Below are 72,089 nucleotides of genomic sequence, written 5' to 3' on the forward strand. Positions count from 1 at the left end.
AGCAGATGCTGCGCCTCTTCCAAGAGACGCAGTGGCTGCTGCGCCTCTTCCCAGGCCCTTCTTTGCATGATTTACGTATCTTTTTTACATCTTTCCGAGATTCACTTCCAAAGAGTCTCCGAAACCCTATTCCTTCACGTGATTAGTATAAATAGGAGCCTTCGTTCCTCATATTTCTCACGCGAGTGTCCGCCCTTCTCTTCTCCCTTTGCATTCTAGACTTTGTTCTTACTAATTGGCGCCTACGTGCTTAGACTTCCGACCACGTAAGCTCGGATCTTTCCGGGTACCAGCCTCTCCGTTGCATGACCGACCAATTTGACCAACTACACTTAATCAATCTAATTAATCAATCGTTTTCCTCTTACGAGGGCACTCTTTCCTTGCATTCGCGTCGAGCATTCACTAATCGATCTTCTTAGTTCTTCTCGTTCCGTCAACATGTAAGTCTGAGGGTGTATAATTCCTTTTATTTATTGTATTTTATTACTGTATAACAATTGTAAGGTTTATGTCGAAAGCACCTCATTAAAACCGATTTCTAAAAACCGTCTTTAAAACCTGTTTTGCGGATTTCGAGAGAGACAGACAGTCGAGAAAAGACGCAAGAATCGCTGCGCCTCTTCAAAGGAGCGCAGCACTGCCTGCGCCTCTTTTGTGAGGCCGCCGCAGCTTGATTCGCTTCTTTTCTTCTTCCTCCTCAAATCTCTCGCAATTCGTATCAAATTTATTTGTTTTGTTTGTTCGTCTGTTAATTCTCCGTCATAAAATCATAATAATTAGCATGTATATTGTATCATATATTTCATCATTCATTCACATGTTTAATTCATCTAATCCGACTTAAATCTCAAGTAATTCATATTTGCGGGTTTTCGTCACTAATATTCAATTCGAGTTCTAGGGATTCAATTCGTTCATGTTGAGTTTCTGGGGTTCATTGTTGATATATTTTTCATCATGTTCATTGTTAATCCACCATCAATTCATCATGTTTAGTTAACTATTCGCTTGTTTGGTTCGTTCATTAACATCGACCCTTCACATGTTTAATCTGTCTTTTTTCTCCGTCTTAATCATGTTTTGCTATTTTATGACCTCAAATCACATGTTAAATAATCTGTAAATCACTTTCATCCGACTAAATAATATCGATCAGTCCATTAAAATCACCAATTAACGTTAACAATTGCAGTTTTGGCTTCACAGCCAGAGTTCGTCCTTGGAACAGACGCAGCGTTTGCTGCGCCTCTTCCAAAGGGCGCAGTGTCTGCTGCGCCTGTTCCAGGACGACTTCTGTCCCTGAACTCCTTTTCTGCCTTGACCTAGATTAATGAGTTTACGTATTAATTAACTAATATTCGTAGTATCGCTAATTCCTGTTCGTTAATTTGTTATTTTTATTCTTTTGTTCCTTTTTATCAAATTATCCGTTTTAAAGGTATTTTCGACATAAATCAATAAATCCTTTGTAATTAATGTAATTTTCATTATTGTAATTTATTTTATTTATTTCATTGTTTTGTATGCTTCCACATGTAATTGAACATTAAATCTCAACTTCGACCCCAATTGTTTGCCTAATTAATTGTTAACCGACTTAGCTAATTTCACATGTTAGGATTAATCTAATGGATGTTGCATTGCATGCATATAGCCGACGATATATCGAGTACGAATAACTTCCCTAATCATTAGTAGAGGCCGCTATCGAGGCGGGCGGGATTAGGTGTTCGATCAAAAGAGCTTCCTAATACGTACCCTCACCCCTTACTCCAGATCTCCGTGAGCACCCGTGTTCATTGGCATCTACGAGAGTCATTCTAGACATAGAATGCTAAGGGTAACGATTGCTTAGTGTTCATGTCACTACTTTGTGTCTTGACATGACACGAGGTATTCGAACGGTTCCAATTTCCCATAAAAATTGGTGGCGACTCCATACAAAATGCAAACGCTTGTTTTCGAGCCCCTTCACTCCCAAGCGCCCCCGTGGGCGGCCCGCTGTCCACAGTAAGGAATTTAATAACTGCTCCCTCGTCTCATTTGTATAATTCCTTTTTAACTTTAGAGATCCAAAGACGTAAATTTTGACCAATATTTTCTCGTTATATACACAAGAAATAACATCATTATGCAAAGAGAATAAGAATTATCAAATGAAGAGCATAGACACATTCATTGTTATGCCGAACAAAATATGTTAGTAAGTTACCTCTCAAAATTTGACATATTTGGATTGCGATTCTTGTTTAGGTATTGCCATGTTAGACTTTGAGTTGTTCATACCGACAAACTGCATTCCTGGCGCCTGTAATGAAAGGTTTTGACAATAAAAATGGGATTTTGGTGGAATGTTTGATGAGAATAGTCAAATAGGGACAATTAATCTGGGATGTAGTTGAATAAGAAACCGGAGACTTGCCACTTCGACGGTTCCCTGAGCAAAATTCAATGTAGCACCACGCAGTCCAATCAAGTTAGAATTGTTCCCTGAAATGGAAGGTTTTTGACATTAAAAGGATGATCAATAGAACTTAACATTTTTTCACAGTTGTGACTACATTCTTTGTCACAGAAGAGATACTCATTCTCGAATCTCAATTGCTATGCAAAAGATTTAAGCTACACTGAAGCGTGATCGATTCAATGCTGCACGTGCCTCACTCAAGCCATCCGATTTTAGTACAAGAAAGTCAGGTAGTATAATATCAACAGTTGGCTCCGATATTCTCTGGTTAGGGTTAGCCTACAATTATGACAGAAGATATTGATCATTTGTTAATTTGATGTCAAACTTCATAATTAGTCTTCCCAAATCACAGTAAGGTTGGATACTACCATCACAATATCGAGCAGTTATTCTTGGAAAGTCAAAATAAGAATAAAAGAATAATAGGTTACAATAACACATAAAAAAAAAAAAAAAAAAAAAAACTCAACATAATTATATGATATCAAGCCATTACAAAAGTAGTAAAAATAATTTACGTGATTTTCACGAGAAATTAAACTAGTATGAAAACAAAAAAAACAATCATTAAAATTGTCATTTTCAAAGTAATTAAACAATCATTAAAAATCAAAAATAAATACTAAATAAATTTTGAGATTTTATAGTTGGAATAAATTTTACGGATAAAATAATCTTCATTCCTTCAACGTTTGTAATTCACACCATATTCTTTCAAAACAATGCCGACCGATTAATCTACCTTGAATCATAGTTCTCAAGTAAAAATATAAAAATTTCTATTTTGAAAAATTTGTTTTTGGTTGATTTAATTACGTATCTCAACTGTTTTTAATGAAAGAACAATAAAAGGAAACAAATGTCTGGAATGAAGAGAGTATAATAAAAAAACACGTAAAAAAAATCAAAGACAATAACAACAATAATAACAATAATCGTGGCAAAACACTAATAAATGTAGCAATATTAGTGGTATTATACAAATATACGTATTGATTAATATTTTTTTTTACAAGGCCTTTTTGTCCTCAGTACCCAGTGTGATCGCAAGCATGGATTTGCAAAACACTACCAACATCACAACATAGCTAGACCCGTGAATTTCATGGGTAATAAAACTAGTGTAAATAAAAACTCTTTTTTATCTTATTTATTAGGCAAATATCGTTAAGTTAGTGTGAATTTATTATTATTTCGCTTTTTCATAAACTATATTTTTTTTTTCGTTTATTCTTAAATTATTCCACAAATATGATACTTCAAGCCTCAAATTTAATTTAAAATAAGGCTTCCAAATAAAATTTGGAACAAGACCTCCAAATTCTATGAGCCAGCCCTGATGATTTTATCAAGATAATTAGAAACAATGGTGCTCCAATAAGGAGCCATGGCAGCGGTCCCTTCAACAACAATTATAAGTTGCTTATTATTTGTCATTATAGAAATTAATGAAAAATTAGTGTTCTTGATTGTTCAATTTAAGACAAGATTATATGATCATACTTTTCTTGCTTTCTTACTAGCAACTGATTTATTTATACGTTCTAAATCTCAGTCATTTTTTGTAAACATTTTTATGTTTTTTAACAAAATTTGGGCGCGTTGCTTTTTTTTTCAACTTTTTTTTTTTTTCCGTCGGATTAAGGCTCGGTTTGGTATATTTAGAAATGGTAATCGGATTGTTTGAATTGGATCTAATCGTGTTCGCGTCATGATTATGTCCGGTTTGGCTAAGTCGGATCATTTCTTGCTCGGGTTCGGGTCATTTGAATAGAATTGTTGAGAACAAACACAATTTTTGGTGAGGTAACTAAGACAATTAATTTATCAACATAGTCGGGTTTTGCTTGGTTTAGCTCATCCATTTATTATCTGGTCATTACTTTCCAATTACATACCAGTTTGACTTGAATTATAGTCATTATTTAGTGAAATTATAAGGTAATTTAGTACCGTCACTACGTCAAATATGACCATAAATAACGAGCGTGTCACAACGTTTTAATTCATCTAATAACGACACGTGGATTACCGTTTTCCAAATATTGGCGGAAATCTAAACCGCGCTAATAAAAATAACGATTTCCATCGAAAACCGTTGCTATTATAATGTGACAATGGTTGTGTAATAAACCGTTATCAAAAACCTTTAACGGTTTCCAAAAACTCGTTATAGAATCACCTTATCAACGGTTGTTTTTAAGAAAACGGCGTTTCGAAAACCGTTGCTAAATTGACACGAGCAACGGGGTTCTTATGTACCCGTTGTTATTTATCATTTACGGGTTAAAAATAACCGTTGTAAACTTTTTTTCAATGTTTAATATTCAACCAATGCATGTATGTTAAATAATGAACCGTTGTATGCATTATTTTGTTTGACCATTATTATTATTATTATTATCCGTCCATTATTATATTTACACATGCATACATATTTTCCTATAAATATCACATATAATGTGATCAATTAACCATATTCACCAATTCAAAGTTTAATTAATCATAGCCTATATAATTTAATTAAAACTATTATATTTCGATCACCATGTCGTCGTCGTCTTCTACACCCGTTGAATCACAATCAAATACCCGCTATGTTCATCCTATTACCTGTATTATACACAACCTTCTAATCAAATACGATGACAATGGTAAGGCTTTTTCGAAAAGTTTTGGGAAGAAGTTGCACTCTTTTCGTCAAGTGATAAAACGTCACAATAACTGAGTCTCTGACGGAAATTCCGTGAGTAACTTGGAAATACTGATGGAAATTCCGCCAGGCACACAATAATTGTTAGAGCTAGATGCATAATGGATTTGAAATATCTAATACAACTGACGGAAATTCCGTCAGATGTCCTAGTTATGTAACAGCTGGTGTGCGCTGTTGTGTGTGAGAATCATCTGACGGACACTCCGTCAGTAATACCAATGTACTGACGGCGCCATAGACTTTGTCAAAGCGCCAATAGTAGCTGACGAAATTTCCGTTAGGAATTGGTACTGACGTAATTTCCGTCAGAAAACCGTCAGTTTTCCGTGTTTTCTGACGGCTTGTTTTTTCCGTCAGTGTGCCCATCACTATCCCGCGTTTTCGTTGTAGTGTTTTTTTTCCAATTACTCTACCTGTTTGAATTGGATTATGGTCATTATTTAGTGAAATTTATAAGGTAGTTTATTATTAAATATTTTATAAAAGTCGTTCATAATGACAATGATCACAATTCACAAATTCTTGTGTAAGACGATTTTACACAAATTTATCGTAAAATGGACTCCTTCCAAATAATTAAATAAGAAATAAACAATACTATGAACTTTTTACGCGGGCTACGACTGGAGAAGCAGAGATTGTTAAGTCTATCTTACGGCGGTATGAGGCGGCTTCGGGTCAACTGGTAAATCTTGATAAAACCATGGTCTCTTTTAGTAGAGGGATACAGAGGGCACAACGGGAGAGGGTGGCTGATTGTCTCGGGGTTAGAGAGGTGACCGAGCATGATAGATACTTAGGTTTACCTACGGTTGTTGCAAGATCGAAGAAGGCCTTAACGGACATCATTCGGGATAAGCTTAGCAAAAGACTTCAAGGTTGGCGCGGGAAATTATTGTCTAGGGCTGGTAAGGAGGTTCTTATAAAGGCGGTTGCCAATTCACTCCCTACCTATGTGATTAGTGTGTTTCAAATTCCGGCTAATTTTTGCGATGAGCTTAGAAAGGTTGTGTCTCGTTTTTGGTGGGGACATGAGGAAGGAAGGAAGGGTTTGTCGTGGGTTTCGTGGAGGAAACTAACACAACCGAAGTGTGTTGGAGGGATGGGCTTTCGGGATTTCCGGTTCTTTAATCTCGCTCTTCTTGGAAAGCAATGCAAGCTTGGCGTCTCGAGGTAAACCCGACTACTTTGTGGGCTCGGCTGATGAAATCTAAATATTATCCCCATGGGGATTTTATGGGTGCTGTGGTTGGAAATAATCCTAGCTATACTTGGCGAGGTATTGTGGGTGCGAGGTCGGTTCTCGAGCAAGGGATGAGGCGACGTATTGGTAATGGCCGTGGCACACTGATTTGGGGGTATGCGTGGATCCCAAGTACGCAATCAGGCCGTGTCATTTCGCCATGTCCAACTGGCTGTGAGACGATGGAGGTGGCTGAGATGCTGAAACCGAATGGTGGGGGGTGGTGGACCGAGAAACTTATCCAGTTCTTTTTGCCTTTCGAGAGAGAACGAATTACTAATATTCGTCTTAGCTCAAATGAAGCTGATGATTTATGGTATTGGGTGCACGAAAAGGATGGCTTATATTCGGTTCGTACTGCGTATAAAATGTTGGCTGGGGACACGGTTGATATGGCTGACATGTCGAATTGGGAGAGGGAGAAGTGGTTATGGAACAAGCTCTGGAAGGTCCCGGTTTGGCCTCGTGTGAAACTCTTCTTCTGGCAGCTGTGTAATGAAGCATTGGCAACAAGAGCAAATATCGCTTCTCGAGTGGGAGGTGAGTCTTCTTTTTGTTCCTTTTGTCATTCCCATAATGAGTCGAGTCTTCATCTGTTTTGTAATTGTTGGGTAGCTAATTGGGTATGGGAAGGAGTAGGGCTGTCATGTGAAGAAGAGGAGATTAGGGGGAGTGGCGTGAGGGAATGGGTGGAGTATCGATGGAGGGAGATTGGTGAGGCGGAGTATGGGAAGTTTATGGTCGGGTGTTGGGCTCTATGGGAACATAGGAACAGGGTGGTGTTTGATGGGATGAAGGTTGACCCGTCTATGGTGGTAAGAAGGGTGGATGATGTTCTTAATGAGGGGTGTGGCTGGGTGGATTTGGGGGGCAAGAAACACGAGAATGGAGGATGTGGGCGGGCTGATAGTCGGGCTGAAGGATGGGTGGCTCCCCAGAGGGGTGTGGTGAAGATAAATGTGGATGCGGGAGTGCAAGACGGGATTGGTGTGGGTACGGGAGCGATTTGCAGGGACAAACATGGTGCGGCTTTGTGGGGGATGGGTATCAATCGTGAACAATTTTGGGAACCAGCCATTGCTGAAGCAGTTGCAATCCTAGATGTAGTTCAAGAAGCTGCGCGGAGAGGACATCGAGATGTGGTGGTGGAGAGCGATTGCTTGCAGGTTATCGAAGCGCTACAAAGGAAGCGACATGGAAGGAGCATATTTTCGGCCATTTTAGATGACATTTTAGTTCTAAGTAGCTCGTTTAATTCTTTGCGTTGGTCACATACCAGTCGAACCAATAATTGTGTGGCTCATGCACTTGCGCATTTTAAATCTAGCTTTGTAGGTAAAACGGTCTGGGATGGTGACTTGCCACCGATGGTTAACAATGTTGTTCTCTTTGATATTTCGTTATTGAATTAGGCCCTTTTGGGTGTTTTCTTCAAAAAAAAAATGAACTTTGAGTGATGAAGAAGATCAGATATAAAACGGCCGAAAAAAGAATATGTATGAGGGCAAACCATATTGCCACACATCGTGACATCGACTATGCTCTTCCATGGGAATAGGCCAAAAGACGGTGTGGCACATTGGACATGATTTCCCTCAAAGCGAAACAAAATGAAACAATTGCATTAGCAGGAACATCATTTATTTAAAGTTGTACCTTGATTGCATAAACCTTAAATTAGAAGGGGACAATTTTAATATTTTATACAGCACAATATAAAAGGTTCATTTAAAGAGGCTCAGATTTGCCCACGAACCCATTTTCAGTCATACAACCGTGACCCATTCCGTCACCAACAATTTGCTGAGGCTGCGAAATCTGTTGTTGCTCAAGTTGCATGGATGGCTGATGTTGAAGTTGGTATTGCATCATTTGTTGTTGCAAAACATGAAGCTGCTGTTGCATCATTTGCTGTTGTTGTTGCAGCTGCTGAAATTGATGAAGTTGCTGTTGCTGCGACTGCTGTTCCTGGTGTTGTTGGATCGTCACTTGGGTGGGTATTTGTGGCTTGAAAACATCCATATCCTGGTCGATACAAAAAAGAACACGTAAGGAATTAATTAACTACTCTCTCATCTAGTCGTCTCATTTATATAGTCTGTATTTAACTTTTTACGATTGTCCTGATGATTTCATTCCCCATATGTTGTCATAAATTACAGAAATATTATGTCTATCATTAACAGACAAAAGAAGCAGGAGCAGCATACCCCAGGTAAAAGCATTGCTATCAAGCGGCTTGCTTTATCCGAAACAGACAACAGCAAAGTTTGAGACGGTAACTCGATGACTGCACACTATATATACATAAACAGAAGCAAATTAATTTAACCACTATAATAAAAGAAATAAGTTATCCTTACAAATGGAAACAAGATTAAGGATACTGCAGATCAGTTAACTCCACTATCGAGGGTCGAGACCCAGACTTTCATAGAAATTGATTCTTGGACCTAAATCTTGAAAATGTCCAGGTCCGATCCTTTAAGTGCGTTTTAATTGGATAGTGCTTCTCTAGAATGGCAGGAATGGAATGCTATATAAATGGAGCACCCTCGACACCGAACAAGTAAAAATTGTGCTGCCTGAATTTTTACATTTTGTAAGAATAGCTCAGATTAAGAGCCAACTTACTAGTTTCTTTTCTTGTAGCTGTGAAAGAAATCCATGCTGATTCATTGCTCTGAAAACAAGGAAATCAGCTTCGCAAGAATACCGCCTGAAGTAAGATATACAACAAATAATGAAGTTAGAGAAACATCTTCATACAAAGATGCATTTGTCATATAAAGAGATTCTTAAGTCTGCAGATTAATGCGAGGGAAGGAAATAGGGAATTACGTGTTATTCATGTGATCCTGAGATATAAGACGAATTATATGCATGGTTGTTGGCCAGTTTTCTGCAAGCCTGGAATTCAAAATGAGAGAGTTTATTAGACATTTAAGCAGAAGAGCATATCCAGATCCAACGGAAGGCACTGTATCCGGCTCCTGAAGCAGAATTTGAAACAAAAATCAGCTGACAATTGAAAGCATGAGATTTGGCAAACCATAAAGGAAAGATAAATACGAAAGACTTGCCACTTTGACAGTTGCCTGAGCAACATTCCCCATAGATCCGAGCGGTCGATTCAAGGTAGATCCGTTTGCTGCAATAGAAGGTTGTCAATTAAAAAGGTTACTCCCCCATACTAGTTACATTGTCCCCATTCGACTTCAGTGGTCAAACAATAACACCTTTGGCCAATATTTTCTGACAATATACAATAGTTCCAAATTTTGAAAAACGATAATATGGAAATAGTTTTAGTTTTTTTATAAATATGCATAGAAATTTTACAGTGCTTCTGTTTATATTTGAATAAATTAATGGTTTACGCCGACATCAATTGACCATTAAAGTAAAATAGGGAGGATAAATTGAAGATGGAGGTAGTATTTGACATCAGAAGTACAGAATATAACATTGTAACTCCATGAAGTTTATGATAACACCGTTATAATGTACAACTGTGTCATGAAACGAAGATTCGTTCTTGAATCTCAACTGAAACACCAAAGCTTTGGAGCTAAACTGAATAGTAGGTATGTTTTTTTTGTTTTCGAAAGTAATAAAGAATACCGATTGGTGGCTACCAAACTCTGGTGTTATTATGGAAAAGAAGTGAAACCTTGTTGAGACACTGGTATGTGCGACGCTGAATTGTTCAGACCAACAGATTGCACTCCTAGTACCAACTGAGGCATTCCTGGCTCCTGAAGAAGAATTTGAAACATATAGCAGATAATTGAAAGAATAAGGTTTTAGTAAACCACAAAAGAAATACTCCTTCGATCCCATTTTTATTGTCCCTGTTCGATATTGGTGGTCAATCAATGTTGACGTTGACAGATATTTTTCTTACAATATACAATAGTTCAAATTTTAGAAAAATGGTCAAAGTTGACATGAGTCGATGACCACCATCAAATAGGGACAATTAATCCAGGACGTATTTGAACAAGATACCGGAGACTTGCCTCTTTGACGGTTCCCTGAAGAACATTCCATGTAGAGATGGGTGGTCCAATCACGTTAGAACTGTTCACTGAAACGGAAGGTTTTTGACATCAAAGTATGATCTACACAACTTACATTTTTCTCTGCTAGATGTGAGATGCTATATTCCAATTGTGACTATATTCTCAGTTCCAACTGTCACAGAAGAGATACTCATTCTCAAATCTGAATTGCTATGCAAAAGCTTCGAGTTACACTTTAGTCAGAATGTAATTTATAACTGCAGCTATAGTTTCAGAGTTATGAAAAGCCGAAGGAGAGGATCTTTTTGTAAGAATGTAAGTGACACCGTCTTTTTTTTTTTTTTTTTTTTTTTTTTTTTTTTTTGGTGTAGAAGACCTAACAGTCGAATCAATCAGTAATTCCGATTATGCACCAGGATTGCAATAACAACCCGATGACAGAAACGGGAGGGTCAGAGCCGGGAGGTAGAATTCAGACAGGGGTTCTTACTTGGTGACATGCATGATTGACTCAATGCAGCACAAGCCTCACTGAAGCCATCCGATATTAATACAAGAAAGTGAGGTAGCTTAATAGCAACAACTGGCTCCGATATTCTTTGGTTAGGCTTAGCCTACATTATGAAAGAAAAGATTGATCATTTGTTAATTTGATGTCAAACTTCGTAGTTTGTCATCCCAAATCATAATAAGAAACACTGCCGAACTGTTGTTCATAACAAGACAAGGTATTAATCTTACTCCTGGAGTCCTGGTCTCACTTTTAGCCAATAGATCAAAGACTTGGTTACAATGACAACCCTACCAAATAGAAACCGGCCTGCTGTCTATACCCTGCTCAAGCTACGCAAATGAGCCTTGCAGTCACCTATGGAATATAAATAAAACCCAAAAAAAAAAACGCTACTCCGTATTTTCTTAATGTCCACCCACTCTTTTCACTACCTTTCCTACCTTCACTTTCTGACTATCATACATCCGTTTTCTAGCTACATTTCGTTTGAGGATGATAAAAGTTCAATATTGTAAGTTTTTTTTTACTCAGTTAACTTAGCTTAGTAATAGAAATCAATGCAATGAAAAGTTACTACCATCACAATACCGAGCAGTCATTCTTGGAAAGAAATTTCACAAAGTAGACAATTACACATAAGGTTGGATGCTTACTGCATTGTAAATGGCTTTAAGCTTTGGTAGCTGTTTGGGACAGATGACTGACAAGGTGACAGAGCACTGCAAGCAAAGCAAAGTTAAACTCATGCATGTCACAACCAAATCAGAGAGAAAACAGAAGGGGGGGATACTACATAGAGCCTAGACAAATCCAAATTTCATCCAGTACCTGTCCAAACCACGTGGACACTGTCTCAGCGTCATATAAAAGATTTTCCGTTTGTGCTTCATTGATTTCCGACTGCTCCATTATTTCAATAGCTGGTCGGTATACTGGTGTCGGCAAGGGATAAGGGTCACTGGCAGTTACAAGAATGCACTGCCTTTTACCATCCAAATTCTGCTGAGCCTGATACCCATTTTGAGGGATAGCAAACATCTGGCATGCAACCGAACAGAATCAAAGTTGGTACATGACTAGAACGATGACATAAGTGCAGCAAAATGTGTCATCTAATTAATTGTATGCAGATACAAAACTCACTCAAACCTGACACCACATCTTATAGTTCCTAGGACAAATGGTGTTGCGATCATGTTTCCCTTTCTAGAGCAATAGAGAGAATGCACACAGAAATTATCCTACTGCGGCAAAACAAAACGAAATAAGAGCATTAAATATTAGCAAGTAGAAACACAAACCATTAAAGCCTCAGCTAGACCTTCTGCAGTTGCAACATCATTTGATTCACCACCGGAAAACGATAGGGAAGAAAGCCAGCCAGAGAATTGGTTTACGTCTCTAGTCCAGCCACTTCGCTGAATTAGGAAGGCTGATTAAAAGAGAGAAGAAAAACCTGTTCAGACTTCAGTGTCTTTAACAATTACTCGTATACAACTGAATTTATTCGTACATAGCCTTTTTCGTGCATTAGCCTTGAAATAATAGTACCATTATAATAGAAATGTCTGACAACAACCGAAATGTAGAAAAAAGAGCCACCAAAACCACATTCAAGAAGTTATTTTTAGTATTACGAAAGAGAGTTAATCAAGCAAGGCTTTACGGAGTTTGGAGCATCAAACAACTAATATTCAAGTATACGCACCAGAATAAGGTCCATGTGCATTAAACATGACCAAGGCAAGCTCAAACGTTGAACCAGAAGCTGCTGAAGAAGAAAAATTCTGCATATTAAGAAGCAACGGTTTAACAGACAATGTAACTTTGTAAGGATGATTATTAAGGTTCAAAATGCCAACCGGAAGTCCTTAACATAAATTTCACAAGCAACATGCCTCAACAATTTTTTTGAAGATCATTTTCAGATACCAAAATGTAAAATCAACAAGGATAACTCATAACGCTTTGCAGAGGTGCATGGCTGATTGGATGGACGGATGAGGAGGAGAGATATGCTCTACAAGCTGCCGACAAATTACTTTCATGCCCGATTGAGCATATCACGTTTATCTTGCACATAATCAACAGTTTTTCTCACATTGGTTGGACTTCCTATATATCACCAAGTTCTTAAAACATTTTACAGTTCAGGAAGCATAAGTTAAACTCACAATCCTATTTCTCAACATTTAAGTAACTTCTATATTATTCGACTTATCACTTCAAGCGCTAAACGGGTGTCCAGCACCTTTAACAATCCGACACTTCTCTTAAACGCCTTAATTAAGAATTTATTTTCTATATGTGTTCTGTACCCATACACTCATTATAATTAGTACAAAATCCGAGTATCTCGAAAATTAGTAAAAATTGCCCTTTCCTAACAGTATAGTCCTTTCTTCTCTCAACTCACTTCCAACGAAACGACTGCAAGACCATCATACTATATAGTTAGAGTTAGAAGTCTTATGGATTGACAATTTGGTAGCTCACGACAAGCCTGAACACCGGCCTAACGAGCCAATTTGCTTTATTGAACCCCTAATGCCGCAACTGTGGCTTTTGTTCATTAAATTCAATTCACTCCATGTACCCCAAAAGACCCACCTTCCAAATTTCACATACTTCATAAATTTTGCAAACTATACTATGAGAGCGTCCTATGATGCAACCGTATAAAACGTGACCATCTTATGGTAAAAGTTAACCATTTTATTTTAAAATTTTGATCATTTTTAAAGTGACTAGTTTTTAAACTTGGTCACTTTTTAGCATATAGTGGTCACGTTTATCATAAAATTGTCCACTTTTTTCTTTCACACCAATACACCATACCACGGTCCACACATCAACTACTGGATAAATTTTGGGGGCATTTGATATGAACTTTTGGAATGAAATGAAATGTATTAAATTAAGTCACTAAGCATCGTAGAAAATTGAAGCATCTTCTATTTATATTCTTTTGAGGGGAATTTCAATCAAAGTAAACAAATGATTTGGGGCCAGCTGGAAATTCTCGTCCCATAACATCAAATCCCGATTCCGCCACACTAACCAATTACTCAACTAGCACTAATTAAAAACAGCAAACAAAAACGTAAATAATTAACCTGATGATTTTGTCAAGGTAATTAAAAACAATTGTAGTCCAGTAAGGAGCCATGGCAGCAGTCCCTTCAACCACAATTATGAGTTGCTTATCCGCCATTATATAAATTAATGGATGAATTTTAAGAGAAGATTATGAAATTATGATCAAACTTTTATTGATTTACCAATTTCCTACGATGCGTTGTTAAAGACTTGAAAAAGCACACTTAATCTCAGTCATTTTTTAACAATTTTGTGTTTTTTAGTCAAAAAATGTAGGTTTGGGTGGGCATAATCCCGTGCGGACTGGGAAAATGGACCGGTCCGGACCAGAATTTACCGGATCGGAATCGGAATTAAAAATTCTGGTCAGGTCCCCGGTCCAACATTTTTAAAGAATCCGGTTTTTGGTCTGGTCCAGTCTTGGAGCGAAATTTTCTGGTCCGGACAGGAAAGACCGGAATTATTGTATTTTTTTTTTAAAGAAAATATTATATAAAAAAAAAGTGTATGCCTATTTAATCCGGTCCGTTCCGGTCCAACCAGTCCGGTTTTTTTAACCGTAATTTAAAAAAGAGGGTATATAAAAATAATTCCGGTCCAACCGGTCCGGTTCGGTCCAAAATTTTTAATTCCGATCCGGTCTCCAGTCCATGATTTTTTTGGATTCCGGTTCCGGTCTAGGGATGTTCATTGGTCCGGGACCGGACCGGACCAAACTCTTTGGACCGAAGACCAAATAAGGGCTAAAAGGTGGACCGAGGACCGGACCATATTAATATTGGTCCGGTCCGGCCTGGACCAGAAAAACGTGTGGACCGAACCGAATGGACCAAAGTGGACCAAATATGATTGTCATTGACATGGTTTAGCATATAAATCTATAAAACTATATTAAAAGGGTAACCTTAAAAGGCCACGTAGACAAAGGCACATAGGCAAAGAAAAAGCCACGCGTGCATTACGAATGTCACATCTATAAATCTATATAATCTATCTATACTATATAGTTAAAAGGCAACTTAATACATTTAATTTTTTTGCCATGTACGATTATCATAATTAAATTCTATTAATTTATATTGTTAATATTAAGGCTACTTTAATAAATTTATTAAAATTCATTATAAGGTTTAGTAATATTATTTTTGTGTGGAAACCATAAGATCATGATTTAAATTATAAAAAAAAATTAAGAATTTAGTCTCATCATTTAAATCATTCAATTTGTAAAAGGTCTTATATAGTAAATAAAAAATCTAATAATTTGGATTATAAAGCTACTAATATGTACAAATTTATAAATATAATTAAAAGGAAAACCAAAATATCTATCATCATCAATATGTCATATTTTAACTATATAGTTAAAAGGCAGCTTAATACATTTAATTTGTTGCCATGTAGGATTGTCATAATTAAATTCTATTAATTTATATTGTTAATAGTGTTAATATTAAGGCTACTTTAATAAATTTATCTATCTATACAATAATATAAAAAGGTAGTTGAGCAAATTTCTAAATCACACGTGGCATCACCCAACAATTTCAAGAAGTCATGTGAATCTCCCTTCCTAGCTTTACACTGCCGAACAATTTAAGCCTAAAAACGTTTTAAGCTCTTCATCTCCTACCACTTAAATACACTCTTAAATAGTTTCTTAACTTCTCTTGCCTCTGCAATTAAATCACCCTCTTCATCTACCTCTGCTCTAACCTCTTCCGTACCTTTTCGGTAGGTCATTTTCTACGGCCTTAATACACTCAAATTATTATAAATGATGAAATAAGTACTCAAATCCTACTTTTTGTTTTGGTGATATATGATAGTTCCCTTCCTTAATTCCAACATTGCATGCATTTTTTGATGACCCATATATATGTTTCTCTCATGTTTTGTTATTCATTGTAATTTTTTTTTCTCCTCATTTGAGACTCGATTTTTGATGTGTGATGTTTTATAGAGTATTGTTTATGACATTTTGTATTTTCTTACTTATTTAATTTGGAATAATCCTAATTTGCACATTTGAAATGGATTTCAGGACGATGGCATGCGTGAAAGACAAGTGGCGCATATGATAATTTTTTTGTGAGTCTGTAGCAGTTTCGAACTTCATTTACGGAGTATCTTTTTCTTCCTGGCATTAGAGTTCTTATAAATTGTTTCTTTCTTGAATACTCCTATTTCACTTGATGAATTTCCTATTGAATTCATGTGTATTTGTTGATGTTGCAAGGTATTATCTGTTAGACAGAATATATGGTATGCTTGCTTTCTGATGGTACCGGTATAATCCCTATGTTTCAGGTCAGTAAGTGAAAAGAATTATGGAAACTTTGAGTTTACATTATTTACTCTTACAATGTTCCCAATGATTCTATTTTCAACCTCCCTGCCAGAGCGATCCTCTAAAACCCTAAAGACAATGGAAAACCCATTTAATCTTCGTTAATCAAGTCTAGGACATTCTTCTTAGGGTATATCACTAATCATTCTGTTTTTTATTATTAATTATTCTTGCTTAAGATTGCTTTATAAAACAGATCAGTTATATTGCATTATGTGTTTGTATTTTACAGGTGGACTTGATGGATTCGCCGATAAATACCCTGATGTTACAAGGTGTACTATGTCGTCGCTGAGGTTAGTTGGTCGTGTCGAATTGAGATACATGACATATTGGAATCAATAGTCTTGAACATCGATTTCTTCTCTTTCGAACTACAAACCAAAATAATCTTGTTTATAAATGGTTTTCTTTGGATATAGCCTTCAAACTGGAATGGAGAAGTCGGGCACACCTCTAAAGAGATGATAAGAACTACTACGCAAAATAATCCTGTTTAGAAAGCAGGATGATGGGGCCCACAAGAGTTTAATTTAGTTGCCAAATGTTGAACCCTTGAGTTGAAAACATAACCAAGTGTATGCTTTCTTGGTTGAGGCTTAATTTTCTTCATTTTTATTCAAAGGTAAGCGCATTAGTTAAACGAGGAGGTCGGCCTATTGCTATTAATTTTTATCTTTGGAAAATAAGATCTTACTAGAGAGTTGAACCAAATAATTTTAGACAGAGTGCAACCTTATAAACATAAGACGATGGTGATGGAAAAAGCTTAACCATTTATTATAGGACCTATTGGTTACTAATACTCCTTTGCAGCACTTTGTCATGATCATATAACAAATGCTTTGTTAGAAAGGTTTTGAAAAACTAATTTACTCACAACTCAGCTGCAAACTGACTTGTACATTTCACAAGCCAACAACAAACGGAGGAAATATAATTGGTGTGTATTAGCACAGTCGTCCGTTGGTAATGCAATATAAATTGCAACAATTTAATTTTTTTGTGACTATCTCTATTGTAACATGAACTATGAATAAGAGTTCTAAGTGTTAATACTAATAAGGAGCAAGGACATTGATGACTTTGCGGACAGTTTTGGGAAGCATGACACCTTGGTTCCGTTTTTATGTAGAAACTAATAAACCATATATGGTTGTCAGATTTCCAACTATTACTTCTCAATTTTTAAACTTTTCCTTTTCCAAGTGTTCTCTGAAATAAGTTTAACTAATGTACCTACCTCCAAGAGGCGGTGGATTTAGGGGGCCTATTAAGCGCAAACGCCCCCGAAACAACCGAAATCCAATTTTTTTATTTAAAATCTTCTATTTTTTACTTTGGGTATTTTATTTAACCAACGAATGATGAGTGGATCAATTATTGGATGACACGTGTATCAAATTGAGAGTGGAGGATCAAGTTAGCCGTCTAAGGTATTTCTAAAATAGAAAGGTAAATAATTGACTGAGATACCCTAAAAGGTAAACAATTGACCGAAATGGAGGAAGTACTAATTTGTTCCCTCTGAAGATCTTCACCCTAAAACGACAAATTCTAATTCGGTCATGGCTTATAAATCTAACTCAATGATGCATTTGGTGTTTCTTAAATTCAACTTTCAAGTGTACAACATAAGGGTGGAAAATGTTTTAGGAGCAGCTTAGCAAAGGTTTTATCAATTAATTAGTTAGCCGTCTAAGGATATTTCCCGTCTCTAATGAGACTTGCTGTTTGTTTAATTACACTGCCAATCACGAGTTGTAACTCGCTTTATACAATCGCTCGGTTTACATTAAGGTCGTCGATGATATCCTTAACAAAAAAGAGTGTGAATAAAAAAAAGAGTTGTTACAAGTTTGTCTTTTGCGGACACTTTTGCTATATTTTGAATGACCAAAGTTAATTGCAGAGTACTAAATAACCAATCAATATCTATCTATCTATCTATATCATCTATATTAATAAATGAAGCTTTTTTCGAGCGATTGTAGAGAGTCCAATATTTATTAACTACCTAGAATAAATAAATTAGTTTACAAAAATCGGATAATGTGAGATTTGTTATTGATAGATGTTGTTGAGTTGTGCACATATTAGAATTGTTATTTTTAATATTAATATGTAGTAGAGTTGTGCACATATTAGAATTTTATATCGTATAGAAGATAACAACATTGAGGCAACATGATTATTGTGTGTGTATATATATGGTTTACTGTCTCCAAACTCGCACATCATGCATTAATATGCCCTAAGGCTCTTTTGCAAGACAAATCAGTGCCTTTTTTCATCAAAGTAGCTTTTTTGCAAAATGTTTCAGGTAGCTTATTTATTTGGAAGCGTTTGGCAAATAGCATTTTTTAAAATAAGCTACGAAATGAAATGTTACCTAATGTAGCATTTGACATTTTTGTGACTGATTATATTTTACATACCATTTTTACCCCTTAACATAAATGATAATAATATTAAACCATGTCTTGTTACGTCTTTTGACCACATATCGCCTACCTTTTCGATTAGTTTGCCAAACAGTTTTAATAAAAATCGATTACCTTATCGATTCTTAAATTTATTACCTTTTCACTACCTTTTCAGGTTCGTGAGTATCATTTCAGTTCAGTACCTTTTCAGGTTTCAGTACCTTTTCATCGATTTTGCCAAACAGAGCCTAACATTTCACATTTTTTTTTTACTTCTTTTTGTTATATTTTCCAGCTTTCTAATTTCCTATCAATTTTATTTTTGTAGGTACGTTACGCAATGGACAAACATGGTTCCAATTGAACAACATACATGGAAGACATTGTAATAAACGGTTGAGCTCGGTAAATCAATACGACATGTTGATTATTGTTTGTAAATGACATCTTATTAGTAATAAAATTGTTACAAATCATGATTAAGAATAAAATGGGTACATTTATTATGTATATAGGTACGAAATTACTATGTCACGATCAACAATAAAAATGGTACGAAATACAAATAAAAGGGTACAACATTGGTCTCTCAATAACTTAGGCCTGTTCTTTTGACCGAAACTTATCGATCCGAATCGAATCGAACTTATAGCATCTCGAATCAATCGAATCGAACTTATAGGATCTCGAATCGAACTTATTGGATTTGAACCGAATCGAACTTATAGGATCTCGAATCGAACGGAACTTATAGGATCTCGAATCGAACTTATAGGATTCGAATCGAACTTAACTTAACTTATAGGATCGAAGTTAACTTAAATTAAGTGAGGTATAGGATCCGAATCGAATCGAATCGAACTTATAGGATCTCGAATCGAACTTATAAGATCTCGAATCGAATCGAACTTATAGGATCTCGAATCGAATCGAACTTATTGGATCTCGAATCGAACTTATAGGATCTCGAATCGAATCGAATCGAACTTATAAGATCGAAGTGAACTTAAATTAAGTGACTTGATTATAGGATCGAATCGAATCGAATCGAACTTATAAGATCCGAAGTGAACTTAAATTAAGTGACTTGAAGTCCAAAAAAACGGGGGCCTTAGTGAGAGACCGTCTCTCCCAAGTTTTAGTGTTCATGAGTGTTTCTTATGGTATGGAGTGCCTTTCATTGTTATTCAAAACATTAGTTTCCACTTTCCCTGTTAATTGATTTTACCATTGTTTTAGCCAACATATAAAACTTTCAAGTCCAATTTTGTTAGTTTGAGACTATTAAATTTGTTTGTCGTTGTTCTTGATTCAAACTCTTAATCTTTAGGGCTCACGTTTATTCTGTTTTCCTTTATACGTACAACCTACGTCATGTAGTCTGATGAAGGTGAAAATTAAATGTTCCAAAAATTAGTATCTTCTAATATTTCTATAAGATATTATTATCCTATTTCATATATATTTATGATATGAATAAGTTGGGTTGCGGAAATATTGGGTTTTTACCAAAAGGAGCGCCATTAGACCATTATTATCAAGCTCATTAGAACAAACAAATAAAAACTCAGTAGTATTATAATACGGGGTACTAACTTTTATTAATCGCATAGTATTCCATAGATAGCGTTGCATAGCCTATGTATAGAGATACAATTGTTCACGGTTACTTTGTCGGAATTACGATGTATAAAAGCTTTGAAATTCAAAGTTATTTGTAAAGTAGTTTCGTGGAATCGTAATAATAATAATAATAATAATAATAATAATAATAATAATAATAATAATAATAATAATAATGGTTGCTCCTTAAAAAGTTATTCCTCAACTTTGTGAGGGATTTACATTGTGAAGAATAGTAGTACGAGTTTCGTGGACTCCTATTATATAAACTTTAGCATGTAATAGTATTACTTCCACTATATATCTCTTATTATACCGAATAATAATTTTCATCTATTACCGAAACTCTAGCGGGCCGAGATGTCGAATCAAATATTTAATGTATATTATTATATTATTTTACTTTGCACAAATGATGTTAACAATCTTTGACGAGGAATAATTTTAGTCTCTATTATGAAACTCTAGCAGTAGGACTACGAGTACTCTTTGTAATACCCCGTGTTTTATATATAATCAATTAAACGGATATTAATATATATTAATTACTATACATTTTATATATTGCTATTTAAGTCGGGTTAATTATTGAGTCGATAATTACGTTAATTATTTTACTTGACTCGCGTTGTATCGATCTAAGTTAAGTGAGACGGGTTTAACTGAACGAAGTCACGTTAGCTAATTCTTTTACAACCACGCGGACCCATGACATTTAACCACTTACCCAATCACGTTTACCCATGACCCATTTACCATCTAACCTAAACTTTTAACCTATTTACCCTAGCTCTACACAACCCTACTCCCTCAACCCGCCTCCCTCCTTCATCAACACCAATCATCAGCTTTCACGCAAAACGAGAGAGAGAGAGAGAGAGAGAGAGTATGGGTGTTGGCGGCGCAGCAAGGAAGGCTTTAGGGTGTTTGACGACGACCGTGGGTGGCCCTGGTGGTTGTGGTGGTGGCGAAAAAGGTAAGAGTTCAACCCTTTCCTCTGATTTCGCATTTCTGTCGAGTTGATTGGTTGTTGTTTCGTGTCTTAGGGAAGGGATAAGGGTGGTTGGCGTCGGGGTATATGGGTAGGGTGGTTAGTGACGAGTGTAGTGGTGGTGGTTATGGTGGTTTTGGGTGGTGGTAGTGGCAGAGAGAGGTGGCGCGACGAGAGGTAGCAGACGGGTTTTAAACAGGGGATTTTCGGGGCGGTTTAGAATGGCTAGGTTGGGGTGGCACCACCGTGGACTAGGGGAGGTCGAGACAGGCGGTACCACCGTGTGCAGGTTCGTGGGTGACGGCGAGCGGTCGGTGGTGAGTTAGCGGTAGGAGGTGTTGGCTGCGGTGGTGGTAAGGAGAGAACATGAGGTGTTTGGTGAGGCGTGGTGGTGAACCAGGCCAAATGGCGGCGCTGGTTTGACTCGCGGCGGAGTCGACCCAGTGGTGGGGGTGGTCGTTGGTGGCTCGGGTCGGTGTGGGGGATTGGGTCAGTGGTGACACGGCCTCGTGGTGGCGCGTGGGAGCGTGTGGCGCGTGGGAAGGCGGTGTTGATGACGGGTTGCTTTAGTGTTGAAACGGGTTTTTGTCATTGTTTAATCGTTAGAATTCGTTAAGTTATCGTATTCTTAATTAATTAATTAATTCATTCCCGAGTGCATTAAAATAATTAAAGACGGGTTTTGAGTCGGGCTACTCGAATTGTTCAATGTTGATTCGGGTCTTCTTAAATCGTTTAATTGTTTAATCTTTTATTTATCATATTAGTTATTCAATTTAATTCCCGAGTCAGTTAAGTAATTCAAGTCGGGTTTGTTAAAATGAAAAGTTACTATATCGGGAAAGTTTCCATTTTAAGAAATTCTACTTTAGTAACTTCCTATGTTGGGAAGTTGGGTCAAATACTAATCGGGGTATTTAGTTATCAGTTGGGCATAAGTTTGGTGTCGGGATTGTATTTCGGAAAGCTTCTATTTTGGGAGATTTCTATATTTAGTAGTTAGTAATTATAAATATTATGATTGTTTTAGGTGACGGATTCGTGAAGGATCGATAATCAAATTCGTTGCTTTATGTTCGGACTGCTTGAAAGCGCTTAATGGATTTTGGCACTTTGAGGTAGGGAAATACACTTGACCTATTATCGTTGTTGGTGAATTGTGTTGACGTGATTCATGGTTGTTGGTTTACGTGATGATTCATATACGGGAAGGTGTTTGACTGAATTGATTGTATTGAGTATGATATCACCACATCGGGTAACCGGCATGATTTCATGATTTATCAGTTCGGTGATTTATATACATTGTGTTGCATTAATTTCTTTTGAGCATTCATATGCATTGGAGATGGAGGATGTTGTGGTGGTGTGGTGTGGTGATGACGATGTTGTGATAAGGCCCGGGCGGGTTTCGCAGACTTGCCCTGGTGTCCTCACAAGGTGCGCAGATCGGCTACGGTCGATATATATAGTCTCTAGTCTACGGGGGATCGGTATGGTGGGTTGTCCGGGGTATGAGATATGAGATATGAGTTGAGATGGAGATGGTGGTGACGGAGGAGCATGCATATCATATTATGTTGTTTTTATTGTTTCCCTACTCAACCTCGTGGTTGACCCTGTGTATTCGTGAACACTTGTGATGACCCAAATATTGGCGGCGGACTTGACGAGGTTAAGAGATAGAATCGGGAGAGTGGATGGGCGTGAGACACTGGATCGACGACTTAGTAGCTAGATCATCATCTAGAAGACTTTCACTTTTATTTATGTTAGTTCTTTGTAATTTGACGTAAAAGAGGTTTTGTAATAATTAAGTTAAAGTAATTATATAATTCTGCCTTGGAGTTTAATTTGTTATTCACTACCTCGGGAAACCGAGATGGTAACAGTCCGGTTTATTAGGGAATGTCTTGCTAAAGGCTCCTTCATAAACCGGGGTGTTACAAAGTGGTATCAGAGCGAACGATCCTCAAGCCTAAACCAATGAACCCAATGAACATAGGAAGAGTCTAAATAAAATGAACCCCGAGATAGAACTGTTAGGAGCACACTAAGGTAAGGTATGAGTTAGGGGCCCCCTCACACCGAACAGCCCTCTCGGTTTGACCCAGGAAACCCCGAGTGTATATGAGAGAAAGGGTAGAAAAGTTGCTTGAGGTTGAACATGAAATTCCTATATCATTGCCTAAGTGTTCACTGATTGATACATTGATTATTGCATAAAAGAGTTGATGTATACCTTGAGATCCATATATTCTAACCATTCTGCAGGACAACGCTACGGTAAGTATTTTGTATGAATGATGACGTGATCATATGATGTTGTGGAAATAAGAAATAAATTTTCGAGTTCAGGTTAATAATCAATGAAGTGTTGTGGTAGTCGTGAGCGTGAAAATAATTGCAAATTGATGATATACATCTGGGTGGATGTTGAATAATGTGTTGATAGTACTACTATGTCTAGTATATTAATAAAGGAAGCTTTTTTCGAGCGATTATAGAGAATCCAACTTTTATAAACTACCTACCCTATATTTAATTCAACAAGATAATAGCCAATTTTGTAGATAAAATTTAGCTTCCATTGAAACTCTACTATGGTTGGTTTATGGTTGCACAATCCCGGGTGAATTAGATTTGTATTAAGCATACAACTCTATTAAAAAAAACTATCGACATACACCGTCTAATGTATTCCGTATAAGATCTACTATTTACGTATATATACACACTTAGGGGTCGTTTGGTTCAACAATTTGAAATGGAATGGAATGGAGTTTGATAGTATGGTGGTATGGGGTTCTAAATCCATACTTGCAAAATCTTGTTTGGTTCATCATAAGTTATAGAAGGATGGGAATGGAGTTTGAATCCAAGGGGGAAAGGTGGGTATGGGGTTCCAAGGGGTTGGGGTGGAGTTAGAATCCATTGGGTATCTAACTCTATTCCAAATCACCCCAACCAAACAATGGAATGGACTAAATCCATTCCATTCCATTCCAATATATCCAACCAAACACCCCCTTAGGAAGAACAAAGAAAAAACCGTCAATTTATGTAACGCTTTTTTTTCTTTGCTTTTTTGTATATATGCCCTTTGATTATAATTCAGAGACTACTATATTGCTATCGGTTTTATTGCCCGAAATTTCAGATTATTTTCGAGAATTTGATATTTTAGTTTTTTCCTTGCATTTATTGCTATAGTTTCATTATTGCATTATCAGAATTTAATTATATGTGTGACATCTGTTTTTCATTTTTCAGGATTATTCGGGTAATTCGACGGTTATGGCTAGATACTCCTAATTTTGAAACTGAAGTTTTTCGAGCGATTACATAGAGCCCTAAGTTTTGAGAAAGACTTTCGAGCAATAATATTAGAGACTCGCTTTTTAAACTACTGAAACGTAAAGGTATTAATTTTGTGCCGGAATTAGTTATTTTTTTTAATTTTTTTTTTCGCACACTCGCTTAGCAATTCTACGAATATGGAGCAAATTATCGCTTTAATTTTATAAGAAAAACCGATTGTAAAAAAAGAAATTATCGCTCCGGTCATTTAAAAAAAACAATTTAATAAAATAATCCGTAGTAGCTAATATGCACGTCAACACTACACAAAAAGTATTATGTATATCTGTTGGCATATTAGCTTATGAATTTGTATATTTATCGAATTATTCTTATGATCATGACACAAAAAGAATAGTATGATTTTCTTATTGGAAAAATGACGAATAGAAGTGCATAAATTCATTCACTTGAAGAGTTAAAACCAAACCCAAAAAGTTTCTATGAAAATCACTCAAAGCATTATGCTTACAAAACAAAGAACATGTGCTGATATGCGACATACCTTAACAAACATGAGAGCAATTTGGAAATTTTGTGGCGGTGAAGAAACTGATTTTGTGGGAGGAGTTAAGAGGTTGAGTGACGGAATCCGGAGATTTTAGGGTTTTGTCATTTGTGTAATGAGATGTGATGACGACTGAATGTGAGAGGAGGCTAATGGAAAATCGATTTGATGGGCATGTTTGGGAAGTTGGGAACTAATGTGTATTTTCTTTTTCTTATTTTTGTAAAAAAATTATACCGGTCAAAAACCGTTTATCTAATTTGGTTTTTATCCGACCCGGAAACGATCCGATTTTCAACAAACCATATTATATATGCGGAACTTCGTATTGTATATATAGAAATTCGTATAATTTAAACCATATACCATATCGTATCCGTATAACAAACTTTGTGTCTCAAGTGTAATATTAATGTTTGTTAATAGTCTAATCGTTAGAAAGCATTAAAAAAAACACTTTATATGGATATCAAATTGGTTGAGCACGATGAAACGTCAAATAGTACACTTCAAACACTAATCTCCTACCATTACTCATTACGGAGTAATTAATCCGAGAAACACATGACGAAATTTATTGAGAACAATTTTCTACAATTTTCTACAAGCTATTTCAAATTGAGAGGTGAGGTCGGTGATTGGAGGGGGTATTTGACATGTAGTACAATTGTAATGGATAAATTTTCTACGTATGTGATAGAGTTCCAAGTTTGAGTGTATCGTGAATGTGATAACACATTTTTTATCGACTTAAGCCGTCTGAAAGGAGCTGAATTGAGCCGAGCTGAGGTGAACTTAATTGAATGAAACTGAGCTAAATTGAATGGAGTTGAAGTAAGAGTTAACTTGTGAAGAGGTGAGTTGAACTGAACTAAATAAAACAAAAATAAATTGAACTGAAATTAAGTCAGAAAGAATAAGACATAAGTCTCTTAAAAAAGCGTATTATATTTTAATAGTGTGGGACATAGCAAAAATTACTCTTAAAAACACAAAAAAATAAAAATAAATAATTACCACTATTATAAGAGAGGTCTCACTCACATAAGCATAATTGAGACTTGAGAGGGACCATCTTAGGAGAATTTGTTTTAGTGATATGACAACATAGATAATTTCCGTTTATTAATAAGAGTTTAATTTATAAATAAAATGTTATTCATTATTTTTTTTAAAAAAAAAAAAAGAGAAGAAAGAGAAATCAACAAAATTGTATCAACACTACAATTTAGTTGCGCACTCAAAATTTTGGACACTAATCCATTGTAATTTGCTAAAATTGAAATTTTTTGTCATACTAGGTGAGAAAACTATGAAGAATATTGCAGTTTCAATGAATAGCGAACCACAACAAGTGATGAATATAATAAAGAAAAGAAATGTAAAATCCAATCAAAATGGCGCCTCAAAGACCACCCAAAAATAGAAGTTATCTTTGGGTTGGATTAGAGGGAGTTATTCTTTTAGTTTACAGTATATATGATTTTAATATAAAAAAATCGCCAAGCAATATACGATATCATTTTAACATAGAGTTTATTACGGGGTATGTTTTACATTATAAATCCTATTGTAAACCATGATTCTAATAAAAAAAAGTCGAAGTCATAGTTTTTTTCATGATATTGTCAATCATACAGAAAATTAAACGAAACAATATTACTTCTAGGCCCGTGCATCGCACGGGCATTAAATCTAGTATATATATAAAAGAGGCTTTTTTCAGGCCATTCTAGAGACTCCAACTTTAATGAAACACGTTAAATAGATAAATAATAAAGAAATTAAAAAAAATATTAATGATAACATTTAAATAAGATAGAGATTAAAATAGAAAAAAAAAGAAATTAAAAAAAATATTAATGATAACATTTAAACAAGATAGAGATTAAAACAGGAAAAAAATAAAGAAATTAAAAAAAATATTAATGATAACATTTAAATAAGATAGAGATTAAAACAGAAAAAAAAAAGTAGTAATGTTGTGTTTAGTGTTTACCACCGTAGGAAAATCACCCAATTTTCTAAGCACATGCAACAATGGAGGTCACTTTGCTGAAAATTCTCTACAAAAAGGTCTGTACTCCTAATTTCAACATAATTACATAATAAATAAATAGATTAATGTAAAATAGATAAGATTCAAAAAGAATGAACAAATAAATTAATGTAAAATAGATAAGATTAAAAAAATGTATTTCTATCAATATCTATCCATGGAAGTTGTTCCACGGTTACCGATGGACTACCAAACAAAATACTATATTGATTAATAATATATTAGGAAGAATTATGTATGATTTCAAACACAAGAATACTATATTGTATTGATTAATAATATGAAGAAGAGTTAGATATGACTTCAAATACATATATAGCCTTACTATATAAATTCTTTCTTCATCTTTTTCTTTTTCTTTTCTTGCATGCTACATGACCTCTTTGTTTATATCGTGTGTATATTAATTATTTGTATATGAATTGTAAGGAGGGGCATAGGGGCATAATTGAACTCATTTTGTTTCAACTGTCAAGCAAAGTTTGCGCATGGCTAGGGCTTCTACTTATTTCTTCCTCATGCAAAGTTCATACTCCATAGTAGCTTATTCAAGGAGACGTTCTTCAGCCATGCATGAATTTGTTGGAATCAATTTCGCGTCACCGTGCAATTTTATTAAGAAATTTGATTTGATTTCCGTAAGATGTTTTATTATCACATTTTGGTTGAAAGTTGAGTGCATTTTAAATCGTTTCGCTCATTTATGGGCAAAAAGTGTACGTGTATTCTTAGCATTGCAGTGGCACATCGAAGATGGGTATATGGTCATTAGCGCAAATCGATCTTAAGTTAAAAAGGCACTTATGTCACATAAATAATAAAATGATGAATTTTAAAAGCAAGAGTTTTAGTAGAATTATATATGCACTAATACTCTTCAAGTTGTGCTACTCTTCAAATTGTATAGTCTACTGGAATACTGATAGGAATTGAAGCACATGAATCGTATGTTTCTCATTCACAATCAAAACATTATATAATACCAGTGGTTCCTATACTTTAGGAAGACTTAATCAAAATGATATGATTACGATATTATGACGATATTATACCGATATGATATGCTAACAATATTATTACGATATATTACGTCTAATACCCTCCCTCAAACTGGAGCATGTAGATCGAGAATGCCCAGTTTGCGAAGAAGATAGTGGAACTGACGAGCACCCAAAGGTTTGGTAAACAAATCGTCAACTTGTTCAGCTGTAGAGACATGAGATGTTTGTATGAGCCCTTCTGTGATCGCATCCCGAACAAAGTGACAATCAATTTCAATATGCTTGCTTCGTTCATGAAAAACAGGGTTTCGGGCAAGATGGAGAGCCGACTGGCTATCGCAAAACAGGCGCATGGGGGAGGATAAGGGAACATCCAGACTAGCAAGAAGGCCTTTAAGCCATTTTAACTCACAAACAACAGCGGCCATAGAACGGTACTCTGCTTCCGAAGATGATAATGAAACAGTGTGTTGCTTTTTCGTCTTCCAGGACACGGGAGAGTCCCCGAGATATACGAACCAACCCGTCACGGAGCGACGAGTCAAGGGGCAAGAACCATAGTCAGAGTCACACCAGCCAGACACCACGAAATCACTGTCAGAGCGTAACAAAATACCTTGACCCGGACTCCCTTTGAGGTAACGAACAACACGCAAAGCGGCCTCCATGTGAGCTTCACGTGGATGATGAAGAAATTGGGACAAAATATGAACAAAGAAAGGACAGTCCGAGTGACGGCAAGATACACGAGTCGACCAACCAATCTTCTATAACGTTCAGGTTCAGCCAAGGGAGGACTGTGATCAACACTAAGATGATGATTAACTTCCATTGGTGTAGAAGCGGGTTTAGCGCCCAAGAGGCCTGTTTCGGTCAAAATGTCAAGGGTATACTTTCGCTGATTTAGAAAAATTCCTTCGGCACTACGCGCTACTTCAAGACCGAGGAAATATTTTAAAGGACCTAAATCCTTCATTTTGAAACAGCGGTGTAAATATTCCTTGAACACTGAAATGGCAGCTGAATCATTCCCGGCAATAACAAGGTCGTCTACATAAATTAAGACATGTAACCGTACCTCATTCTTTGAATAAGTAAAGAGTGAATAATCCGAGTAAGAGTGACAAAACCCATAATCTCGGAGAGCGCCTGCTAGTTTAGCAAACCAGCAGCGAGGAGCTTGTCGAAGACCATATAAGGATTTCTTCAACCTGCAAACCTTGCCTTCATGACCACGACTAAACCCGGGAGGAAGTTTCATATAAACTTCTTCGCTTAAGTCCCCATGTAAAAAAGCATTGTGAACATCCATCTGATGTAATTCCCACCCCCTCACAGCTGCAACAGCAAGAAAGGTTCGTATAGTGACCATTTTAACAACCGGAGCGAACGTTTCCCCATAATCGAGGCCCTCCACTTGATGATTACCGAATACAACAAGACGAGCTTTTAACCTTTCAATGGAACCATCGGACTTATATTTGATTTTATAAACCCAACGGCAACCAAGAGCTTTCTTATCAGGAGGGAGATCAAGAGAGCTCCCAAGTGCCATTGGTCTCAAGTGCATCGATCTCTTCTTGCATTGCACGACACCACCCATCATCACGGATCGCGATTTTGAAAGATGGGGGTTCGACACCTGCAGTAATGGCTGCGAGAAAAGATTTGTGTCGACGAGAAAATTTGTGACAATTAACATAATTTGCTAAGGTGTAAGGAGTACCTGAGGGCGATGAAGGAGAGCGCGGTGAGCTTGATGGAGATGGACTGTCGATGGAGTCGAGAACATAGTCGCGCATTCTGGAATTAGGCATTTTTATCCGATGACCGCGGCCGAGTCTAGCCTCAATTAAAGAGTCAGCAACGTTTGGTTGTGCATTAGTGGGTTCGGTGGTAATATGTTCATCAGTGGGTTCGGTGGTAATTTGTTCATCAGTCCTAGCGGCAGCCGTGACTTCATCAATGACTTCAGACGAAGTGGGTGGACCCGCGGAAGAAGGAATGTGCGGCTGATCATGAAACTCATCAGCACATGGAAGAAGAGGAGGGTCCACATGATTGGGAGGACTACTGGAGTCAATAAACGGGAAGGAATCCTCATAAAAGGACACATCACGAGACACACTAAATGTTTCGTTTTCGAGATCGTAAACTCTCCATCCCTTTTTATTATGAGGATAGCCAAGAAATATACACTTGCGGCTACGTGGTTCAAATTTGTCACCCCGAGTTTTTTGATTATGGACAAAACAAAGACAACCGAAAACCCGTAAATTTGCATAAGAAGGAGGTGCTCCCAATAGAACCTCATAAGGTGTCTTGTGATCAAGAAGAGCGGAAGGTGTTCGATTAATTAAGTATGCTGCAGTAAGTATGGACTCACCCCAAAACTTTTTAGGTAAATTACCTTGAAAGAGTAAGGCCCGAGCTACGTTGAGAATATGTCGATGCTTACGTTCGACGCGCCCATTTTGTTGAGGCGTGCCGACACAAGCCGTCTGAAATTTTATACCATGCTGCAAAAAATATTCCGCCATAGAATTAAACTCAGTCCCGTTATCGCTGCGCACCACTTTTACCTGTTTAGAAAATTGTGTCTGAACCATGTTTAAAAAATGCATGAACATGCCGGTGACCTCTGTTTTATCTAGCAGTAAATAAACCCAAACAGATCGTGAGCGATCATCCACAATAGTTAAAAAATACTTGGCACCGCAAGATGAGGGGGTGCGATACGGACCCCAAAGATCACAATGAATCAAATGAAAAATTTCAGTAGCAATGTTGTCACTTAAATCGAAACTAGCACGAGTTTGTTTGGCAAGGTGGCACACGTCACACACCGAGCCTTTATTCAAATTAACAGGACAAGCTAAAGGAATGAATTTAACCACTTTATCCCCTGGATGACCAAGTCGACGATGCCACAAGCTAAAGGAATCCTCGTAGTTGGCACTTGTTAATTTGACATTAGAGATGTTAATACTTGGAACATCATGTGAACCAAGAAAATAGGGAGAAGGAGGGTCAATCTTGAATACAGTTGAGGAAATTTGGTCGTCACCTGCCATGGAGAAAGCGAGGGACGACAGTTAGGTTTTTAGAGAAAATTTTTGTGATTGGCTCTGATACCATGATAGGAATTGAAGCACATGAATCGTATGTTTCTCATTCACAATCAAAACATTATATAATACCAGTGGTTCCTATACTTTAGGAAGACTTAATCAAAATGATATGATTACGATATTATGACGATATTATACCGATATGATATGCTAACAATATTATTACGATATATTACGTCTAATATATTACGATATATTACGTCTAATATATTAGACGTAATATATCGTAATAATATTGTTAGCATATCATATCGGTATAATATCGTCATAATATCGTAATCATATCATTTTGATGAAGTCTTCCTAAAGTATAGGAACCACTGGTATTATATAATGTTTTGATTGTGAATGAGAAACATACGATTCATGTGCTTCAATTCCTATCAAATACTACCCAATAGAGTCTTATTTTTATTGCGTTAAAATTTCACAAAAAGAGAATGACACTTTTGGGAATAAACAAGCAACAAAAAGACGACAATAGCAAATTGAAGAAGAAGACCATCATCAAAAACAATAATGATAAGACAAAGCATCATTATTATAAGCAATAAAGAGACGTTGTTGGAGGTTGATCAAATTTAAGGTTAAATAAAACAACAAACTGCATGAAATTTAAGGTTAAATAAAACAACAAACTGCATGCTCACAATAACCATACTCTACTAATTAGTACTACTCACAATAACCATACTCATAATTCTGATCTGAAACAACATGATTTTTTAAGGTAAAGACTAGGACTACTCACAATAACCATACCAACTAAAATTATTAGCTAAAGACTTTGGCCGGAATCATTATCCAACATTCTCGGCCAAAATTCTAAATCTTCTAAGCACCAGTACTTTCTTCACCAGCAGCTTCTTCTAAGGAAGCCTCACCAGCAGCTTCTTCTAAGGAAGCCCGAGGTGTGGTAGCCCGAGGTGTGGTTGCCTTGGCGGCCTTTTTACGGCGGCGACGGCAAACTATAGCTAAGGCAACTATCATGATGCATATCGAAACAGCAACAATCATCACCATTGTTGATGTATGCTTGCTAAAGCTGTTACTTGGGCGGTCGACTGGTAGAGATGACATGTTTGGGCGGTCGACTGGTAGAGATGACATGTTTTGGTGTTTTGGTTTGAAAGAGAGAGATGATTGTTGTGACTTGGTGAGTTAGGGTTTAGTTTGAAAGAGTTGGAATATGGCGATGATTTTGTGCGTGGTAAAGAGAGAGAATGGTTGAAAGACTTAACTCCAAAACTAAACCCTAATGGCTTGTATTTATAGGCACCATTAGGGTTTAGTTTTGGAGTTAAGTGTACAACAAGGACCCAAACTATACAAAAGTTTAGCGATAAGGACCTGAACTACGAAAGTTTAACGACAAGGACCTGTACCCTCTTTACCGTTAACATTCTGTTAACTTATGAAGTTAATTTTGGTCGAATATGGCGATGATTCACTAAGTGCACATGCATGTAATTATGTAAACAAAATATGATGGGATTATTGGGCGTTGAATTTTGGCACAATATAATTTAAAATATATGTTGATAATCGTATCCAATAATGATACAATGTTATTAGCCAAATCCTAAAATAATTCGTATTTTGTCAAAATAATCCAGACTGTTTCGTTGTTGGTTTGTGTTAATTTGTATTCGTCGAGTTAACTTGGCGCAAAATACAAATTCGGTCCGGTCTGGTCCAGACCAAATGGTCCGGTCCGGACCAACGAGTGAACAGCCCTATTCCGGTCCATTTCGGTTTGGTCCGAACCGGTGCCCAGTCCTAAATGTAGGCACGTTGCTTTTTTTTTTTTAGTTTCTTCCATATCGGATCGACTGATTGAGACTCGGTTTTGTATAGCCGTATAAATAATTGATAAGTTAGTTGAAACTCTTGAAAGTTGAAACGATGAAACTTGGAAATGTAACTAGTTAATTATATATACAAAATTATTTGGTACATTAGGTGAAAAGATAACTGATATTTGGAAAATGACATAATAACTGATATTTGGTCAAATAAAGTACTACTTATCAAACAATTAACCAAAAAGCAAGCTATCGAAAGACTAGTAAACTACTCCGTATAAGTTGAACTTCAATCTGAGGCAGAGAAGTATTTGCACTAACGGGATACACGATGGTGCGACTTAACCCATACCCACGAGCTATTCGAAACACACCCGACCCACCAACGATCGGCTCTTCACGAACCCCAATATCGGGATAGCCCAAACCCACTGCAGTTAGCCAGTTAATGTACTTCCGTTATACAACCCATTTGTAAATTCATAGTTCAAAATAGCTATAAGCCCAAGAGTGAACCGGCTTGCAGAAGCGAACATTTCGACAAGCCGGTCCATTTTCATTGCGTTAGGCTAAGGCCCATTATAAATTGGAGCATCAATTACTTTTATTTTCCCGGCACTACTTGTTCCATTATTGGGTGGGTTTCTTATTGTTAACATATCTAGATCTGAATCCGAGCTTATGTTGTTATGATAATAGAGATGGATTCGGGTTTTTGAATCTTCTCCACTTCTACTACTCAAGTAACAAAGTAGGAAGCTACATACTATGATCATGTTTTTCATTTTGCTTTCTTTTTTTTTTTACTAAATTGAATTTTTTAAATGAGTGAGATTTGACATGTTTATATATTGGGTATAATTAGGAATATAAGTTATTATTAGGAAAAATTACAAATAACCACCATGTATTTACGTATTTTTACAAATAACCACCACGTATTTCTATTTTTACAAATAACCCCCAAGCTTTTATGTATACTCCCCAATCACCACCGTATATTTGACCCGAACTCGTTTTTTATATTTTCCGACTCATTAATTAACGATTTATCTGAAATACCCAAGTTACCCTTATGAACTTATACAATCCAAAATTAACAAAACATTTCTATTTCTATCTTTTTCTATTTCCTTGAAGACCCAAATCAATTAAAATTCATATCTTATCTTTATAAATACAGAAACATTTAAAGCATCCATATTCACCCACGTCATCAAATACAGTTTTTTTTCATTTTTCATAAATAGTTAATGTGGGACCCGCAGCAAAGAATCTGGAATTAATTTCTCGAAAACCACCATGTTTTGTACGTAAATGTTTATGTTTATGTTTGTACGTAAATATAAAATAATGCATAATCTCCTAATTTATCTTATGATCTTAATTTCTAGGAATCATATAAAACTATAGATTATATAACCACATACAAACTATGTAGAATCATAGGCAACACAATTACACTTCCTAAAATGTTACCAATATAATCAGAACAAAGTATAAAAAAAATTGTTATCGAAAATCGTTTTGTTTTTGGTTGATAAAATCGGTATAAAACATAAAATTAAAATAAAATAGCATTCCTTGGCAAAAAAAAAATCGTAAAAAAAAATTAAAAAAAATTAAGACCACGAATTTGAAAATTGTAGAAAACAACAAAATTAGACCACAAAATTTATATCGTCTTTAACTTGAATGGTAGATTTGCAAACAATAAAGTAAATGGTAGATCTGCAAACTCTTGCATAAAAAAATAATTATAATGATATTAAAATATTAATAATCGAAATATATGCAAAAAAACATTAAATAAAAAGTGAAAAATTATTAAAATCGAAAAAGGTAAAAAAAAAACTCATTTTTTGGGAAAAAACTATCAGAAAAAACATTTCAAGACGCAAAAAAAAAAGTGAAAAAGAAATTCAAAAACAACAATCATTATATGTAAAAATAAAATTTTTAATAAGACTGAAAGACATCATAATTATTGAAGATTAGTGTAAAAGTAACTAAAAAAATATATAAGAAAACCAAAATATCATATAAAATACTACATGCAAAAAAAAAAAGAAATAAGGATTAAAAACTCAATACTCGGAAATACTAAAGCTCGGTTTTCGTTGAGATAATATACAATACTAAAATCTTGATCACAATTTCATATTGTTCTTCAATATTTATTTATCATGTAATTGCATGACCATCCAAAACAGGTGATAAGATTAAAATTTGATAAAAATAATTTTATGAAAAATTGATCAAAATATTGAGAGGGAGTATAGTTATATCTATTAAATTGAATGATAAGATTGGAACTTTGCAGATCTCTAAATAAAACGGGTGATGATAATCAACGAGATGAGGGAGGACTAAAAATGATGAAGGAGCAAATAAATGAAAATATGAGATGAAATTGATTATTGAGATGGGGGAGCGGTGGAAAGACTAAGAGAGTGATCGAAAGTGTTAAATTTAAGGCAATTAGTGAATGAGGGAGTGTATATATATTGTGCAAAAATTTAGGGTATATAATATGGACCTATATGAGATGAATGAGTCGACTTAAATATTATCATACTCCTATATGGACCGTAAATGTATGAGTTGACCCAAATATATGTGCGCTCTTTTAGTGAGTGAACTATTTACACAAATTTCTCAGTTAACACGGTTAATATCCGTTTTTATCTTAAGACGAGTCAAGTATAGTTAGAATAAAACAAAAGTAGAAACTAGAGTGCATATGGAATAACATAAGATTTGTCTTATATACACAAGTGAGATGGTATTTTACCAGTTTTAATAATTAAAAAGATGTATCCATTTTAGAGGAGACTTAATCAAAGGAGTATGTCTTTTTATTTGGTTCGGATAAATTTTATACTCATTAACTCGATTTGTGATGATTTTGTTTTATTTGATTGGTATTTAGCGGATACGGTGTTGACATTTGGGCTGATTTAGTTACGAGGCTAGATCATTAACTCGGTTTACAAATTGAGACTTCAGTTTCGTTAATTTAATCTTTTATAAAAATAATTATAAAAAATTTAATCATACAACAATGACGTGACATTAAAATTATATACTCCCTCCGTTTCAGAATTTGCATTTGCTTAAAATACCCATCACAAAGAATAAAAGAAACAAACAAACGATGAGGACAAATAGAGAAATAGACTACGCATATTATAATTCAAGTTTATTATCGAAATAAGCAACAAGGAAATCTTTTTTACAAATAAATATGTGAATATATTTGTAATATATTTAAACGGTTGATATTCACTATAACAAAACTCTTAAATACCTATTTATTTAGATGAACAATTGGACAATTAATCATGTTCAATTAGATTTGCACAACTTTGAAACTATAAGACGATATATCATTTTAATTTAGTGTCATTCAAATTTTAATAAAAAAATTTACGGCTAACTATTAAAGGATCGACTACCATATACTCAAAAACATATTATATATTTTATGCGCTCAATTAAGCAACCAACAACGGCATTACCGTCACAGCGTTTGTGTGGGAGAATGTCGTTGCTGCCGCGAACATTGCACACGAGCAGGTTCAAGAGACGACAGCTGTCTCAATGACCATTAACATGACTTCCTAGAGACTCAATGGGAAATTGCGTGTTTGACATTCAAACAAAGGCAACGAGACAAGGGATGGCGTTCCAAGAGCTTGATTTAAGGGATAATTGATTTAAGGGATTGTAAAGAAAAATTGGATTAATTGATTTAAGGGATTTAGGATTTCCATATGAATTAATTAATTGATTTGGGTCTTCATGAGGAAATCAAGAAAGATAGAAATGTTATGTTAATTTGGGATTGTGTAAGTTGATAAGGGTAATATGGGTATTTCAAATAGCTTGTTAATTAACTAGTCGGAAAATATAAAAAATGAGTCTCGGGTCATATATACGGTGGTAATTGGGGAGTATACGTGAAAATATGGGGGTTATTTGTAAAAATAAAAATACATGGTGGTTATTTGTAAAAACACGTAATTTCCTTATTATTATTATTTTATTCTTATGTTCTAAATAAGTTTACGTCTAGTCGTCTATCGACTATTGATTTAGTAGGTAACAAGACGACTAGAGCCAAATTGGGTATATCTTTTCACATAAGAGTTTAATTTATAAGTTCATTCTTAAGATGGTTTCATGCAACTATATTTGTATTTCCAACTAACTTTACCTAATAATCATGTCAATAGATGTGTTATCAATGTATATAGTTTCATATACGTTTGGCAATGTTGTATGATTTTCACGAAATCATGAATTGAATTTTAATGTTGGAGTTGAATATAATCAACGCCTAATATGTTTTTAACTTGTAAGTTGACTTGAGAAACGAGTTATTCAAATCGAGTTGGATCGCTTGATTTGGTTATGATTGTATGTATCTCGAATTTATTTGAATAGGGGTTGTTTTTGGTTGAATCGTTAATGTTTGCCTTTAATCTTAACAAGGATTGAGTCAACTTATTACTTCTTCCAACGGTTTAAATCATGTTGGATTATGTTTTGATCAATCCTCCGGGATAGTTTAGGTCAATATTCATGATGGAGTCGGGTCACTTTATAGACTCCATCAAATTTATAATTGGAGTAACCTTTAAATAGGGAGAACTCCCCAAACTACCATTCACAATGAACAATAGAGCTCTCAACAATCCTATTGTATGACTTTTTGTTTGTTTTTTTTTTTTTTTTTTTTTTTTTTTGGCAAAAAGTAACCATTTTTTAGTGAATAATAATTAGTTTTATTTATGGTAAAGAGTGATCACTTTGAGAAAAATGGTTAATTTTTAATCATAAACTCATAAAAAATGGGTACATTTTTCTCGTCATATGACAATAGTCATACAATAGAATATGTCTCGGGTCACTCCTTTTCGGGTCGGGGTGGTTATGCCATGTCATAGAGGTCACAAATGGGTCAATTGGGTCGGGTATGGGTCGGGTTAGTTGGGAATTGGTCATTACAGATTTCTGGTTAATTTCGGGAGATTATAACTTCGTACTGTTTTGCAAATTTAACTACTCTGAATTTATTAGGGATGATTATAACTAATAAAACTTTATTTTGATGTATATTTCTCCGTTCTATTTGTTCTTTATGTTTGCTTTTTTGACAATATTCACTAGTAAGTAGAATCTCCAATACAACTTCTAATATATACTCCGTAACATACTCCTTCCCATCAAAACCAAAGGTTACATTTGAAGTATAACATTAATACGACTTAGTACTTGTGGTTTGTCATTTTGGCCTTTTGGATCACTTTAAGTCATTTTGGATCAGATCAATTATGGATCGAGTATTTTCAAGTCGGGTCAACATTGGTCAATCAAGATTCAGATCGGGTCAATTTGAATTTCTGGGTTATATTCGGGTCAAGCTAGTTCAGATCATTTTCAAGTATCGGATCCAGTAAGTTTTGCCGGGTCTACCCTCAGTCCTCAGACTCATTTTCAACAGTACACACTCCTCGACTATTGCTCACATTTCAGGTGCGTGCTTTTTTATCTTAGTTATGTTGGATCAATCAATCAATTTGTTGACCTAAAGTTCTGCGAATTCGAATTTTTTGGAGCAATATTGTTTGTTATCTTCAAGGATGACCCTCTCGCTTGTGACCGTCTTTTCAAAAAGACCTCTTATAAGTTATAACCCCTTCCCCACTTGCAGTCCCTGAGAGGTCCTTTTGAAGTGACGAAAAGTGTCCGTCTTCAATGAGAATTCGTGATACACTCCAATACAATATTGATCTGGGTTGCGTTTAATTACACCAAAAAGGATGAAGAAGATCATTTTTACATTTCAATTTCATGTTAAATTTTTAAACAAGATAATCAATGGAGTTTTGGAGCATGATTAAATTACTCATACCCAATTCTCTTCAGAATATTTAATCATAGTTATTGTATTTGTGCGAATGTTTGATATGAGTGGTAATTTCCACATTTCTAATGGACCGAAAAATTTATTCTTTCTTTGGTTACGGGTTATGATGGAATAAATTAAAATGGCTAAAGTGGTTGCGCTTCTTTGTCGTATGAAGTGCATTTCTCTACTTAATTTTTATCTTGGGTCATTCTAAGTCTTTTTGTATTCTAACACAAGGGTAAGGCTACCTACATGGCTACATCCAACCCCTCTTACCCCATAATTAACGGGAGCTTTTGAGGCACTGGGGTAATGTTGTTGTTGTTGTTTGATGAGTGGTCAAGTGTAGGAGCTATATTGTTCTTAGGTTAATTTCGATTGTATTTGTGGACCTTTTTTTTTTTTTTTTTTTTCTGGGTTCAAATGAACACACTAAAAATGTTGCAGGTAATAATCCAATAACCTCATGGTTGGAGTACGAGAACTCTTACCACATGAGCTAATTCTTGTTCTAAATTTGTGCGCTTGTTGTGGCGGGGATTTTTTTAATCGAACGTATTTGTACTTTCACGAGTGGTATCTCTCTAGAGCTACGGTGCCAACGTTGTTCAAGATAGTCGGTCAGATGGGTCCGAATGTCCGCATGACTTTGGCTTTCGATGACGGCCCTAGCCCCAACTCATTACGACTTCCTCCCACGCGTCTTCAACCAAAAAACTCTCAAGGTAGATTTTGTGTTTTAGACTTTTAGTTATGTTTGATTGTGTTGATTTGGTATTGAGCTCATTAAAAGGGCAGTCATTTTTATAATTTATAATGTTTGATCAAGTTAGTTAACCTTACTAAACCAATTAACTCAACTAAACGAGTTAGCTATTGACTCAGGTCTTATAATCCGCATCAGAACCTTAAAAGCAAGAAGTGAGATGAGTAGGGCCTGAGTGTAATCCTCGCGACCGAGTTCAAGAGGTCGTTATTTATGTTCAGGTGGGGTTGTTTCTTGGTTGATATTCGACTGATTGCTTAAGCAGTACCAAAGGTCTTGTATTCTAAAGCTACATATGACATTTTTCTTTAACTTTGGACTTGTGTGCAAGCAAGGAAGTTGATTCCTATAGCTTTATTTATTCCCTCTCAGAATCCTATGAAGTGGGGGGTTCGATTCTTATCCACAACAAAGTACGCTCATTTGAAAAAAAATGATGAGGTGTGAAAGAGGATTTGATGCACCAGACAACTAATTTTGGCTCATTGAACCAATATTTTAGCTTGGCAAAACCACGAACCTAAACCGTATGTTGTAGTGTCAGGGTATCACCCCTAAATGAGAGGGAAACCGAGTACTAAAACAGTATGATATTTGTAGAGAGATAAAGATTGAAGAAGAAGATTTGTATTATTTGATGAATGAATGAATTACAATGTGTGTTTCTTCTATTTATAGTTATTAGGATCTAACAAACTAATAACAGTTGTAACAAACTAATACAACTAATTAACAGCTGTACTATAACTAACTCCTAACAACTTCAGTCCATGTCAGCAATGATCCATTCCCCTGTATCATTCCATCCTCCTTAAAAAAAGACTTGACCTCAAGTCTGCACATTAAAGGTAGGATATTTGGCCTCAAAGCTGTCAGCAAATTCCCAAGAAGCATCAGCCATGTCCATGCCAGCCCAATGCACAAGATATTGTACCTTAGCTAGATTTTGGGATTTAACAATTCGTCTATCCAAAATCGCTTGAGGACTCAAGGTTTGATCAGCATGTCTACCCTTCAACCAGCCAGGAATATGAGGTTTATCAGGTAGTACTCCTCTAAAGGCCTTTAGCTGGCTCACATGAAAAGTAGGGTGAATTTGAGCATCCATTGGTAGTTTAAGCTTGTAAGCCACTTTTCCTACCACCATTTCCACCTGAAAAGGCCCAAAGAATTTTGCAGCTAGCTTATGGTTATCTCGAGAAGAACACCCCACAGATCTTTGCTTGTAAGGTTGTAACTTCAGCCAAACCCAATCCCCCACAAGGAAGGATCTTTCAGATCTGTGATTATCAGCTAGACACTTCATCCTTTCCTGTGCTCTAGTTAAGTGTATCTTGAGAATGTGTAACATTTCTTCCCTCCTCTGCATTGTCCTATCCAACTCATCAACATTTGACTCACCAGGCAAGTAAGGAAGATGTAAAGGAGGTGGTTGGTTGTAGACTACTTCATAGGGAGTTTGTTGTATAGCTGTATGAAAGTTGGTGTTGTACCACCATTCAGCCAGAGATAACCAATTGCTCCATTCCTTTGGTTTTTCACCACACATGCAACGTAAATATCCCTCTAAACATCTATTCACAACTTCAGTCTGTCCATCAGTTTGAGGGTGATAAGCTGTAGAGAGTAAGAGTTCAGTACCCTGCAAAGTGAATAAAGCCTTCCAGAATGCACTCAAGAAAATTGAGTCCCTGTCACTGACAATACTCCTAGGCCACCCATGAAGTTTGAATACATTATCCAGATATGCTTGGGCCACTGTAGTAGCAGTATAAGGATGTGTCAAGGCCATAAAATGACTCATCTTACTCAACCTATCTACCACTACAAATATAACATCTTTGTTGTGTGATTTAGGAAGGCCTGATATAAAATCCATGGAAATGTCTACCCATACTGCTTCTGGAATTGGTAGAGGTTGTAACAACCCAGGACTTGCTATAGACTCCCCTTTATTGGCCTGACAAATGAGGCATTGTCTGATAAAATTGTTGATGTCCTTGTTTTGGCCCTTCCAGTAGAAGAGTAATTTAACTCTTTTTATGGTAGCATCTCTCCCAGAATGGCCCCCTTGATGAGAACTGTGAAGCCACGTTAAAATCAATTGCTGAACCCCTCCATTTCTACTAAGTACAATTTTATTGTGCCTCCTGATTAACCCATCCTTTAATATAAAAGGATAACAGGTCTCCCCTTGCTGCAATTGTAAGAATATAGCCTTGAGATGATCATCCAAAGCATAGCTTTCTTGTATTTTAGTCTTCAGATCAGAGTTAATTACTGATAATGCTGAAAATAAAATATCAGCTCCTTGAACCCTTGAAAGTGCATCAGCAGCCAAGTTCTCTTTGCCACACCTATATTGGATTTCATAGTCAAAGCCCATTAATTTGGACAACCAAAATTGCTGAAAAGGAGTTGAAATCTTCTGTTGCAACAACCATTTAAGACTTTTTTTATCTGTCCTTACAATAAAATGATTGTTGGATAAGTATTGCTCCCACTTCTGAACTGCTGTAACCAATGCCAGTAACTCTTTTTCATATACTGACAAACCTTGCCATTTGGGACCCAAAGTCTTACTTAAGAAAGCCAGAGGATGACCTTCTTGCATCAGACGCCCCAATGCCAGATTGGGAAGCATCAGTTTCCACAACAAACTCCTTAGAAAAATCAGGAACTGACAGTACAGGTGCTGTCACCAAAGCATTTTTCAAAGCCTGAAAGGCTAAGTCAGCCTCCAAAGACCATTGGAAACCATCTTTTTTCAGCAAAGTAGTAAGAGGCTTGGCAATTTCAGCATACCCCTTCACAAATTTTCTATAATAGCCAGCCAACCCAAGGAAACTCCTTAACTCCTTTACTGTTTTAGGAGTTGGCCATTCTTGAACTGCTTTTATTTTCCTAGAGTCAGTTTCCACCCCAACTCCAGATATAAAATGGCCTAGATACTCAACCTTGGCACTAGCAAAAGCACACTTGCTTAATTTGGCAAACATGTGTTGCTGTTTCATTAACTCAAATACAAGCCTCAGGTGGGATATATGGTTTACTAGACTGTCACTGTAAACCAATATATCATCAAAGAAAACCAAGACACATTTCCTTAACAATGGCCTAAATACTTGGTTCATCCAAGCTTGAAAGGAGGCAGGGGCATTAGTCAAACCAAAAGGCATGACAAGAAACTCATAATGGCCAGAGTGAGTCTTAAAAGCTGTTTTGAATACATCTTCCTTGGCCATTCTGAGTTGGTGATAACCAGCCCTTAAGTCCAGCTTAGTGAAGATAGTTGCTCCAGCTAGTTCATCAATCAACTCATCCACCACAGGTATTGGAAATTTGTCTTTGATGGTTTTCTTATTAAGCTCTCTATAGTCCACACAAAGCCTCCAAGACCCATCTTTCTTACCAACTAACACTACAGGGGATGCAAATGGGCTACAGCTTTGTTGAATGACTCCCTTATCAAGCATTTCTTGAATTAACTTCTCAATAATATCCCTTTGTTTCAAGGCATACCTATAAGGTCTAATGCTTACAGGATTTACACCAACTTCTAATGGGATTTTATGGTCAATTATTCCTCTTGAGGGGGGTAAAGACTTGGGCTCCTTAAATATTACTGAATATTCTTGTAATAATTTTTCAATTCCCTCAGGATATTCAGTATTGTGCAACTGAAAACAGCTTACTGGAGAACTCTTCCTTAATTGGTGTTGTTCAGTGACTTGCAAGTAAAACAAATGGATAGCATTGGCCATTAGCTTAGGGGTAGCTATGGCATCACCCCTAACCTTAGGAGAAATACCCCTTAAAACATGTTTGATACCCTTAGCCTCAAAAGACATCCACAATTTATTAAAATTCCATTTTACAGTACCAAGAGTACTCAACCACTGCACTCCCAAGACCATATCACAGCTGCCTAAGGGTATTAGTAAAGCCTCACATTGGAATTCAGTGTTTTGTAACTTCCATTGAAAATTGGGACACACATGCTGACATGCTAGATGATTTCCATCAGCAACTGCCACAGATTGAGGGCTAATTGGATTGATTTGGAGATTTAATTTCCTAGCCAAGTCGAGGTCTAGAAAGTTGTGAGTACTTCCAGAGTCTATCAAAATATGCAGTGGTTTCCTACCCATATAGCCAGTGACTCTCATAGTTTGGAAGGACTGACTACCATGTAAAGCATTGATAGAAATGTGGGGATCTATACTATGCACTTCAAATTCAGTGTCCCCTACCTCAGTATATCCCTCCTGGACACTCTCAGAATCACTGTCCTCTTCAGAATCACCAGGTACAAGAATAGTAAAAAGCTGTGGTTTCTTAAAACTACATTTGTGTCCTCTGACATAAGGTTTATCACAAAAGTAACAGATACCTTTAGCAATCTTATCAGCCCTTTCAGCCATTGTTAAGTGCCTTTGGGAAGTATTAGACTTAGAATCAGCAGGAATAGTGGGAGTGGGGAGAAGTGGTGATTTGTTTACAGTTCCTGACCCCACAGATTTAGACCCCAGACCACCAGAAAAACGAGAGTAAGTTCTGGTTGCCTCCACACTCTCCTCTTGCAACCTAGCAAAGGCTACAGCTTCAGCTATAGTAGCAGGTTTAAATGCTTTTACAAAAGGCTTAATGACAGGTTTTAGGCCACCAATGAAGCTATCTAAGAATAAAGCATCATTCAATAAAGGGTTCCTCTGAATCATTAGAGATTTTAAGTATTCAAAGGAATCAAGATAGTCATTTAAAGAGCCAAGTTGATGCAATTTGTTAAATTTTTCAACCACATTATCACCCACATCATCTACAAAACGAGCACATAAATCAAGAACAAAAGAAGACCAAGAAACTGTTACCCTTGCAGCCATATATGCATTAAACCAATCACCAGCTTTCCCAGAAAGATGAATACCCGCAATATCCACCTTTTGATCATCTGGAATTTTGCATAAATGGAAATATTTCTCACATTTCTGGACCCAACCCCGTGAATTCTCCCCAGAAAAGGAGGGAAAATCAAGTTTGGGAATAAACCCTAATTGTCTTGGAGTAGTGGGAGTGGAAGACGTAGTATGAACACCATTGCCTGAATTAATGTCAGATTGAAGACGTTCTTGAAACAGCGTCATCAATTGCGACATCTGAGCTTCCATTGCCTTTCCTTATTCTATAATGCGCTGATTCTGCTCATTCAATCGTTGTTCCAAGGATTTTAATTGAGTTTCCATGGTAGTTTTGCGTGTTTTAGCCAGGATTGAGAAGTGTTTTAATGGCGGAAGTGAGGATCGAAAGAAAGCTGATACCAATGTTGTAGTGTCAGGGTATCACCCCTAAATGAGAGGGAAACCGAGTACTAAAACAGTATGATATTTGTAGAGAGATAAAGATTGAAGAAGAAGATTTGTATTATTTGATGAATGAATGAATTACAATGTGTGTTTCTTCTATTTATAGTTATTAGGATCTAACAAACTAATAACAGTTGTAACAAACTAATACAACTAATTAACAGCTGTACTATAACTAACTCCTAACAACTTCAGTCCATGTCAGCAATGATCCATTCCCCTGTATCACCGTACTATTTCTTTTTTTGGAGCTTGAAGCTGATGGTGGATTGGTGTGTATGGCGTATGGTTTCGGAAGTGGTTAAGGCTGATGGTGGTACAATATCTTTAGTAGGGGACCATCAATTCTAAGGCTTACATCTTACAGTTTTTCTTTAATAACTTTGGACTTGTGAGGAAGCAAGGAAGCTGATTCATATAGCTTTATTCCCTCTCAGAATCCGATTTAAGGGGAGACGAAATGAAAGCGAAAAAAATCACAAAACACAACAAAATATAAGGATAGTAACGTTTTTCAGCCCTTATGGCAACCACACTGCACAGCACCGCGACAATCGTTGTCGTGCCGATGATCATACCCTTACTAAGCAAATTCAAAGTCTACATAACCCCGATGGTCGTATTATTGATGTCAGGCCTATTTTCCAACTGGTTGAGGAAATTATAAAGCGCGCCACACAAACTACCGAGGGTTCTTCTGAGGAAATTATATCGGAGAGGGAGTCCTTGGGGGGAAAGCGTATAAGACAAGGGTGATTATGAATTGAGTTGTATTTACTAATGAATGAATTACAAGTATATATAGGACCTAAGGCTAGGGTAAGTAGGAAGAAAGAGATCTATACAAATATACTAGACAATATGCTAAGGATACTAATTGCTATAATACAAAGATTATGTGCTAAAAGATTTTATACAATATGCTAGGAATTATTTGTTGCTATATTGTTAACACGCCCCCTCAAGTTGGACGTTCTTGTGATAAGGCCAAGCTTGTCTCGTAGGGAGTGAAAGAGTTGCTTGTGAAGCGGCTTGGTGAGAATGTCTGCGATTTGATCCTTGCTGGAAATGTGCGAGAGACGAATGCGACCTTCAAGGAGCTGCTGCTTGACGAAGTGAAAGGAGATGGCCATGTGTTTCATCCGAGAATGAAAGACAGGATTCTTGGCGTAGAGTGTGGCGGAGATATTGTCACAGAAGATAGCAGGTGGTTTGTTGACGGTGATGCGAAGTTCAGAGAGAAGGTTGCGTAGCCATAGAGTTTCAGCTGTGACGGAGGCAACAGCTCGAAATTCAGCTTCAGTGGTCGATAAAGCAATGCCAGTTTGTTTCTTGGAGGTCTAGGAAATGGGGTTGCGGCCAAGATATACAATGTAGCCTGTGGTAGAGAAGTAGTGATCTTTGTCACCACCGAAATCAGCATCACAGTAGGCGTGCAAGCATAAAGGATTGTCCTTATAGAGTTGAATGCCATGGGTCTGAGTGCCTTGAAGATAGCGAAGAAGTCGTTTCAGGGCCATCCAATGAGTATCTGTCGGGTGATGAAGAAATTGTGCCAAGCGATTGACGGTGAAGGCAATGTCAGGTCGAGTGAGAGATAGATATTGTAAGCTGCCAACAATGGCACGATAGTTTGAGTGGTCCTGAATAGCACGGTTATCCTCACGTATTAGGGGTGGTGAGGTAGCCATGGGAGTGGTATTGGGTTTGGCATCAGCCATGTGATGGGTAGTAAGAAGGTCATGGATATACTTGGACTGACTGAGGTGGATGCCGAGGGGGTTTGGAGTGACCTCAATGCCAAGAAAGTAAGAGAGCGGTCCTAGGTCCTTTAGAGAAAAGCGAGTGGAGAGGTTAGTAATGAATGACTGAAGAGCGGTCGAATTTGGTCCGGTAATAATAATGTCATCAACATAAATAAGCATGTATAGGGTGGTGATATGGTTTTGTAAAATAAATAAAGAAGGGTCGGAAATAGATTGAATAAAACCAATGGTGATGAGATGCGACTTGAGCTCGTTATACCAAGCTCGAGGAGCTTGTTTGAGTCCATAGATAGCTTTGTGTAGTTTACAAACATAGTCAGGTTTAGTTTGATCAACAAAGCCAGGCGGTTGTTGCATAAAAACATTATCGGTAAGCGTGCCTTGGAGAAAGGCGTTATTAATGTCAAGTTGTCTTAGAGACCAACCTTTTGCAACTGCTAGGGAAAGAATCAATCTAACAGTAGTGGGTTTAACGACTGGACTGAAGGTCTCGGTATAGTCAATGCCTGGTCGTTGGTTGAAACCTTTAGCCACTAGACGGGCTTTGTGTTGTTTAAGCGTGCCATCGGGATTGAATTTATTGCGGTAAACCCATTTACACCCAATGACGTTGTGAGCGGAAGATCGTGGAACCAATGTCCATGTTTGGTTTCGGGCAAGTGCATCGAATTCGGTTTGCATTGCGTGACGCCAATGAGGAATAATAAGAGCTTGTTTAACGGTGTTGGGAAGGCTCGTGGTAGACATTGTTGCGAGATTAGCATTTGCATACCTAGGATTTGGTTTGCGAATATTGTTGTCAAGTCGGGTGGTGACCGTCTTAGCTGGAGGAGGGATCGATTTGGACTGCGAGGTGGAAGGAGCAGGGGTTGGGGAGGTTGTTACGGCTTCAGGGGAGGCCGTGGATGGGATAGTGGCAGAGGGTGAGGAGGTGGAGGGAGGGGTGTCAGCGTTAGGAGAGGGAGTAGGGGATGCCGTGGTGGGAGGGTTAGTGGTGGAAGGTGGGGAGGCAGTGGCAGGTCGTCTTTGGTAGACGAACTGGAGAGGAGGTCGTGTGGGGACTGTTGAAGCAGAGGGGGTTGAGGCGGTGGTGGAGGGAGGGTTGTTTGAGGGTGGAGGAGAGGGCACGGCATCAGGGAGCACAGGGATAGAGATGGATACCCATTCATCAGTGGTAGGTGTTGTCGATGGGTTGGGTGATGGGTTTTTGAACGGGTAGATGTCGTCATAAAACTTGACATGTCTCGAGGTATAAACTCGATGGGTTTTTGGGTCGAGACAGTGAAAGGCACTTTGCGTGGTAGAGTATCCAATGAATACACATGGGGTGGAGCGATAGTCTAACTTGTGTTTGGTATATGGGCGGAGCCAGGGATAGCATAGGCAACCAAAATTATGGAGGTTGGTGTAATCGGGTTTTTTATTATGAAGGACAAAGTAAGGTGAATTTCCATTTAAAGAACGGGTAGGTAGTCGATTAATTAAATATGTCGCGGTACTAAAAGCAAAGGGCCAATATGTCGTTGGTAAGTTGGCGTGATTAAGGAGGGCTAAGCCCGTTTCAACTATGTGACGGTGTCGTCGCTCCGCATATCCATTGTGTTCGGGAGTATGAGGAGGAGAGGTTGAATGTGAAATACCATTATTGAGTAGCGTGGTATTTAATTTAATAAACTCGCCACCATTATCGGAGAAAAAATGCTTAATTGGTTTGTTGAAATACTTTTCGACGAGTGCTTTAAATTGTAAAAATAAATTGGTGGTGTCGGATTTCTTCTTTAATGGATACATCCAAACATATTTGCTAAAGTGATCGACAAAAACAACGTAATATTTGTAATGGTCGAAGGAGGTGACGGGACTTGTCCATAAGTCGGAAAAAATAAGGTCGAGGGGTGCGTTGGACTCGAGTGTGGAAGTAGAAAATGGTAGTTTCTTGCTTTTGGCAACGTTGCAAGATTCACAGTGCGAAAAATCAGATATAGAAAATGCTAATTCTTTATTGATAATTTTGATTACATCATATGTTGGGTGACCTAACTTATGATGCCAAGATAATGGAGCGGTGCCTTTGATAGAGGTGTGGACTTGTCGGTTTGAGGGGCACCACTCGTAGACTCCGTCTTTAATTTGGCCCCGGAGAAGGATGGTTCCCGTTGCTATCGCCTTAATAACAAAACAATCACGAGAAAAAATAACATAAGCATCGTTGTCTTGGCATAATTTAGAAATAGAAATAATATTTCGAGAAATTTGTGGTACATGAAGTACGTCATTAAATTTAAGAGATTGTAATTGAAAGTTACCTATATTGGCGATAGGAATAGCGGAACCGTCTCCAATGATGAGATCATCGAAGCCATTGTAGGGAGAGTGGAAGGTGAGAGTGTCTAAGTCATGAGTGATATGGTGACTCGCGCCGCTATCAAGAAGATAGTTCGGGTTTGGGTTGGCAGGAGTGGTGGTCACGGTGTGGGCCTGGTGCGTGGTGGGTGGCTGCTGGGTTGAGGGTTGCTGCTGCTGGCGGTAGGAGGTGGGAGCAGGGAAGGTGATGTTGGGAAAGAGGCGACGAAACAGGGGACAATTGGCGATGACATGCCCTGTTTCGCGGCACCACTGACAACGTCCCTTGAATGGACGCGGGTTGGGAGTGGTGATAGGCTGATTTTGGTTGACATATTGGTTGTTTGAGGAGGGTTGATTGGGGTAGCCACGATAGGAGCTACGGTTGGGGTGGTGGCCACGATAGGCAGGATTAGCCGAAGGGGCAAAGTGATTGGATGAGGGTTGGTGTTTGAGGAGTAATTCATGCTGTAAAAGCTTTTCATGGAGAGCCTCAAAACTAATGGGTGTGTCTCGGGCTCTCACTGTATCAATGACGGGTTTATAAAGTTCATAGTCGAGGCCTTTAAGAACCTTCGCAATGATGTCTTCGGGGTCAATGATCTTGCCCATAAGAGCAAGTTGGTCGACACAAGACTTGATAGTGTGGATATAATCGCTAATGGTTTGGTCCGTGGTTTTCACTATCGAGTCAAGGCGTTCTTTAAGTTGTTGAATGTGGATACGCGATGGGTTTGCGTAGGTGTGGGCGAGGATATCCCAAGCCTCTTTAGCGGTTTTCGCCTTGACGATTAAGGTTTGTAGGGCGGAAGAGAGAGTACCCATTAGGGCACCAAGGATAAGACCGTCTTGCTTGAGCCAAGACAGGTGCGCGGGGTTGGGAACCTCCTGTTTTGCGTCATTGATGGTGGTGGGAGGAGGAGTGGGGTTAGAGCCATCGAGAAAACCGAATAGGCTAAGACCAAAGAGGATGTTGGTGAGTTGAAATCGCCATGATGTATAGTTTAGCGGAGTGAGTTTGATGACATTGTTGAGGTTGGGTGCGGTGAGTGGGTTGTCGGCATTGTGGGGGTTGGGAATGATGGTGTTGTTGTTGTCGTTGGCCATTGAAGAGGACGGAAGAAGAGGGTGGTGATGGCTGCGTTTGAAGGAGCGGCGTTTAGGGCGTAAAAGGTTGGATCGTTCGTGACTCGTTGATACCATATAAGACAAGGGTGATTATGAATTGAGTTGTATTTACTAATGAATGAATTACAAGTATATATAGGACCTAAGGCTAGGGTAAGTAGGAAGAAAGAGATCTATACAAATATACTAGACAATATGCTAAGGATACTAATTGCTATAATACAAAGATTATGTGCTAAAAGATTTTATACAATATGCTAGGAATTATTTGTTGCTATATTGTTAACAAAGCGCACCTTGCATGGTCTAGAAAAGGTCGTTGAACGAATAACCTGTGAGATATCATGCAAGATTTTTTGTGGTGTTAACTCGAATGAGACGACACTCACAGTGCTTAAGAACTTGGAAAGTTTCTCTTGGGAAGCAAAAGCGGTGCTTACATTAGCCGCCTTTGCTCAGACCTATGGAGACTTCTGGTTCCTTATTCAACTCTATTCTACTAATTCCCTGTCGAAATCCGAGGAACTTGTTAAACAAGTGCCCATGATTGTGGATCATGATGGAGGCTTCAAAAAGCTGTTTGAGGAAACTAATGATCTTATCAAGGCAATGCTGGAAACTGTACGATGTATAGTCGAGTTTATGGAGCTGCCTGTAATTTACATCACAGCAGAAGATCCTGAGGTGAAGTCTGCAATGAGTCATTTTCCGATTGCTGTTTACTGGGTCGTCAGGAGTTGTATTGCTGCTGCTATCCAAATTACAGCATTGTCTAGCAGCGGCTTTGATCAAAACTTGGTACCAATTACGGAAACAAGAGAATTCTTAAACTGGACTCGGAAACTCACTTCTATCACTGAACATCTCAGAAACACTCTAACTAATCTGTACAGGATCTTAGCCGAGAAAAAGGAGGTTGATGCGTACAATAGTATCGTGCAAATCATCAACCACGAGATTCATATCGACAACATGAAAGCCATCAAGTGTCTTATTTACCCTGATGACGATGTTCCTCCGTTGTATGATGGTTCAACAAAGAAGAGGCTACACCTTGATGTGTTGAGGAGGAAAACTGTATTGTTACTGATATCAGGACTCGATATCAGCAATAACGAATTGTACCTTATAGAGCAAAGTTACACAGAATCAAGAGTACATGGATACGAGATTGTATGGATACCTGTCCTAGACCGATCCCAGCAATGGACAGATACAATGCAAATTCAGTTCGAGACACTGCAAAAGACGATGCCCTGGTACTCTGTCCATCACCCTTCAATAATTTCAAATGCGGCGACAAACTTCTTCAGAAATTACTGGCATTACAAGGGTACGCCTATCCTCGTTGTTCTAAGCCCTCAAGGAAAAGTTCTCAACGAAAATGCGATACTCATGATGTGGATTTGGCAAAACGAGGCTTACGACTTTACTCGTATCAGGGAGGAACGACTTTGGGAGGAAGAAAGATGGAGGCTAGAGCTTTTGGTGGACAACATTGATCCCAAAGTTCAAGAATGGATTCGTAATGGGAAGTACATATTCTTGTATGGAGGTGACGATATAGACTGGATACGAAGGTTCACAAAACAAGCACGTTCTGTAGCACAAGCTTTCAAAATCCAACTCGAGCTCTTATACGTAGGGAGAAGCCAGAATACGGAGCTCGTTCAAAAAGTGAACGCCATGATAAGGGTTAAGCAACTCAGTCACTGCTGGGAAGATCCAGACTGGGTGTGGTTCTTCTGGACAAGAATCGAAAGCATGATACATTCCAAGGTAAAACTCGAGAAAATCAACCACCATGGGGATATTATTCTGCAAGAGATACAAAGGCTTCATAGCCATGACAAGACCAATGCAGGTTGGGCTTTACTAGCCAAAGGGTCTACAATTTTGGTCCATGGTCCCGGAAAAATAGCGTTGACTGCTCTTGAAGAGAAGGACCAGTGGACGGAACTAGGAATTGAACCAGGGTATGTCGACTATTTTGCTGCGCTTTACATGAAGATGTTCCCATGCCATAGGCTTGATTTTCCGGCTAATATCAATATTCCAAATACCATGTTTTGCTCCCATTGTCGTCGAAATATGCAGAAGTATAACTCTTTTGTGTGCTGTCATGAGGACGCCGGAAATCCCGTCTAGTGTGGTTCAATTTGAAGCTTCAGTCATACTTTCCGTTTGGTCTTAGTTAAGACCGTCTTAACTTAATTAAGACGTCTTAAACAAGAATTTGCCGAGAATGTTTACAGTATTTCAATTATGTCATTGAATAAGGCTTGTATTTTGGCTTAAGTTTAAGCCTAATTTGTTCAAGTTTTTCTATCCTCATGTAATGTTGAGCTTTTATATGCTAATCTTTTTATAATATTGAAATTATGATATCGTCATCCCTCGCAAAATAGTTTAGAGTTAGTCTTGTGTAGGTTGGTTTTACACTAATATAGTTGTAAATGGATCAAATATAACTCTATTAATGGGTAAAAGTGCTTACTAAAAGATTCTGTTATACGATAAATTTGTGTAAAACCGTCCTATACAAGTATTTTGAATTGTTTACGTCAGTTTTTGGATACCATCCACTAGTAAACTATGAGTTGGATTTCAATCTGAGGCTCTGAGCTAGTGTTGTTAATAGGAAACATAATGGTAGGAGCTAACTAATACCCACGGGCCAAATAATTGAGACGAAGGAAGTATTATGAGATCATGAACTATAATTTACAAGTTAAGACTTGAGAAATGTTGTATTTAAGTAGAAATTGGATCAATTGATTTTGGCTACATATCATATGATTCGGGTCGAGTCGAGTCGAGTTAAAAATGTCTATTCTTGCTATGAATAATTTTGTTTCACGTCCTTTTTTAATTAACATTTATATTTCAAGTTACATCAGATTTGATTGATGAGTTGATTTTCAATTAGTGCATATTTACGATAGCCGGGTATTTAAATGTGTTACACGTTTTAAAACGAATCATGTTATTTTTCGATTTAGTCTATTTTGGGACTTTTCGGTTACGGCTATTAGGTTATTTTGAGCCAGGTTAATTAAAGTTAGATAACTTTTTAGTTAATTTTCCATTTCACAAAATCTCATTGAAGACGACACGTATCCGTCACTTTGGAGTGACGGATACCATTTCCTCTCACAAATGACCCAAATAGAGGAGAGGGGGAAGCACATGGGGGTGCCCCCACCTTGTCCCCCCTATCCGTTTTGTGAGTGACATTACCCGTCACTTGCTCCGACCAAGACTAACTGTTTCCATTTTACCATGATATTTGTTTGTCTTTGAATAAAATACCACCACAAAGAATAAAAATGGTAAATAAATGATTGAAAATTTGAAACCGAACCTTTTACTCAAAACATTCAGCTTAGATGAACCAAGAGAAGTGCAGTCTTATTGTTCGGTTTATTCTTCAATTATTTTTCGACACTACTAATACCAACCAAATAATAACTCATAGAGTCTATAAAATGTTACTCGTAACATAAGATCAGTTCATTAACAATTAACCATACAAATGTTGGATTTATATATATAATATATTGATAAATATCTTTACCTTTATTATATAAAAAGTTTCAAATCATCACTAATTTGAAACCCGGCTTTTTTATAAAGCCGTCGTATTATGAGATTATCTTATACGGAGTACTAGTGTACACGACCAACGATTAGTAAACTACAAGGTGTGCTTCGATCCAAGGCTCATTAGTGTTGTCGAATGGATTCTTTATGGTTCGAGTCCTTTGATACCCACGGGCCAACCGGAACTTATGTGATCCACCAACAACGGGCAATTCCCGGACCTCAGAAGATAGATCCTCCAAACCCACAGCAGTCAATGTGCTTCCATTGTACGGCCCATCAGTAAAAACGTAATTTATTATCGGTAACAGTCCGACGGATGACCGGCTTGCCGATGCTACGAAAGCGACAATCTTGCCCCCCTTTTTTGCATTGGGCTCCAACCCATCATGAAAAACGGTGTCTATCACTATTAACTTCCCAAATGTATTGTTCCCTTTGTTAAGGGACGGATTCACTACAGTTGTGGTTTCTGTATCAGAATTGAAGTTAAATTCAAATTTATAGAATAAATGAAATTTTGCTTTGATACCGTCTTCGTGTGTTTCAAGTTGGGCCGAATTCAGCATTGCCCAGCTTAGGGAAAGTAGCAAGTAAAAAACTATACTCATTTTTTTCATTTTGGTTATTGTTGATTGAATTGAATTTTGGTAATGAGCACAATTAGTACTTCCTATTTATAATAGGTCTATTACATAAGTAGGTATGTTAGAAATGTGATTATACTTGAATTAGAGTAAGGCAAGATTAAGTAGAAATTTTCAAAAATGTTTAATTTCTATGTTTATTCCTAGATTGTTTAGGCATCCATGTTTGTGTTCATATCTAATTTCACCATTTTAGTCAAAATTATTCAATCAGGTAATCTTGTAAGGTCATATATTATTAGCTCATCTATATCTGATATTATTAGGAGATGATGAATTACAACCACGAGTGAAAACGATACCAAACAATAAGGTAGTCATGTTTTTATTTAAGAGGACCGAAATTTTCATAGACATGGTAGACCAGCTTCTATTGTAAAGCCCATTAGTGAAAACATGGTTCAGGTTCAATACCAGCCATAGTGAAAACGCAGTTGGTCGCTCACAGCCAAAAAATGGTTGCTAAAGTCGATTGGTTGCAAAGTTAGTCGCAAATTAGCGACCAACTACAGTAGTTGCATATTAGTGACCAACTACATTGGTTGCAAATTAGCGACCAACTACATTAGTTGCGGATTAGCAACCCGAGTTTTGGATGCCAAATAGCTACCATTCTAGCAAAATGGTTGCTAAAAGTATTTGTATTTAAAGAAAAAAAAAACATTTTCAACTTTGACTAAATTAAAAGTTGATCTACCAAATTAATTAATTTTTGTAGTATACCAAAACTTTGTAAAATACAATATTTTTTGTACGAATGACGTCATTGTCATTCCATCAATTTATCATAGTGATGCTATACACAACTAACACAAGTAGCTACCAGAACCTTGTAAAATACGTTGACCGGCTTGCCGATGTTGCCAAGGCAACAAACCGGCCTACCATATTTGCACTATGTTCCGGCCCATCACACAATGATGCGTCTGTCACTGCTAGCCTCTCAACTATACCGTTTTCTTGGTTAGGAGGCGCGCTTACGACCACTGTGGTATATGTATAATGTATTAGAGAGCTAAATTCCAATTTATAGTAAAATTGAAATTGGGCTTTGATACCACCTCCCCGAGTTTCGAGTTGGGCCGGATTCTATATCGCCCAGTTTAGGGAAAGTAGCAAGCAACAAACTATGCTCATTCTTTCCATTTTGATTATATTTTTTTAACAGCGATAAACTGTAACTAAAAGAAAACCTAGTTACAATACAAGCGTATGAGTACCTGAGTTTCTTAGACTATTAGAAAGCCAGGTACTCGAACTAAAAGTACAAGAGTATTTAACCAAAACAGAAAGACGACATTTTTTAGGGGATTGATAATGCCGCAACCCTTTTTGTTAATACCACACCAATACAAGACAAATCTAAGAGAATGTTACTATTCGCCGTCTCACAAAAACGAGTGGTATTAGTAATTTTGTTATGCCATTATGCCTTCTCATTTTTTAAGGGGAGGATGATAATGCTCACTTTCCATTTTGATTTATACTCAAAAATTTTGATTTGTGATTTAAATTTGGGGAATAAATATGGTTAGAACTTATAGTAGGTTTACTAGACTTTTTTTTAATGGAAGATGAGGGAACCTGTGGCCGCTACACTGCGTAGTAGCTTACTAGACTGTTGTTTTTCTTTTGATTGTGGGAGAGAAGTATTTAATATGTCATATGTGTTACGTGTAGTGATTAAGGTCATGTTCTTTTGGACTTAAGTTTAGCTCATTTCAGTTTAGCTCATCTCTTCACAAATTAACTCTCACTTCAGTTCAGTTCAATCAAGCTTTATTAAGTTCAGCTCTTTTCAGCCGAAAAGAACAGAACCTAAATAGTGATTATAGGACTAAGACAATGTGATTGTATATGAACTAGACTATTTTTTTTTTTTGGTGAATCATATGAACTAGACTATTAGAGTACGACAAATTAAATTGGGCGTGTTTTATAAAAGTGTCGTGTATTTCTTTACCTTTGCCCTAATAGTTTTAGGCAACCATAATTGCCTTTCAAACTAATTTTACCGAATTGATTTCACAAGTATGGGTAAATCAATGTAGCGTTTCAAATAGGTTAGGTTACGTATTATCACGAGATGAATTATACTTTAGCAAGGTCTGATTCAAGTAGAGTTTGGTCCTGTAGATTTTTGCTATATATCATATCATTCGAGTCGAGTTGAGTTTGGTAAGCACAAATCGAGTTTGATCTATTCATTTATGAATCATTTTGTTTCATGTCATTGTTTATTTAAAAGTTGCATTCCAAGTTAATCATTTCAATTACCGGCCAAATTCTTAATTCATTTTATTTAAAATTAACAAGTTAATTATTCAGCGACATTTTATAAAAATGCCGACTAAATGTAGCGGTCGTTAATTTACTGTCTGAATGCAATTGGTCGGTAACTTATATCACCCGTCGTTTGTGACAAATCGTCGAAGTCACATGCATATTTTTGCCGGTAAAAAATTTTCTGACTGATTTTTTCAAATACCCACTAACGTTTTGGTAAGCCACGTGTTTCTTGTAGTGTTGTTGTATATGAATATGAGATTAATGTAGATTTCTTAGCTTTTGAATTGTTTTGTTTAGTCCTTATATAGCTTTAGATTAGAGGAGTTCGACATGGCAAATACGTTATGAGTAACTCTATTTTGTAGAACGGTTTTACAATTGATGGGGCATATTCTGCACCGCTGACCAAGTCAACATACTGAGCAAGGTCAAAGACATCCACAGCAAGTCAACGACTTAGACAGCCTAGCCGATGCAGCCCATCGGCCTGTCAGCCTGGGTCTCGGCATGACAATCTGCCAGCCGGGACACATATCCGCGTACTCACATCCAAGACCCCTCGGCGGTGAGCCAACATTGTCCGCCGGCCTGCCATAGGTCCCTCGGCCGAGGGGTAGATCAGTCTTTCCACCTGCTAGCCACTTGGCCACTTGGCCACTACGTGACAAAAGGTGAAGGTCTATAAATACTCCTCAACCCTCATTGAGGAAAGGATCCAACAACTAATACCTAAATACACTATTCATCTGGTAATATCTCCCTTATCTCTCTACACGACATATCTAGCCAAGTAACACCACTTAATCCTTTAAGTTTGCTGACTTGAGCGTCGGAGTGAGTACGCTTGGCACACAGCCAAGCCCTCAGTTCGTTCACTGTTGCAGGAGCAGCCGAGAGGGACGACAGGAGCAAGAAGGATTCAACTCAAGACATTATTCTACAAGCCACGGGTGGTAACAAATAACTGCTCTGGAATTACACCCGGAACAATTGGCGCCGTCTGTGGGGAAAGACACTAGAAGCTAGTCACATTCATTCCCAAACAAAAAAAAAATAAAAAAAAATAATAAATAACGAAAACCCACCCAAAAAGCTGAGGAAATGTCAAAGCAGCAAGACGCAGTCGTGACCGACGAGACCGCGTTCTACCAAGATGATACTTTCAACAACTCTGGAGTCGTGCAGCCCTCCACCGGCGGAGCAACCCAACCAGAGTTCGGGATGCCAATAATACCCGACGCACCGCCGCCAGCCAACCAGGTCACCATCATGGGGCATGTGGTTGACGTAGAAAAACTAAAAATGCTCTTGGACCTAATCAGCAATACGCCTGCTCACACTGTCACGCCGACAAGAGCGGCGGAAACCGTCCAGGAGACCAGGGCCCAAAACGTAACTCCAAGAAATTTGAACGAAGCACTAGGAGAAGCTGACCCAGCCAGGACGCCGGGGGAGCCCAAAGTGGGCGCGGTAGACCTAAGTCCTTCCCGTACTCGCGGGAGGACAGCGTCCCCGCCACACGAACGAGGCATACCCCAAAGGAGCCGGAGGAGTCCGACTCAGCAGAGTTTTAGAAGAAGTCATAGCCGAAGAAGGAGCCCCTCCCGTTACGGGGGGAGGAGCCAGGATAGGGATGCGAGGAGCCGATCGTCGCGTGTCGCCCGACACGTGGTCAGGCAGCCCCTCAACGCCTACGTCCTAGAAGTCCAGGTGTCAACCAAACTCAAGTTGCCACCTCTATCATACAAGGGAGACAGTGATCCCGCCGACCACGCTGAGGCTTTCGAGTCTTACATGTCGGTATGGGAGCAGCCCGATGAGGTCTGGTGCCGAATTTTCCCAACAACTTTGCATGGGATGGCTCAGAACTGGTACAAAGGGCTTCCCGACGGCTCGGTGTACTATTACGCCGACCTAAAGGACGCCTTCCTAGCCCAGTACTCTTGCAATAAGAGAAGGGCCGTAGAGACGTCTGACCTCCTGACTATCAGACAGGGGGGGGCGAGTCTCTCCGAAGCTATGTGAAGAGGTTTGATGGAAAGGTCCAACAGATTCGAGAAATTAATCCCGAGCTGGCGGCCTTCGCGCTGATGAAGGGCCTCCCAAGGGGAGCCTTAAAAAACGAGCTCATCAAGAGCGGAGGCCTAGGCTGGGACGCCGCCAGGAAGCTGGCCGACCAAGCCATCAAGGTGGAAGACTATCACAAGACCTGGGTAGATCCCAGCGAAGCCGAGCACTCAGAAAAGAAAAGCCGCCGGGAGAGTAACCCGGATGAAGGACGCCGCGACAACAACGGGTCACGGTCCGATGAGAGGCGCCGTGAGAATAATAGGTCACGGCCAGAGAAGTCCGACAGGAAACAGAGCTCGGCAAATGCCGGGGGGAGCTCGGGTACAAACTACAAAAAACGGTACGATGATCACACCCCCCTAGCCGTGTCGGCCGCCGAGGTTTTCACTTTGAGCAAGAACGAGGGCCAGAAATGGGAAAGACCCCCTAGGCCGAGGAGTGACGGTGACACGAGCCAGTACTGCAAGTACCACGGCCACACCGGACACTTAACCAACGATTGCCGACACCTGAAGGATGCCATTGAAGAGCTAATCCGGATGGGAAGCCTCGGCGAATATGTTGCCAGAGGCCAAAAACCAGATGCTGGCGGATCGAATAACAAGGCCGCCTCTGAGCGGGTAGGAGTAGTCAATGTCGTCATCGGGGACAACGAGAGCAGTGGGTTCGCTCATGGGAGCAAACGGCCCCAGGATGAACCTCATCCGGCCATCAACTTTGTGCCCAACACAGCAACCCCCGCTCCCAGCATCCCAGACATGACCATTGGACAAAGGGACTACGATGGGATCGCCGCTCTTCATAGCGACCCACTTACAGTCCGCCTAGACATAGCCAACCACCTGGTGGAGGGGTGCCTGATTGACACAGGCGCCTACACAAATGTTATGAACAGAGAATGCTTTCTCGGCCTCGGTCTGAGGATTGAAGATTTGAGCCCCTGCACCAACCCGTTGTACAGCTTTTCCGGGGCCAGCCTGGTACCCTTGGGGTCAGTCAGTTTGCCGGTGAGGTTCGGCGAGGGAGGTGCAGCCAAGAATGTTATGTCTAAATTCGTGGTCGCCGACGGCACGCCTGCCTACGATGTACTCATAGGCCGGATCACTTTGAGCGAAATCGACGCTGTAATATCCATCCGGGCCCTGACATTGATATATGTCTCGGACCGGGGGGAGGCACGTAAGCTCATCTCGAAAAAAGAGGAGGATCCCAGTTTGTGGGAAGTTCACGCTAACGGCCCCTCCGCGACAAATAGCTCGAGGGCCGACATCGTTATCATCAGCCCAGACGGGGACGTATCCGAGCACGCCCTGAAGTTTACCTCATTGGCATCCAACAAGGAATCCAGGTACGAAGCGGTGATAACCGGAATTGAGCTAGCTAAAGCCGCCGGGGCAGAACGTATCATGGTAAAGACAGATTCGCTCCTCGTGACCAACCAGGTTAGAGGAGAGTGCGAAGCCCAGGACTACGAGACAATAAGGTATCTAATAAGGGTGAGAGTCGCTTCGAGGAACTAGAATCGTTAGGATACAAGTACACCCCAGATCCGGAACGACAGGACCATCGGCATGGTCGAAGGAGCAGAGACCGAGGAAGTAGAGATTGATCCGGGCCGCACCGTAACCGTCGGTGTCAACCTGGAACTGAATTGAGCCGACCTCCCGGACTGCTGAGGAAGAACAAAGATGTTTTCGCATACTCAGGGGCCGAGATGCCAGGCGTGAATCGGGAGGTGATTGTTCACAAGCTGAACGTACTCCCCACCGCCCGCCCGGTCAAGCAGAGAATGAGGAATTCCTCGGTCGAGAAAGACGAGGCCATCAAAGCCGAAGTAGATAAATTACTAGCGGCAGGTTTCATCATGCCTTGTACTTATCCTGAGTGGTTAGCCAATGTTGTAATGGTGAAGAAATCATCGGGGGCATGGAGAATGTGTGTAGACTTTACCAACCTTAATAAAGCATGCCCCAAAGATTGTTATCCCCTGCCTCGGATAGACAGCTTAATCGACGCCACGGCCGGCTACACCATGCTGAGCCTGTTGGACGCCTTCTCAGGGTATCACCAAGTGTTTATGGCCGAGGAGGACATGCCTAAATGCGCATTTATCACCGCCAACGGCACATACATGTACAAAATGATGCCGTTTGGTTTAAAGAACGCCGGAGCAACGTACACGAGGCTGGTGGACAAAGTGTTCCAGCACCAAAAAGGACGAAACATTGAGGCATACGTCGACGATGCTATTGTAAAAAGCAAGTCCGACAGCGAGCATCTGGCCGATCTACACGAGACATTTTGTTCACTAAGGAAATACAAGATGAAGCTCAATCCAATGAAATGCAACTTCGGTGTCCGGGCAGGAAAATTTCTAGGAGTACTTGTCAGCGCCAGAGGCATAGATGCCAATCCAGACAAAGTCCAAGCAATCCTAGACCTGCCGGAACCAAGGAATCGGAAAGAGGTTATGATCCGACGGGAGAATGGCGGCTCTCGCCCGTTTCATCTCTCGGTCGGCCGACAAGAGCACCCCATTCTTCAAAGTGTTGAAAGGAAATAAAGACTTGGTGGGGGGAGGAACAGAGCACGGCTTTCAAACAATCGAAAGCTCATCTTCGGACTCTCCCAACTCGTCCGGCCGATCTTTGGGGAGACGCTATACCTATACATAGCAGTAACCTCGGCCACGGTCAGTGCCGTGATCATCAGGGAAGAAGACAAACAGCAACACCCAATCTACTTTGTCAGCCATACACTGTTGCCCGCCGAAAGAAATTACCCACTAATCGAAAAAGCAGCCTTCGCCGTCGTCGTCGCCACAAGGAAATTAAAGCCTTACTTCGACGCACACCCCGTGACGGTCCTAACCGATCAGCCATTGGAGAAATCCTTGGAAAAATTCGAACAATCCGGCAGGCTCATCAAATGGGCAGTGGAACTCTCTGGTTTCGGCATTCAGTACAAACCAAGGCCTTCGATAAAGGGGCAAGCGCTCGCATATTTCCTGGCCGAATGCACGTATCAGGAAGAGCCAAACCCGGGCATATGGGAGGTCTACACCGACGGTTCCTCCACGACGAATAGCTCAGGAGCCGGCATCCTTATCATCAGCCCAAGCGGGGACGAATTTGAGTACGCCTTGAAATTCACCTTCTCGGCTTCGAACAATGAGTCCGAATACGAGGCGGTGATAACCGGAGTCGAGCTGGCTAGGGCTGCCGGAGCAGAACACATTGTGTTAAAAACTGACTCGCTATTGGTTACCAACCAAATCAGAGGGGAGTACGAGGCCCGGGACGACGGAATGGTAAGGTACCTAGAAAGGGTAAAAGCCGATGTAGCCAAACTGAAATCCTTCCAAATACAGTGCGTCCCCAGATCCGAGAACAACCGGGCCGACGCTCTCTCCAAACTGGCCAGCTCAACCATCAAGAATGTCAGCCGAACCGTACTGGTAGACATCAGGAACGCGAAGAGCATCACTGAGACCGTAAGCATGGTGGGTAACATAGAAACCGAGACAACGTGGATGACTCCGATAATGAGATACAAGCTTACAGGTGAATTGCCGGAGGGCCGCAATCCCTCGGCCAAAATAAAAAGGATCGCCGGCAGGTACCTAGTGTTCGAAGGGGAACTGTACAGAAGATCCGTAATAAGACCACTCTTGAAGTGCGTCGGTCCGGCCGACGCAGAACTGACATTGACAGAAATTCACGAAGGCATCTGTGGACATCACATGGGGGCAAGAACACTAGCCCACAAAGCTCTCCGAGCTGGCTACTTCTGGCCCACCATGCTTCAGGATTCCAGAACAAAGACCAAGAAGTGCACGAACTGTCAGATGCACGCCCCGGTGATACACGCTCCCTCCAGGGACTTACAACCGGTACTCAGTCCCCTTCCCTTCGCGCAATGGGGGATGGACATGCTAGGGCCATTCCCAACGGCCTCCGGAGGAAGAAAGTTCTTAATCGTCGCCGTTGACTACTTCACCAAATGGGTAGAGGCCGTAGCAGTACCAGCGAAGACCACAGCAGCCGTCAGAAAGGTAATCTGGGAAAACGTTATAACCCGCTTTGGATTGCCCCAAGTTATGGTATTCGACCACGGCCGAGAGTTTTGGAGCGACCTGATAATGAACTGGTTAGAGGAGCTTGGCATCAAGTTTGCATATTCCTCCGTCTGCCACCCGCAGAGTAACGGGCAGGCGGAGGCAGCCAACAAAACCATTCTCAACGGTTTGAAGAAGACGGTTGAAGACCTTAAGGGAAGGTGGGCCGATGAACTACCCGGCGTCCTATGGTCCCTTCGGACCACGGAGAGAGAAGCAACGGGATACACCCCCTTCCACCTAGTCTACGGCTCCGAAGCGGTCTTGCCGATCGAAGCGACGGTGCCGACATTCAGAACAGCCACTTTTGATCCAGTTGAAAACGAGGAGGGCCTGAGAGCTTCCCTAGACCTGGTCGAAGAGAGCCGAAACACGGCACGCCTCAACTTGGCCGTATATCAGAACCGGATGAAGAGAGCCTACAACCGAAGAGTCCACAAAAGGGACTTAAAAATAGGAGACCTAGTCCTAAGGAAGTCAGCTGCCACCAACAAAGGAAATATTCATGGCAAACTGATGGCCAACTGGGAGGGTCCCTACAAAGTGGTCGAAGAGATGAGGCCGGGTACATACCGGCTGACAGACATGGGAGGTGTGCCTTTGATGAGTCATTGGAACACCGATAACTTGAGAAAATACTTTGTATAGCGGCGGAGGTGTCCAAACAAATTGTGGACACCCCAGCGCACGATCATAAACAAATGAATCGCCCAAGTTCTCCATCAAAGTGTCTGTCCCCTCCACAATTTGCCACTAGACGGAGACTCGACGGGAAGAACGCTATCGAAGCCGCAACCCCGATTACCTCGGCCAAAACCGAGAGCGACGGGGAACACGTCGGCCGATACGCTAAATGAAACGTATACTCAGCGCAATTGAGACGCCAATCTAGCGGTCAATGTGCCTACGCTATTTAACGCTATCGGCCGCAACCCCGATTACCTCGGCCAAAACCGAGAGCGACGGGAACACGTCGGCCGATACGCTAAATGAAACGTATACTCAGCGCAATTGAGACGCCAATCTAGCGGTCAATGTGCCTACACAGTTACGAACGCTATCGAAGCCGCAACCCCGATTACCTCGGCCAAAACCGAGAGCGACAGGGAACACGTCGGCCGATACGCCAAATGAAACGTATACTCAGCGCAATTGAGACGCCAATCTAGCGGTCAATGTGCCTACACAGTTACGAACGCTATCGAAGCCGCAACCCCGATTACCTCGGCCAAAACCGAGAGCGACGGGGAACACGTCGGCCGATACGCTAAAATGAAACGTATACTCAGCGCAATTGAGACGCCAATCTAGCGGTCAATGTGCCTACACAGTTACGAACGCTATCGAAACCGCAACCCCGATTACCTCGGCCAAAACCGAGAGCGACGGGGAACACGTCGGCCGATACGCTAAAAAGAAACGTATACTCAGCGCAATTGAGACGCCGATCTAGCGGTCAATATGCCTACACAGTTACGAACGCTATCGAAGCCGCAACCCCGATTACCTCGGCCAAAACCGAGAGCGACGGGGAATACGTCGGCCGATACGCTAAAAAGAAACGTATACTCAGCGCAATTGAGACGCCAATATAGCGGTCAATATGCCTACACAGTTACGAATGTAAGAACAAAGACACTTAGTTGACGACACAAGAAGACAAGTAAAGGATTGTGATCAGAGTCCCGGCCAAGCCGAGAACCAAATAGATAAAAACTTTATTAACAATGATTGCAAGGAGAGTACAAACGACGGCCGTCCCCATAAGGATAGCCTAAACTCTACCTACCAGAGCTTTACGAAAAGCAAGGAAACAGAAAAACAAAAGAGTACAGACTTGGAATTCGAAGCGCCAAAAGGATGGCAGGGAGAGAAGGCTCAATAATTGGCCCCCGAACAGCTAAAGCTATCCGAGACGCCGGGTGAGTCCGGTGACGACCGCCCGTCTCCCTATGCCTGGTGCCTCCCGCCGTCAGTAGCGACAGCATCCTCGGCGGCCGGCTTTGGGGAAGGCTGAGCATCTTCAAGCAACCTCAGCCTCTCATCCTCCTTCACTTTCGCATCATAGGCCGCCTTGGCCTCAGCTACCTGAGCCGCCTTCGCTGCCTCAGCCTTCTCTGCAGCCGCTGCCTCCTCAGCATCGGCAATTTCGTCCAAAAGAGTATCAAATTTATCCCACGGGAAAGAGCCCTCGGGGACAAGCCTTCTTATCGCCTCCCTGGCCGCCTTCTCGGCCTGGTCCCGGAACTGGACGCACATTTTAGGGAGGAGATCATCTTGAAGCATTTCAACATCCTTCTCTTTCTGAGCAAGGATAGCCTGCGCGTCCCTGAGCACCTCCGCTTGCTTCTGGAACCGATCCTCCCACTCGTCCCTCTTGGCAACCACAGCGTCGTAGGCACCTTTATACCTGTCCCGCTCCTCCATCATCTTAGCCGTGGCGCCATCAGCATCCTCAACTTTGGCCCTCTCGGCCCTCAGCAGCTTCTCAGCTTCCTCCGCACGCCTCTGAGCAGCAAGAAGATCCAGCTTAGCCTTCCCGGCTTCTCCCCTCGCAGCAGACAGATCAAGCTTGAGCTTTGCAATCAGCGGCCCAGATTGGGCCGTGGCCTCTTCTTGCTCCATGATGAGGGAGGCGGCTAGACGGCTCCATCTCCCCAACCTCTTGTATATTTTCTCACCCTCCGCCACGAGCTCGGCGGGAGTAAGCTTCTGGGGAGAGGAGTCCACGATGACATTTTGGTCACCCGCTTTCTCAATCGCCTTCTCAGGCTGCTTCCCTGCTTGCCGTTCGGTGAGGACAGCGGCTTCCGACGATGGAACTGCAAAAAAATTACAGAGAGCATCCATGTCACCTTGCATTGACACGTCAGAAAGCCTGTCATCAGGAATGCCCAACGAGCCGGCTAAATCCGAACCACAAGTTAGATCCGTACCAGTTCGAACCCTCTTAGTTGGAGGGCTGGTGGAAGCAGGCTTCTCCACGGCAACTGTGGAAGCAGACGGCGGGTCTTTCCTCTTCTTCGGAGAAGGGACCTTAGCAACGGTCACCTCCCCCTCAGAAATGTTGATCACCTCCACACGATCCTTCTCGACCGCTGGGGTCGAAGGGGGAGGTGCCAGTGATGCAGTCGCCGACTTGGACGCCGCCTTCTTTGATCTTCTCGGCACGTTGCCGAGAACCCGTGCTTGAGCCGTCTCATGATCCAACGCCCTCGCCTGTTTTTCCATGACTTCGTTAGGAGACAGTCGGCGATCACGCGCTTCAGCCGTAGGATGACGGATGAGAACCCTTCCGTCCTTATCAAGCCCCAACCTCTCCAAGTCCTTCTCTAACAGATCCCGACCAAACCGATCTGCAAGGAATCAAACAAGAGTTACATAAAAGAAGTAAGAAAGCTCCAAACAGGAACATAACAAGCAAAGGTGGGCCTCACACCGACCCTACTCACCACGGCTGAGGGCCGGTATGAGGCCGACGCGGCATAGCATCTTGTCCTGAAGAATAATCTGAGTCGGGGGCAGCCATCCCTCCTCAGCATCAAAAAGCTGCATTGCCCGCTTCTCATCCGCAGTAAGGGGGACAAAAGAAGCGTCCATCTTAACCTTGCTACCCCGGGAGACGTATTGCTTATACTCTTCCCGGGTCTCACACCGTAAGTGAACGGGGCTCTGAAAAGACCGAGGCAATGGGTAGTCCTCCGGCACTTGGACGTACACCCACCGCTCCTGCCAGTCTTTGCAGGAAGTAAGCTTATTTACGGAGACATATCCTGGCTCCGTCTGCACGCTGTACCACCCCGCCTTTCGGGCGAATGACGGCCGAAGACTATGAAGTCGGCGGAATAAATTGACGGTAGGGACCTCCCCCTTAAAGAGACAGAGCCACACAAAGCCGATTATCGTCCTCACGGCCAACGGATGCAGTTGGGCCACGGCAAGATTCATAGCTTTGATGATGGCCACGACGTGCTCGTTCAAGGGAAACCGGAGCCCGAACTCCAAATGCCTAATGTACACACCGATATGACCCGGGGGAGGACAGCAGACCGCCTGACCCTCCCCAGGAAAAACAATTTTATACCCCTCACCAAGGAAGAAGTGATGATGCGATTAAAGTCGATGGCTCGTTGCTAGAGTCCGTCTAGCAAACTTTAGTAGTTATTTCATTTTGTTAATAAAGGGGTGTTAATTCCCTATTGATTAGGTTGTTTATTTCCATTTATTTTGTGGTTTTAATTATGCATTTAGGAGCCCTTTCATTGCCAAAAACGGTTGTTTCATAGGCTATTTATAGTTTTGAGTACTTTGTATTTGTCATTCAGAAATCATAAGAAAATCACAAACTTGCTTGCTAGCAAATTTATCTCGTTTTTATTCAATTGCGTATTTGAATATTAACTTGTTCGATCTCAATAGGTCTTGAGTTCGTTCACCATTGATAAGTTATAGGTCTAACTTATCAAATATCGCTTCCGCATTTTTAATTCGTATCATAAGTGGTATCAGAGCTTCGGCTCTTGATTTTCCATAATCGAGACGGTCCTAGGCGTGTCAAAGCCAACTTTTTAGTTGAATTTCCGATTGCGATTGGAGTTCAAAGGTTTAACTTGAACAGGCAGTTCGAGGGTTAATCGGTTTTGCATCTCAGGAGCACGATTCTAGTAAGTTTTATTTAAGGAGTTACCCAAAAAAAAAAAAAAAAAAAAAAAAAAAAAAAAAAACTGTTCACGGGGTACTATTCATCCGAAAAAAAAATGTTAGGTGTATTCTCATTTGAAGGCAACTATGAACAAAATGTTGAGTTTGATCCAAGATTACCTCCTATCTTTGACGAGTATGGTGATGGGGAAGCAGTGATTTCTAGTTTCAAAGCACCATGTGATTCGTTTAGTTGTGGGTATGAGTTCGATCTAAATCCTCTTGTCTACAAGAGCACAATTGGGTCTATTAAATTTCAAGATCAATCCGATTCTTATTTGGTTGATTTTGAAATAGAAAAGGATGTTGTTTTCTCTTGTTTGCATTATTTGTTCAAGGATGAGATTTATAGTAAACTATCAAGACTTGTGCATGGAGGGAGGAAGAGTGGAAGGCACAAAATGGTGTTTGGTATTCTTTTTGTTTGTGTGCATGAAGTGTTCATATTTGATCCCGGAGGAATTCGATTACATGAATTGAGGACAATTCCTTTCCAAGGGGGAGGGGATGATGCGATTAAAGTCGATGGCTCGTTGCTAGAGTCCGTCTAGCAAACTTTAGTAGTTATTTCATTTTGTTAATAAAGGGGTGTTAATTCCCTATTGATTAGGTTGTTTATTTCCATTTATTTTGTGGTTTTAATTATGCATTTAGGAGCCCTTTCATTGCCAAAAACGGTTGTTTCATAGGCTATTTATAGTTTTGAGTACTTTGTATTTGTCATTCAGAAATCATAAGAAAATCACAAACTTGCTTGCTAGCAAATTTATCTCGTTTTTATTCAATTGCGTATTTGAATATTAACTTGTTCGATCTCAATAGGTCTTGAGTTCGTTCACCATTGATAAGTTATAGGTCTAACTTATCAAATATCGCTTCCGCATTTTTAATTCGTATCAAGTGATCTCCGAAAAGAGTTTCTCCGGAGCTGCTTGCAAATTTATTTGTCCAGACGCGGTCGAGGCCAGTCGTGCAGGCCTCACCATGATCCGGAATAGTCATCCTCCCACCATCGACGGGAGCCCCCTTACCATGATCCGGAGAAGTAGTCCTCCCACCATCACCGGGAGCCCCATCATCATCATCAGCATCATCCTCATCCCCCAACTCCTCCCGGAGGGGCAGATCCGCTACGGGAGAAGGAGACCTAGGGCCACCAAACCTTAGCGGGATGGCCTCTAGTATCCCCTCCTCGTCAAGACGCGACGGGGAACCCCCCGGCGCAGAAGTGCTAGTCCCGGCATCAGCAGCAGACATGTTCACAACAAATCACTAACAAGATAAAAGAAGAGTTCGTTTGTTTACCTTAAAAGAAAAAGCACTCGCCGGATCAAAGATTCTGAAGATTGGAAGAAAAAGAAGCCCTTGAAAGTTTAGAAAGATGAAGATTTTGGGAAAAATTTGAGAAAATGAAATTAGTGACCAAAATCACGGAAAAACTGCCCTATTTATAGGGAAAAGCCCATAAAGAAGGGCCAATCAGAGCGCAGCCCATGAAGCAACAGCCAATCAGCGAGCAGACACGTGTCGAGCATGCAAACACGGAATGTCAATCGTCGCAACAGTTAAACGTCAATCAACGCAACAGTGACCAAGCGTCTTCAACACGCCTATTCACATCTCTCCGACTATTCAAATTCCTCAACAAATTCCCAGGTATCTTGTCTCTGCCGGCCACCAGATCAACCAAGCTAGGAAGCACCGGCCGGGGGCAATCAAAATCAACCGGCACTCTCAGCCTTGGTCTCGACCAGCGTCATGTTCTTTTCCACATCGGATGCCCTTTACGCATCCATGTGGAGGGGGGATACGGCATATGGTACGGCCTAACAAGAGCCACGCCGAAGCCGATACAGAAGATTTGTCAAAATTACTTGCGCAGAATATACGCTCAAAAGTACATCGGAGCCCATACCACGGCATAGACTACGCTGGGGGCAAATTGATGGGGCATATTCTCGATCACGACCAAGTCAACATATCGAGCAAGGTCAAAGACATCCACAAAGAAGTCAACGACTTAGACAAGCCCTAGCCGATGCAGCCCATCGGCTGTCACTGGTCTCGGATGACAATCACACCGGGACACATATCCGCGTACTCACATCCAAGACCCTCGGCGGTGAGCCAACATTGTCCGCCGGCCGCCATAGGTCCCTCGGCCGAGGGGTAGATCGATCTTTCCACCGCTAGCCACTTGGCCACTTGGCCACTACGTGACAAAAGGTGAAGGTCTATAAATACTCCTCAACCCTCATTGAGGAAAGGATCCAACAACTAATACCTAAATACACTATTCATCTGGTAATATCTCCCTTATCTCTCTACACGACATATCTAGCCAAGTAACACCACTTAATCCTTTAAGTTTGCTGACTTGAGCGTCGGAGTGAGTACGCTTGGCACACAGCCAAGCCCTCGATTCGTTCATCGTTGCGAGAGAAATGAGAGGGACGACATGAGCAAGAAGGATTCAACTCAAGACATTATTCTACAAGCCACGGGTGGTAACAAATAACTGCTCTGGAATTACACCCGGAACAACAATAAAACTTTGTAAAATTATACTCCCTTCATTTCTTTATATATGACGTTTTGCATTTACGAGGTAAGCCTTTAACTTTAATATTTACAAAAATATATTTGTTCAAAAAATATAAAAATAGTACCATTAAATTCCTTACGAAAAACTCTTTCATATGAGTATACATATCATAATATTTAGTCTTATATTTTAAGAGATATTGAAGAGAGAAGGGAGTGTCTCGAAATGTGAGAAAGTCATATATTAAAAAACAGAGGGAGTAATACAAACACCTTGATGTCCATATCATGGAAAGTGGTGGCTGATGGAAGTTATTTTAGTAGGGTTATTTATGTAAAATATCACTTGATTTACAATAACACTTATGTAAAACAGTTTTATATAGGAATTATTGATAAGTTATTATCATAATCAGTTAAAAATCAGGTAAAACTTAATCGAATAAGGCGAGTGTGTTATGCGTTTTAAAAATGATTATGTTATTTTAGGTTTTAGTTTGATTAAAACAAAAGGTTTTAGTTTATTTTGGGATTTTGGGTAACTGTTTCTCCATCTAAATCTTAGGATTGTTAGGAATTGGCTCATATTCTACTTTAAACCTATTCTTAAAATTGCTTGAAACCTTAATACTAGTGGATATATATAATGGCAAAAGCAAATGAGGCAAGTCATAAGGTTTAGGCCATGTTTTTTTTCGGCAAAAAAGAGCTGAATCAAACTTAATAGAGCTAAACTGAACCGAACTGAACTGAATTGAGTTATAAACTGAACTGAATTGAATTCAAGTAAAAGTTAATTCGTGAAGAGATGAGCTGAACTAAACTGAACTTAATGAAGCTGAACTAAAATGAACTTAAAATAAGTTCAAAAGAACATGGCCTTATTAGAGGGAGTTTTAGGTTATTTTGAGTTAACTCTCACTTCTCTTCACTCCGATTCATTAGTAAAGGCGGAAAGCTTTTACATCAATTAATTTATTCCAGCGTCTTAATTATATGTTTACCTTTTATTATATTTACCTTTTATTAAAAATTAATTTTCTCAAATAATAGAAAAGTTAATAAATAATCGAGATGTAAGGAGCAGAAGTGCTTTCAAGTTTTCATTGATATCATTTCAATTTTAATTGGTATTTTTATACTCGTTAAACAACTTGGTTAACTTCATTGTTCCTCTAACAGTCTGAAGCTGCATTTGCCGTTTGTTGGTCAAATATATTGGTATCCACCATCTCAAATAGCTGAGTAGTATTTCAATTCAAAAAATAACGGTACGTGTATGGAACCTCTTACTCAAAAAATTCAGCTTAAATTCATATTTATAGATTTATTCTTCAATTATTTTCTTACACACCTATTACCAAACCAATTAGCCATATAAAAGGGCCTATAAAATGTTGCTCGTACCTGTCGTAAGTCGTAACATAAGATATTGCGATTTATTTATAGTTTGATAAATATCTTCATCATTATTATAAATAGGTAAATCAATACCTTAAAACTAAGCTTTT

At 39.3% G+C, this 72,089-nt stretch overlaps 3 protein-coding genes and 1 long non-coding RNA gene across 7 annotated transcripts; 2 read left to right on the forward strand and 2 right to left on the reverse strand.

The window, feature by feature from the left end:
* Positions 1-8,093: 8,093 nt before the first annotated feature.
* Positions 8,094-14,185, reverse strand: LOC141654919 (mediator of RNA polymerase II transcription subunit 25-like). The gene is made up of 13 exons (XM_074462027.1): positions 14,117-14,185; positions 12,680-12,758; positions 12,273-12,403; positions 11,800-12,009; positions 11,625-11,690; positions 10,948-11,071; positions 10,455-10,522; positions 10,106-10,190; positions 9,516-9,583; positions 9,274-9,425; positions 9,067-9,151; positions 8,643-8,729; positions 8,094-8,457 (listed from the first exon to the last, which is right to left on the reverse strand). The coding sequence occupies exons 1-13, from the start codon at positions 14,183-14,185 to the stop codon at positions 8,161-8,163; spliced, it is 1,521 nt and encodes a 506-aa protein (XP_074318128.1). The 3' UTR covers positions 8,094-8,160.
* A 1,482-nt stretch (positions 14,186-15,667) lies between these two features.
* LOC141655940 (uncharacterized) lies at positions 15,668-17,506 on the forward strand. Of its 4 annotated transcripts, none has more exons than XR_012548256.1 (5): positions 15,668-15,804; positions 16,115-16,380; positions 16,473-16,550; positions 16,653-16,716; positions 16,843-17,506. It is a non-coding gene; the product is annotated as an uncharacterized LOC141655940 (long non-coding RNA). The 4 variants fall into 4 exon arrangements; XR_012548258.1 differs by having other exon boundaries at positions 16,115-16,196; positions 16,310-16,550; XR_012548255.1 differs by having other exon boundaries at positions 16,115-16,550.
* A 25,080-nt stretch (positions 17,507-42,586) lies between these two features.
* On the reverse strand, positions 42,587-45,175 carry LOC141654920 (uncharacterized). Its single transcript, XM_074462028.1, has one exon. It carries the CDS (start codon positions 45,173-45,175, stop codon positions 42,587-42,589), a length of 2,589 nt encoding a protein of 862 aa, XP_074318129.1.
* Positions 45,176-45,248: 73 nt separating this feature from the next.
* On the forward strand, positions 45,249-52,992 carry LOC141654921 (protein SIEVE ELEMENT OCCLUSION B-like). Its single transcript, XM_074462029.1, has 9 exons — positions 45,249-45,343; positions 45,576-45,642; positions 45,914-46,109; positions 46,176-46,189; positions 46,375-46,577; positions 47,869-48,165; positions 49,458-49,516; positions 50,036-50,211; positions 50,869-52,992. The coding sequence occupies exons 1-9, from the start codon at positions 45,249-45,251 to the stop codon at positions 52,753-52,755; spliced, it is 2,994 nt and encodes a 997-aa protein (XP_074318130.1). The 3' UTR covers positions 52,756-52,992.
* Positions 52,993-72,089: the final 19,097 nt, after the last annotated feature.

This window comes from Silene latifolia, chromosome 5 (assembly GCF_048544455.1).
Source record: "Silene latifolia isolate original U9 population chromosome 5, ASM4854445v1, whole genome shotgun sequence".
NCBI lineage: Eukaryota > Viridiplantae > Streptophyta > Magnoliopsida > Caryophyllales > Caryophyllaceae > Silene > Silene latifolia.

Coding starts and splice junctions, on each gene's coding strand:
- LOC141654920 (XM_074462028.1), bottom strand. CDS start 45,175: ATGGAAGCTCAGATGTCGCAATTGATGACGCTGTTTCAAGAACGTCTT.
- LOC141654919 (XM_074462027.1), bottom strand. CDS start 14,185: ATGGCGGATAAGCAACTCATAATTGTGGTTGAAGGGACTGCTGCCATG. Junction 11,691..11,799: donor TGTCCACGTGGTTTGGACAG/GTACTGGATGAA, acceptor CTTTGCTTGCAG/TGCTCTGTCACCTTGTCAGT. Junction 10,523..10,947: donor TCAATCATGCATGTCACCAA/GTAAGAACCCCT, acceptor CTTCCGTTTCAG/TGAACAGTTCTAACGTGATT.
- LOC141654921 (XM_074462029.1), top strand. CDS start 45,249: ATGGTAGTTTTGCGTGTTTTAGCCAGGATTGAGAAGTGTTTTAATGGC. Junction 45,643..45,913: donor TTGAAGCTGATGGTGGATTG/GTGTGTATGGCG, acceptor CACACTGCACAG/CACCGCGACAATCGTTGTCG. Junction 49,517..50,035: donor CATTGTAGGGAGAGTGGAAG/GTGAGAGTGTCT, acceptor TAAAGTTCATAG/TCGAGGCCTTTAAGAACCTT.